Source organism: Gossypium hirsutum, chromosome D08 (genome assembly GCF_007990345.1).
Source record: "Gossypium hirsutum isolate 1008001.06 chromosome D08, Gossypium_hirsutum_v2.1, whole genome shotgun sequence".
Classification (NCBI taxonomy): domain Eukaryota; kingdom Viridiplantae; phylum Streptophyta; class Magnoliopsida; order Malvales; family Malvaceae; genus Gossypium; species Gossypium hirsutum.
This window is the reverse complement of record NC_053444.1, coordinates 937982-1003312: the sequence shown is the minus strand read 5'-3', so window position 1 is coordinate 1003312 and position 65331 is coordinate 937982. Positions and strand designations below refer to the sequence as shown.

At 31.2% G+C, this 65331-nt stretch overlaps 9 protein-coding genes across 15 annotated transcripts in view; 3 read left to right on the top strand and 6 right to left on the bottom strand.

The window, feature by feature from the left end:
- Positions 1 to 9570: 9570 nt before the first annotated feature.
- LOC107949059 (V-type proton ATPase subunit a1) lies at positions 9571 to 18705 on the top strand. The gene is made up of 18 exons (XM_016883769.2): positions 9571 to 9959; positions 11239 to 11283; positions 11548 to 11670; positions 11851 to 11958; positions 12445 to 12558; positions 12642 to 12809; positions 13016 to 13153; positions 13470 to 13577; positions 13769 to 13876; positions 13987 to 14135; positions 14610 to 14763; positions 15432 to 15592; positions 16199 to 16405; positions 16506 to 16689; positions 16791 to 16874; positions 17002 to 17195; positions 17282 to 17341; positions 17836 to 18705. The coding sequence occupies exons 1-18, from the start codon at positions 9807 to 9809 to the stop codon at positions 18038 to 18040; spliced, it is 2463 nt and encodes an 820-aa protein (XP_016739258.2). The 5' UTR covers positions 9571 to 9806; the 3' UTR covers positions 18041 to 18705.
- A 1104-nt stretch (positions 18706 to 19809) lies between these two features.
- On the top strand, positions 19810 to 24737 carry LOC107949058 (DDB1- and CUL4-associated factor 8). Of its 2 annotated transcripts, XR_005917350.1 has the most exons (7): positions 19810 to 19995; positions 20202 to 20453; positions 21107 to 21250; positions 21339 to 22025; positions 22389 to 22643; positions 22774 to 23062; positions 23555 to 24737. XR_005917350.1 is itself a non-coding variant. In XM_041099359.1 (6 exons), the coding sequence occupies exons 1-5, from the start codon at positions 19882 to 19884 to the stop codon at positions 22626 to 22628; spliced, it is 1437 nt and encodes a 478-aa protein (XP_040955293.1). In that variant the 5' UTR covers positions 19810 to 19881; the 3' UTR covers positions 22629 to 22643; positions 22774 to 23352. The 2 variants fall into 2 exon arrangements, 1 of the variants encoding a protein (XP_040955293.1); XM_041099359.1 differs by lacking the exon at positions 23555 to 24737 and having other exon boundaries at positions 22774 to 23352.
- On the bottom strand, positions 23393 to 30247 carry LOC121220126 (protein NRT1/ PTR FAMILY 2.6). Of its 2 annotated transcripts, none has more exons than XM_041099360.1 (4): positions 29539 to 30247; positions 28314 to 28531; positions 25534 to 26070; positions 23393 to 24308 (listed from the first exon to the last, which is right to left on the bottom strand). In XM_041099360.1, the coding sequence occupies exons 3-4, from the start codon at positions 26043 to 26045 to the stop codon at positions 23474 to 23476; spliced, it is 1347 nt and encodes a 448-aa protein (XP_040955294.1). In that variant the 5' UTR covers positions 26046 to 26070; positions 28314 to 28531; positions 29539 to 30247; the 3' UTR covers positions 23393 to 23473. The 2 variants fall into 2 exon arrangements, with proteins under 2 accessions (XP_040955294.1, XP_040955295.1); XM_041099361.1 differs by having other exon boundaries at positions 29566 to 30247.
- Positions 30248 to 30579: 332 nt separating this feature from the next.
- On the bottom strand, positions 30580 to 33477 carry LOC121220125 (uncharacterized). 2 transcript variants are annotated; one of them, XR_005917349.1, is made up of 3 exons: positions 33215 to 33466; positions 32955 to 33082; positions 30580 to 31609 (listed from the first exon to the last, which is right to left on the bottom strand). XR_005917349.1 is itself a non-coding variant. In XM_041099358.1 (3 exons), the coding sequence occupies exons 1-3, from the start codon at positions 33295 to 33297 to the stop codon at positions 31899 to 31901; spliced, it is 345 nt and encodes a 114-aa protein (XP_040955292.1). In that variant the 5' UTR covers positions 33298 to 33477; the 3' UTR covers positions 31854 to 31898. The 2 variants fall into 2 exon arrangements, 1 of the variants encoding a protein (XP_040955292.1); XM_041099358.1 differs by lacking the exon at positions 30580 to 31609 and adding an exon at positions 31854 to 32032 and having other exon boundaries at positions 33215 to 33477.
- A 1967-nt stretch (positions 33478 to 35444) lies between these two features.
- LOC107944386 (ERAD-associated E3 ubiquitin-protein ligase HRD1B) lies at positions 35445 to 41382 on the bottom strand. Of its 4 annotated transcripts, none has more exons than XM_041099357.1 (8): positions 41211 to 41382; positions 39202 to 39756; positions 38812 to 38988; positions 38264 to 38413; positions 37954 to 38162; positions 37297 to 37447; positions 36698 to 36971; positions 35445 to 35874 (listed from the first exon to the last, which is right to left on the bottom strand). In XM_041099357.1, the coding sequence occupies exons 2-8, from the start codon at positions 39732 to 39734 to the stop codon at positions 35746 to 35748; spliced, it is 1623 nt and encodes a 540-aa protein (XP_040955291.1). In that variant the 5' UTR covers positions 39735 to 39756; positions 41211 to 41382; the 3' UTR covers positions 35445 to 35745. The 4 variants fall into 4 exon arrangements, with proteins under 4 accessions (XP_040955291.1, XP_040955288.1, XP_040955289.1 ...); XM_041099354.1 differs by having other exon boundaries at positions 36677 to 36971; positions 41211 to 41367; XM_041099355.1 differs by having other exon boundaries at positions 36677 to 36971; positions 39202 to 39761; positions 41211 to 41366.
- Positions 41383 to 44267: 2885 nt separating this feature from the next.
- Positions 44268 to 48495, bottom strand: LOC107949054 (calmodulin). The gene is made up of 3 exons (XM_041099353.1): positions 48279 to 48495; positions 47027 to 47396; positions 44268 to 44522 (listed from the first exon to the last, which is right to left on the bottom strand). The coding sequence occupies exons 1-3, from the start codon at positions 48352 to 48354 to the stop codon at positions 44429 to 44431; spliced, it is 540 nt and encodes a 179-aa protein (XP_040955287.1). The 5' UTR covers positions 48355 to 48495; the 3' UTR covers positions 44268 to 44428.
- A 2942-nt stretch (positions 48496 to 51437) lies between these two features.
- Positions 51438 to 57085, bottom strand: LOC121220124 (uncharacterized). Its single transcript, XM_041099352.1, has 2 exons — positions 56921 to 57085; positions 51438 to 52458 (listed from the first exon to the last, which is right to left on the bottom strand). The coding sequence occupies exons 1-2, from the start codon at positions 57018 to 57020 to the stop codon at positions 51905 to 51907; spliced, it is 654 nt and encodes a 217-aa protein (XP_040955286.1). The 5' UTR covers positions 57021 to 57085; the 3' UTR covers positions 51438 to 51904.
- A 2154-nt stretch (positions 57086 to 59239) lies between these two features.
- LOC107915764 (succinate dehydrogenase subunit 6, mitochondrial) lies at positions 59240 to 62705 on the top strand. Its single transcript, XM_041099351.1, has 3 exons — positions 59240 to 59910; positions 60645 to 60747; positions 62317 to 62705. Exons 1-3 carry the CDS (start codon positions 59725 to 59727, stop codon positions 62463 to 62465), a joined length of 438 nt encoding a protein of 145 aa, XP_040955285.1. The 5' UTR covers positions 59240 to 59724; the 3' UTR covers positions 62466 to 62705.
- Positions 62706 to 62915: 210 nt separating this feature from the next.
- LOC107915762 (E3 ubiquitin-protein ligase RHF2A) overlaps positions 62916 to 65331 on the bottom strand; it is a 4519-nt gene continuing 2103 nt past the window's right edge. The window contains exons 6-9 of the mRNA XM_016844921.2: positions 65076 to 65331; positions 64495 to 64587; positions 64084 to 64394; positions 62916 to 63188 (exon numbers count right to left, since the gene is read on the bottom strand). The exon at positions 65076 to 65331 is cut by the window's right edge and continues 142 nt beyond it. Of these exons, the coding sequence (XP_016700410.1) occupies positions 64085 to 64394; positions 64495 to 64587; positions 65076 to 65331 (659 nt within the window). The 3' untranslated portion in view covers positions 62916 to 63188; position 64084. The remainder of the gene's footprint in view (positions 63189 to 64083; positions 64395 to 64494; positions 64588 to 65075) is intronic.

The following is a 65331-nucleotide window of genomic DNA, read 5'->3' as shown; positions in this document are numbered from 1 at the left end:
ACATTGACGGTGAAATTTTTTAATTCCACAAACAAAATTAAAAAAACCACCACATGTCTTTAATTAATATTTTAAAATTTTAAAATTAAATAAATGTAACACACAATGGTTTTTTAACTTTACTTATGGTGTTAAAAAAACTCCACTAATATTATTTCAATCAAAGTCATTTTTATTTTTCTATGCAGTATTTTTCATAAATATGTTTATTACATATATTTTCACTCACATCGTAAGTGTGACATAATCTAATATTTATAGATCGTTCTAATTATGGATAAACTAGATTTAAAGTCGCTAAACTATTAGTGAATTTATAGATCGTTTTAATTATGGGTAAACTACATTCAAAGTCGCTAAACTATTAGTGAATTTATATTTTTGTCATTCGACTTCAAAAGTTACAAAATGGTAATTGAACTTTTCAAAACTTTTCATCTAAGTCATCAAGCTATTAAAATTGTTATTGTATGGCATTCTTTGTTCACAATGTTTGCACCACAATTCATTTTTTTCATGAAACAACTTTGAATGTCATGAATCTGTGAACCAAAATCCAAATAGTTTTTTCTCTGATTTTCGAAACTAATTGTTAGATCGACTTGGATCTAATATACGTTCTGCTTCTTAGGGATGGGTACTAATCCAGCGATCATCGAATCTTTACTTAGAACTTACTAGTCGAACTTTTAAAAAAAACTTAACAGTACAATGTGTTAAATGAAAACTTTCGAATATCTAGTGACTATTTTATAACTTTTTAAAGTTAAGTGAACAAAACATAAAATTATTAATAATTTAGTGACATTAGTATAGTTTACCCTTTTAATTATATATCTATTTTTTTAACGTTTATTTAACAAGAGAAAAAGAAACATGATGAGATTTGAGAGAAAGAAAGCATCACGCGAGGCACGAGAGCGATGGACGGTGGTGGGAAAGCGATGACGTCATGGTAATGATGATGATTGGTAACGGACTTAAATTTGTCTTCATGGGCGAATAAGGACAGAATAAATCCAGTGTAACGGAATTGCAAAACAAACAGCCGTTATCAAATCATTTGTTTTTATAGGGGAGTATCCTATTCTAACACTTCATAAACACATCATCATCATCATCATCATCATCATCATCATCATATCACCCCTATTTTAGTAACGTATGCATGTGAGATATTTTGTTATGTAGCTTCATAGACGTGACAAGTGCATGTATCCAAAACCCCACCTTCGGTTATTAAAAAATAAATTTTTGATTTAGTTAGTGTTACTAGTTAATCCGGAATATCCTTCCGCAATAGATTTGATTATGAGTGGGCTAGTCATCTAAGCTTGAAGACTCACTTAAAAAATAGAAGGGTTTGAGAAAAAATATAAACCCAAAAAATGGGTTTGGACAAAAAATAATGCCCATTTTCTAAATGGGTTAGGCCTCGGGCAAGATTTTGTGGTTCTGGCCGACTCGAATAAATTGTTTCATTGCTGTTTCACTAGCATTTAGCTATTATATTGCTATTATTTTGTTGTTATTGTTTGAATATTGTATAACTCTTGTTTTATTGTTAATTTTACTTATATTTTAGGGGCATTTGCTTGCTAAGTTGCATCTATTTTAGTGTAATTTAAGTATAAAGATTTTTTTAATACATTTTCAATTTGTTGAGAAACATTTATTTTAATGTTTTTAGTGTATTTGATGTATTGTATTTTTTTAATTTATTTTATATAAAAATAATCTAGAAAATTAATACGAGCGGGGCTGGGTCAGGCTCGGGTTTAACATTTTTAATATGGGTTGGGCTTGGGTAGAATTTTAGGCCCATTTTTCGGGTTGAGTAAGGCCTATAAGCCTAAATTTTGCATCAGCTCGGTCCGACTAGAACCCGACCCATGACCAGGTCTATTCCGTAATTAAAATAAGTTATATTATTTGAGGGTACTTTAGTCTTTTATTTAAACAAAAAACAAATAAAATATGCATATGGTGAGACTTGAACCCACATCAATTGGATTGGTAAAACCTTAAATATGTACAATTTTTTATTTTAATATCGTACATATTACATGTTTCATTATGACTAACTAATTTCAAACTATACATTTTATTGTTTATTATATGTTATTTTTAAACACATATTTGTATTCTAAACCTGTGATTATCACATGCATACGCATGATATGATTTCTAGTTTAAAATAATATGCGTTGATATTTTTGTTTTAATATATTAAATATATTTTTTTAAAATTTAATATAATATCTAAAGTATATCTTAAATATATTTATTTTTGTTTTAATATCTTAAATTCGAGTTTCATCATATTTAAATATATTTATTTCATGTTGATTGGGTCTTAATTCGGTTGGCATTAGCAATGCTAATGCAGGAGGACATGAGTTCGAGCACGCTGAAATGCATTTATCCTCCTATTAAGAGTTGGGTAGGGATTATGGATAGTTCTACGTATTATATCAATATATATATTATTAGGTTCGAGTTTTAGATTTATTATGAGTTTAAGTCCTATTATAAGTAGATTTTGTTTATATTTATTCTAGTTTAGGTTCAAATTTATTTTGATTCTCAATTCGGTTGTGTTTTATGTTGATTTGATTCTAGTTGGTAAAAAGACCTATCAAGTCTCTCTAAAATTTTATATTAAGCAAATTGGTCCCTTTAAAAAAGGTATAATATCTAATTCAACCCTTAATACTTACATCTTTTGTCAATCTAACCCTTATTATTATTATTTTAAGCTAAAATTGGCCCTCAACCTTTAAAAAAAAGTCAAATTTGACTATTAACCTTTTGAAAAGAGTCGAATTGATTTTTTAATAGAAATACTGACTAAAATGTTAAAATTTTAAACATGATAGCCTACATAGCAATTCACATGTACTTCATGCTATTTTTTAAAAAAAATTTAGAGCTTTTTTTTTAATTTTTAAATTATTTATTGACGTGGTATATAAGAAAAAATAATGTCATTTTAGCATTAAGTGCACATGAACTATCACATGGGTTGCCAAACCAACATCATTAAAAAAATAATATTTTAGTCAGCATTTCTGTTGAAGAAAAGTAATTTGACTAGTTTTTTTAAGTTGATGGTTAAATTTAGCTAAAAAAATTGAATAATAGCTAAATTGACCAAAAAAATGTAAACATTGAAGGCTAAATTTATCATTATGCATTAAAAATAGAGTAGTTTAGTTGCTTTCAAATTTGAAAGCAAGCAATTAAGGACAACTAATCAACATATTGCCACTTGGTAGCTTCTAATTGATTCCATCCATCATGTCAGTGAGGTTAACGATCAAACCAGTCAACTGACGATTTTTATTAACAAAATGGGCTAATTGATTTTTTTTGTCACCGATGGCTCAATTGGGTGCATTTTTTTCCATAAGGGCTCAATTGATTTTTATTTTTTTTACAGAAGGCTTTTTTAACCCTTAAGTCAAAAATTTATAAAGATACAAGCCGTTAAAATGATGTAACTACATTTTAGTTATTGTAAAAATATATAAACTTATTTCCTACCTTAGAAAGATTTTGGGTAAACTACACCGTTGATCACCCAAATAGTGCCCATTTTCTTTTTTGATCACCCAACTAATTGAGACTTTTTTTAGTCTATTTTCGTTAAGTGCTGTTAAATCTCTAACGAGGGGGTGACATGACGGTTAAAAAATCAATATAATAACCTCTCAACTTTTATATATTAATTGGGTGATCAAACTAAAAAAATTGATAATTAGGTGACAAAAAAAAATGGACAATAACTGAGTGACCAAATTAAAAAATTGATCGTTGGGTGACAAAAGGAAAAAAGGCAATAGTTGGATGACTTGTGATGCAATTTACCCATAAAAATTCGGTTTGGCTCGTGATGATATATGATTGGATCGCATTGTAATGTAGATCCAAGGCCGATGGATCCCTTATGAGCCATTAAGATGGATAAGACGTAAGGTTAGCATGGCGGTGTCAGCTATATACTAAGCTAAGCTAAGCTAAGCTAAATCTGACTAGCGTGGGCGCAATGTTTTGCCATAACGTTGCATGCAATTTGTGACATTGTCGGCAATTTTTTGGCCCAATTTGCTTAGGAAGGGACTCCCCTTCTACTTTGTTACTACTCTCTCAAATTTTAAGTACCCACTATTATTATTGATTGAGTTTTAGCTCAATGAGTATGAATATTATTGTCAATATCGGAGGATATGAGTTCGAGTGCACTGAAGCGCATTATCCTTCTATTTATGAGTTTGGAAGAGACTATGAATAATTCTAGGCATTGTGTAAAAAAACACCGATATAATCAGAATCTATAATGAGATTGTTCAAAAAAGTACTCACTATGGTTATTTTTTTTCAAATAGAATAATTGGTTGAATTGTTAAGATTTTAACGGTATTGATGTGACAATTTTTGTACATTTCATAATTGAAGTGCACAAATTTTTAAGATTTTTTTTAAATTATTGAAAAAAATGATAATTTTATGTTTTTTTTTAAATTACGAAGTACAAGTGGATTGTCATGTGAACTGTTGTTAAAATTTTAACGGTTCAATTAATTTTTTTGAAAAAATTCAAATTGATTAAATTTTAAAGGACGAAAGCCAATGTTATAAAAAGAGAGAGAGAGAGAGAATTAGGATCAATATGATAAAAGAAAGAAATTTAGAGCTAAATTAAATATTTTTAAATATAAAAAAGATAATTATTAATATAAAACAATGTAATTTTAGTATTTTATTATTTTTAAACAATGATATGGGTTTTTTGGACGGGGAAAGCTCGAGCTTGAAAAGTTTTTTAGAATTGAGCATCAGTCTAGCCAGGCCATAAACACCTTTAATGTCAATTTATTTAGATACTTTATTTTGATTATTAATCTATTATCTATATTATACTTGAAATATTTGACAATTTTGATATCACGAGTTAACCAAATATAAACTCAATCGAAAAATAATTGAAAAGTCATTTTTTACAAAGTAAATTATATTATTACAGTGACGTTTTTATCTTATATATATATTTATATATATAATCAATAAAACCTATAAATATTGTGATTTAAACTTAGGAAGCTACAGTTTCTAGACTCTTGATTTTATCATTTCAACCAAAAATTTATTTTGTTTTTACATATATTTTTTATGACCAAAGTATCCTTTATATCCATTTTATACTCCATTAAAAATACTCATTTCGAGATTCATGGTTATCCCTCTCAATAATATCGTTTTTAAGGTTCGAACATAAATTCTCTCTTTGAAAGCATAATGTATCTTATTACCGAAACCAACACTTACTAATTGTTCTTACATAAAATTTTATTAAATATATTTTTTATTTAAGTTATTTTTAAGATTAATAAAATTGGTTTACATGAAATTGTATTTTCTAAGATAATATGTGTAGATAACCCACAATAAGTAAGATTGCTTCATGTTCCTTTGTTGGAAAAATAGTTTTTTGATTAAATAGAGGTGCTTTTCATAATAACTCTGGTTGAAAAATAGGAAAATGACATCGGAATATAGTAGGGTTTTCAGGTAATTTTAATATCGAGATGTTTTGGAAAGTTTAATTCAGTGGATCGTATATGGAGATACTAGTTAATGTATGTCTTGTTTAATGTTATTCAGTGTACGTTTCTTAATGAATTTAGTATTAGAATTTTGCTAAAGTTCGCTCATATTTATAAATTTTGCTAATCGGAATTATTTTTGTGTTATATATTACTACAGAGTTAATTTTTGTGCTATAAATTAGATACTATATAAAAATAACATAACATAAAATATTACAAACTTTAAAAATAGGCCAGGTTGGACACCCTGACCCATATTTTAAACGGATTTTTTTTTGTCCAAATACATTTTTCGAGCCTAATGTTTTTATCAAAACCCTTAAAAATTTTGGACGAACTGTTAAGCTTAAGTGGATAACTCAATCACGAACAAATCTATCTAAATCCAACTTGACTCAAATCAAGATGGATCTCGAACCGGATGGGCAACTAGACCCATGAATAAGTCTGGTATGGAGAAGGAAAAGAACAAAAGTGGGGGATTTACCATAGCTATAATGTTGGGTTGCCAAACATGGGCTGGACCACAAACAAGCTTGAATATAGGATTGGCCGACGGTCAAGCATTTCATCAAACAGGTGGTTGGTGCAGTCTAAAGACATAGCCTAGAGTTTGACTAAATATGTCGCAAAACAATGTTATTTTATATTACCATTAAAGATTATATTAACATATTTCGAATGGGAATATATAAAAATTTGAATATATAATCAAGCAGGTGGACCATTGAGTTCCCCATTGATCTTGTTCTAAGATAGAGACAGTGTGGTCGCCTTATGTTTGAAGGTGACGATGTAGACTTGATACTTGCCGCCTAGCTATATACTCTACTTTCATTTGGATATTGTTGAGGGGTGTATTACTGTTTTACGGAGTTGGAATGCTTCAAAGTGCCTTGGTAGAGGCGAAGACAGAAGTTTATTTTTGGGGGCTAAAATTAAAATTTTAAATTTTAAAAGGGTCAAAGTAATATTTTATCTTTGTATATGTTTGTTATTTTAGAATTATAAAAGGATTAAAATGAAAATATTTCATCTTTGGAGGGCAAAATGTATTTTTACCATTAAACTAACTTCTAATTTTAAAAAAACTTTAAGGGATTAAAATAATAATTTGTCATTGGGAGAGTAGGCCTTGGAGCTATCCCTACCTATAACCTATGGTAGAGGCGAAGATAGAAAATTGTTCTAAGAGCGAATAAAAAATTGTGAGGAGCAAAGTGAAATTTTATCACTATACTATTTTGTGATTTTGTAAAAATTAAATGGATTATATAGTGAATTTTTTTTTGGGGGGGGGGGCGGAGGCCACTACCTGCCAGGCTGCCTCCTCCCTCCGCCCCTGACCTATGGCATAAAGGTAATTTATCGGATCGTTTTGAGACATTTGGGACATATATGCTATAGGTAATGGAATCGAGTTCAATCATGTGCAAACTTCTTAGTTTTGCACGATTTTGTTTGTTGAGAAAATAAATAACACTGCTAATTTTTATTGACATTGAATTTTTTTAATATGTCAAATCAAAGTTGACCATGCAATACACTTGTATTTACAATTTGATCCACATATTATAAAACACTCCATGTATGGCATTTAACGCCCAAAATGACATCTAGAGCAATAAAATGACATAATTGATACAATGATGATATTATAAGGACTCAATTAGAAAGCTTTGAAGTTTAAGGGTCAATTTAAAATTAGAGTGATAGTTTAAGAAGTTTAGTGAAATTAGCCCTTTATTTTTCAGGACATAATATTAAATTTAACTCTCAATGTTTACATCTTTTGTCAATTTGACCCTCATTCTTTGTTTTTAGCTAAATTTGACCATCAACCTCTTGAAAATAGTCAAATTTGGTTATCAATATCTCAAAAAGAGTTAAATTGCTAATTTTTAAATTGAAATATTGAGTAAAACATTAAAATTTTAAACACGGTAGCCTGCACGACAACCCACAAGTACTTCATGCTTTTTTTTTAAATTTATGTTTTTTATAATTTTGAATTTTTTGTTTTATGAATATTTTATAATTTTTTAAATTATTTGTTAACATGACATTGAAGACAAATAGTGTCGAATTAGCATGAAGTACACAAGAACTGTCTATGCAGCATTATTAAAAAATTAATGTTTTTATTGGTATTTCTATTAATAAAATATTTACCTCTTTTTTGAATGATTAGTGACGAAATTTAGCTAAAAAGGATCACAATGAAAAAATTTATAAATATTAAGGTCTAAGTTTGACATTACGCCATTTTTCATTCATAAATTAATTTCCAATCAAGCAAAACCAGATTATGTAAAAATCATATTAAAAAAATTTCTTTTGTTGCAATCCATCTAAGTTTAAGATCCAAACCCAAACAATATTGGGCCCAGCCCACCAAATTTCTTGAGTGGACTTTGACGTTACTTTCCACTTAAACTAATAAAAAACTTTGGCCAAAAAAAAAAAACTAAGGGATTAAATTCAAAATGGGTCCTCAAGCTATATAAATTTGCTCACTTAAGTACCTAATTTTTTTATCAACATTGGTACCTACACTATTAATTTCATCTCGTTTTACCCAAAATACAGTACCAACAAATAAGAACTTGCGACATGACGTGTTAAGTTATTACAATCTTACTAAATGTTTTGTACATGTGAGGTAAAATAAGATAAAATTGATAATTTAAATATCTTTTTTCGATAAAAAAAACTTTAGTTACCTAATTGAGAGATTAGAGGTAAGTAAAATTCGATTCGATTCAAAAAAATAAAATAAAAATCAAATTTTGAGTTAATCGAATCGAGTTATTTGAATTATTCGAGTCAACTCGAATAAGTAATTTGAGTTTCGAGTTTAAATCAAGTTGAATTTTACAATTCGAATAATAGATTGATGTAAATACCCTTTTGGTCCCTGTTAAGTTTGAGAATGAACAAATTGATCTCTCTCTCAATAAAAATTACAAAAAAATTCAAAATATTTATAAAAATTTCAAAATTTATATTTTTTAGAAAATTACAAAAAATATATAAAGAAAGTTAAAAAAATAAAAAATTTTAGAATAATAATTTTGAGACCTAAATAAATTAATTAATGATTTAAGTTTATCATACTAAAGTATTTATTATTATTATTATTATTTTGCTTTGGAATTTTTTTTAAATATATATGGTTTCAAATTTATGTGTTCTAATATGAAATTAGTTATATCGTAATAAGATTTTGATTTGAGATATTTAATTTTTTTAATTTAACTCAAACAATTTCACTCGATTCAATTTGACTCGTCTCGACTCGATTCGAATTTTTTTTGAATTGAGTTAGGATGATAAAATAGGACTTGTCAATTCGATTAACTCGAAATTTTCTCACTCAATTCAATCGACCGTTTACCCCTAACAAAGATAGCAACAGGGTGAGGCAATGTGTATTTTTGCCTGCCCTAACCCCAACCCAGTATACCTTAACATAATCTGACCCTGACCTCATCTAAAATTAAATATTAATTTATTTGTCGAGTAAAATCAAAACTATATCGACTTTGATTCCAACCCAACCCAATATGCCACAAAATTTTTATCAAAATAATACTAATAGTTTAATGTCTTTATTACTTTTTAGTGATCCTATTAATTATTTTCTAAATATAATTATATTAAAACAAATATTAATATAAATTTTATCCAATGGCAGGGTTGGACGAGTTTTTTAAAAATTTAATTTCGACCCACCTGACTAGTTGAAGAATTAAATTTGCCTTGCCCTGCCACATCTAGAAACCAAAATTCGAAAATAAAAAAACCTGATCCGATGTTGAAACCCGTTGGGTCGATGTTTTTTTTTTTTGCCATTCTTACCTAAGTGGAAAAAATGTTATAGTTTAGGGGCTCATTTTGAAATTACGCGAAAACGAAATAACCAAATAAATTGAAAATAAAAGGTTATTTTCAGTATTTTTTTTTTCTTTTCTCAAATTCCACTTTGAAAAAGGAAAGCGAATTTATTCTGAAATTTACAAATTTTTGATGACAGTTGCAATGGGGAAACCGAAGGCAAAGTTTCTCAGTCTCCCGTAAAAAAGAAAAAAAATTGAAAAAAAAATAAAAACCGTCTCAGATCCAGAAACTTAGATCCAAACGTCATTTATTTCTGTTTGATTCTCGAGGAAAAGAGAGAGAGAGAGAGAAAAAAAAATGGAAAGAATAGAAAAGCTCATAGATAACTTGCCGCCGATGGATCTGATGCGGTCGGAGAAAATGACGCTCGTTCAACTCATTATTCCCGTCGAGTCTGCTCACCGAGCCATTTCTTATCTCGGTGAACTCGGTCTTCTCCAGTTTCGTGATGTACGTTTCTATATGCTCAGATCCGATTCTTTTTGTTTGCGCTGCTTTAGTTTTAATCGTTTTTTGAATAATTATTGATTAGGAGAATTTCGGATTTGTTTTTTTTTCTTTGGTATTAATAGGAAATGAGATTTCGCTTTTTTTAAGTAGTTGAATTTACGTTCAGCTGAAAGCAGAGAGCTTGTTATTATATTTTTTTTAGCTGTTATTGTTTTCCTGCATTTGAAATTTTGGTGGAGTCAATGCGAATATGATAAATGATTAGGTGTTGTTCCGGTGTTTGAATTTTATGAGAGCGTGAGATCTTGGCTGAATTAATTTTCTGTATCAGTCCCCTGTTTGATTTGAGATGTATTTGAATTGCTGGATCTTGTTAAGATACAATAAAAGAGGCTTTAGATTCAGAGCAAGGAAGTTATACTTGTATTGAATTTCTTAGGAAGGAGTTTCTGTTTCGCTTAATAACAAGGTGGTTTCTGGTTTGTTTTGAGAGATTTTGGAATTTGAGCTTATTTAGGGCTCGGCTTTGAGCTTATTGGAGAAAGTTTTACTTCATGCTTTTGTAGGTAATAATTTTGTAACTTTAGACCTAGCTTTAAGTTTTGCCTATAATGTGAAATTTAATATTTCAATAAGCTTTGCTCTATTTGGGAATAGAACATAGATTAAGCTTTTGGTGCGTGTATTAGTATGAGTCCTAAGTTTCCAGGTGTTATAGGATTGCTTGAATTATCGAGAGGAGCAATTTCATGCTAAAGTATTGAAGGATGGACTCTCTGTTTTTTAGTTGGTGAAGTATACTAAATTTAGCCACAGTATGTGCTGCAAGTATGATCAGGGATTTAAAGTGACTTTCTATCAACTTTTTGATTCAAGTTATTTTTGTTTCACTATGCATTTGGGTAAAGCTTTTTTGGGGCTTTGTTGGTTGTACTGATGATAATGACTATTAATTGTTAAAGATTCTGTTTTTATTATATAATTTAGGATGGAGGATTTTGTAGAGGTGGGATCTTGATCCACCTAAATAGAAGTCCTACTAGTAGAATTGTTGTCAATCCAGTGACTATATATGTATGTATATATATTTGGGGGGGGGGATGCTTTAGAAGGTCTTAAGGCTGTTTACCATGTCATCTCTCCTTATTCTGGTGAAAAGGGTGTTTGGTATCATAACCATATGGCTAGTTGCTGATTGCTAACTAATTCAATGAAATTGCTTTTGTAACCATCGATTGAATATGCTAATGGTTATAATACTTTTCCTCTACTGTGGCAGCTAAACTCTGAGAGAAGTCCTTTCCAACGAACATTTGTTAATCAGGTATGGACCAAAGCCAGAGTTTTAATTTTGTGCTATATGTTTAGGCTTAGTTCTCAATTGTTAAATATTTATTTTAATGAGAAAATATATAGTATTATTTAATAATGGTGTAAGGTCAGTTGAAATGAGAAAATCTGCTGATTTTTTATATGTATCCTTTCCTTGTGTACTTAATCGTATCTACAGTGTGTCTTTGAGTGAATCAAACTGAGTGATTATTGATTATAATCTGTTGTAGTTTTAATTGTTGAGAGGTCTTAACAGGTGAAGCGTTGTGGAGAAATGTCAAGGAAGCTACGCTTTTTCAAAGATCAAATTAGTAAAGCTGGTCTACTATCTTCAGTACACCCTGTTGTGGAACCAGATCTAGAATTGGAGGAATTAGAGGTACATTTGCTCTACTCCCACCAAATAATCGTTCATTCCCCCTTTGACTTGCATATTCCCTTTTGATGTTCCAGTTACAGAAAGTTATACTTTATTGCATGCCATAATAGTTAATGTAAGATATGGTGGTCTTTTCTGGAATAAAGTGTGTATTGTATTTTGTGTTTGTTACAATTCCAGATACAACTTGCTGAGCATGAGCATGAACTGATTGAAATGAACTCCAACAGCGAGAAACTTCGAGTTACATACAATGAGCTCCTTGAGTTCAAGTTGGTTTTGCAAAAGGTGAATTTCTTGGTTCATTTCTTCAGTTATTATACATATTAATGTGTTAGGGACCAGTTCTTGCATTTGTTTATCGATTTCTTTCTCATCTTCACTGCTCAAAGTCATGTTAGGGTTTTACTTTTTTTTCCTCCCTCCCCTAAATGCTTTCTAATATTCAGTTATTCCTCTGGTTGGTTGATTTCTGCAAAGCCATTTTTAAGAATTAGTTAAGCTTTTTAATGGTCCTGCTTCATTCAAACATGATAGGAAATTACTAGGCAAAACAAAAGGCGAAAAAATTGAAAGGAACATCATAAGATCACAGGGCAAGTACCAATATGAAGTGAATATTTTTGTCTGTGGTAAAGATATGTGAACTCATCAAATCCATGTAAACTTTTTTCTATTTCCTTTTTGAATGCTACGCTTTTGAAAAGAAACCTATAACCAAAGTCTTTATGTTGAATACTGGATGCCTTCTCATTCATTTTGCTCAAATTCCAGGCATGTGGTTTTCTTTTGCCAAGTAGTAACCATGCAGTTTCTGAGGAAAGGGAACTAAGTGAGAATATATACTCAAATGATGATTATGTTGAGACAGCATCATTACTTGAACAGGTATTTGCTGATCCTGTTATTTAATTACTTTTTGCAAACCGATTACTCCAGTTTCATCTAGTATATGCTTATTCACTGTACAGGAAACGAGGCCTGCAGACCAATCTGGTTTGAGATTCATCAGTGGGATTATTTGCAAGTCCAAGGCTCTTAGATTTGAGAGGATGCTATTTCGTGCTACCAGAGGCAATATGCTTTTTAATCAGGCACCGGCTGGTGAAGAAATTATGGATCCTCTGTCTGCTGAAATGGTTTATTTTCCCTCTCATCACCATAGATTATGTTGCTAATTCTTCTGCTATCTTTTAATTTGGAAGCTTTTACTGTTGTTTGATACATTCTGTCTCTGGTTTGTCTACATCCAAAGATGTCATGGTATTGCTTTTTGATGGCTAGACTGTTGCAGTGTTGAAAGAAAGAAGCTTTACAATTATTTTTTTTCTATTTGTCTTTGCAGGTTGAGAAAACAGTATTTGTGGTTCATTTCTCTGGGGAACAGGCAAGGACAAAGATTTTGAAAATTTGTGAAGCATTTGGTGCTAATTGCTATCCTGTCCCTGATGGCATTAGTAAACAAAGGCAAATAACTAGAGAAGTAAGTGCTGGGTCATGGAGGTTAATTATTATTATTTTCTTGTGTCCGTTATACTAATCAAATCATATTTTGAATTTAATGTACAAATATGTTAACCTTCATATGATCTTCATAACCTGGCCTAAAATGCTGTGCCTTGATTCTTTGAGGAGATCACCTAACAGCTTTGATTTTTTCATTTTTTTTTATTCTGGAATATTCAAGAGCTGATCCAAACTTCACTTGTCTATATGTATGCCTCGTATGGTTGTTAATAGTTGGAGTTCCAATGGAAATCTGTATTCTTCTAGTTGAATGTTTGGGTTTTTGTTCATAGGTCTCATCACATCTTTCTGAATTGGAGACCACATTGGATGCTGGTATTCGCCATCGAAATAAAGCTCTGACCTCAATTGGATACCATCTAACACAATGGACGAGTATGGTAAGATGTGTTTTAGTGAATGTGCCTTGTCTTACCTGTTGTCTTTTGCTGGAGCAATGAATATCGCAATGCACAAAATATCTAAAATAATAATGTGCAAAATATCTAAATTAGCATATAAAATCCCATATATTTGTTGCTATGATATTATCAGCTAGGACCCTTGTAATTTTTAATTTTTTTAAAACCAGGTACGAAGGGAAAAAGCTGTATATGATACATTGAATATGTTGAATTTTGATGTTACTAAGAAATGTCTTGTTGGGGAGGGATGGTGCCCTATATTTGCAAAAGCCCAGGTATCTCATTATGCATCATCAATCTACGTTCTATGTTTTTACTCTGCCCTCTTTATCTTCTGTTAGAACTTTGTTGCCTTAGAATTGAGGAAGTAGGTTTTTCCCAACAGATTCAAGAAGCATTGCAACGGGCAACATTTGACAGCAGTTCACAAGTAGGTATAATTTTTCATGTGATGGATGCTGTGGAATCACCTCCTACATATTTCAGAACAAACCATTTCACAAATGCATATCAAGAGATTGTTGATGCATATGGGTGAGTTCTAGCATGATGGTCTGTTGCTTTAACTTATGGCTGACATGCTTTCTGTTGATATTATAGAGAAAAATGTATAAACTACTCACTTTAAATAGTACGGTTGTCCAGTGTTAAGAATATTGTTGTATTAATCTATACCTTAGTACATGCTTTCGTGGATATGGATGTTCTGTGTTTTAGATGGTAAATATAACATGCTAGTGGGGGCCAACACCTTCCTTTCTGCGGCCAACATGATTTCTTCCTTGCAGTCTATCTAGTTGTTAGAACATTTACATAATGACACTCTAGTATGTCAAAGTTGAAGTATCTCCTCCATATTATAACCGCTAGTTTATGCATTCTTAATATATTGAATGATTCAGTGAGTCATAGTGACTTCAAGATAAGCTATTGTATATGTTTATTTGTGACATATTTACTTGCTACCTATATAACGTATCAGAATTCTGACATTAGAACTATTTGCAGTGTTGCAAGATATCAGGAGGCAAATCCTGCAGTTTACACTGTTGTTACTTTTCCTTTTCTTTTTGCGGTGATGTTTGGTGATTGGGGTCATGGAATATGCTTGTTATTGGGAGCATTGGTCCTTATAGCTCGAGAAGGCAGGCTCAGCACTCAGGCATGTCTGCAAACATATCTGTATAGAGTAGAAACTAACAAGCAAACCTATATTTGCACGATAGAGAAACTGTTATTGTTATAATAGGAATATTGGATAGAATATTGTTTTTAATGGGTATGATTTCTTATTGGGACTGTTAAGCAGGGTTTAACACTGAATGAGGCTGCATTTTATTTCAGTTAATTATTAATTCCTACTTCAATGATGGTTTGAACCATTGGGTTGACCCATTGATAACATACTGCAGAAAGTGGTCTGATTAAAAATCTGAAATACAAGTTTATGAATAGGTTCTAAATGGATTTCTACATTTCTGACGTTTTTGCTATATTTTGGTATGACTGATTTCATAGCATTTCATTTTCCCCTCATTAATGTTTGTCTAATGATCAAACTGCTATAACAAGGGTCTTGTTGTATCTGTGTTCTTAGGTGAACTGAAGACAATAAGATTTCATTTTTCTTTTATTGAAAGAGAAAATCATCTGATTCAAAGTTAGAAATGAGATGGGAATGGGATTGATGCACTCACACATAATTTGAGATGGACCTGATGTTGTGATAATTGTGCATGCTTTCTTGCTTATTCTTCTGTTGATCTGCATGTAAATTTATTCATAGCTTGTAATTATTTTAATCAAATTTGCACATTTGATACCTTACAGAAGCTTGGAAGTTTTATGGAAATGCTATTTGGGGGGCGATATGTACTCCTTTTAATGTCACTTTTTTCAATTTATTGTGGGTTGATTTACAACGAGTTCTTCTCTGTTCCCTTTCACATATTTGGTGGTTCTGCTTACAAATGCCGAGATGTTACCTGCAGGTTTGTATTATTAATTTTAGATATCTAAATAATTTCACTAACCAGTTTTTACAAGAAAGATGGAATATGTTATGTTTCCATCTGATGTCATCCTCTGTCCTACAATGTCTCAGAAGCAATTTTAATTTTAATATCCACTATTGAGGATGTAATAATTCCTTGGTTTTGATTTCTCAGTTGCTTTATATTTCTTTCTTTTTTGTAAGAATATTTATATAATATTCGCAACCATCTTTGCACTACTGTAGAACTTGATATAGAGTTTGACTATTATATAAATTGTATTGCACCATTGAATCAACCTCTGTAGATCTTCTTTTAGATATAGGTTTATTTTTACGCACTTATAGAACAAATAGGCTTATTGCATATTTTTAAGGCATTGGTCAACTGTCCTCAGTGTTTCTCCTTTATACGCATATAGTTTAGTTGGAACTTTAGCACGTAAAAAAAGGGTGAATAGCCTAGTTCTGATGTACTAGCTTACAGCTTTGGTTTTGAGTGAATGTTAAGAGGTTCGGATTTGCAATACTTGGGCAGACTAACAAATTCTCATATCTTCAACTAATTTTCCTATTCCACTGTTATTATGGTTGTTTTGCTCAGTGATGCAAAGTCAGCTGGTTTGATTAAATTTCGTGATCCATACCCATTTGGTGTGGATCCAAGCTGGCGCGGAAGTCGTTCAGAGTTGCCTTTTCTGAACTCTCTTAAAATGAAGATGTCAATTTTGCTAGGTGTGGCACAGATGAACCTAGGAATTGTATTAAGTTATTTCAATGCTCGTTTTTTCCGCAGCTCCCTGGATATTAGGTGTGTGGTTTTTCCCTTTTTATCCTTCGACTTATGCCCTGTTCTTAACTTGCTTTCATTAGGGGATGAAACTGAAACTTACTTTTCATCTTGATGTTAGGTATCAGTTTGTGCCACAGATGATATTCCTCAACTCCCTTTTTGGGTATCTTTCATTGCTCATTATAATTAAGTGGTGCACTGGTTCTCAAGCAGACCTTTATCATGTGATGATCTATATGTTTTTGAGTCCCACTGATGATCTTGGTGAAAACGAGTTGTTTTGGGGCCAGAGACCACTTCAGGTGTGATTTTCTCTCTTCTGGTTATTGATGCATACTGTTATTTACCGTGTTATTGTATTTCAAGTCTTTCTCAGCAGTCTATTGTTGCTTAACTTGTGCAGATTGTATTGCTGCTTTTGGCATTAGTTGCGGTTCCATGGATGCTTTTTCCTAAACCTTTTATTTTGAAGAAGCTTCATTCTGAGGTGCTATGTTGTCGACCTTTCTTTGGTCTTGCTTTCTTATTGCTACTTCTATTGTTTAGATTGGGCTTGGATCAATTTAGATGAATGTCTTGTTGATTTTTTGAACTTTTTGTGCAATGTGCTTTAGAGATTTCAAGGTCGCAACTATGGCTTGCTTGGTTCCTCTGAGTTTGATCTTGATGTGGAACCCGATTCTGCTCGGGACCATCATGAGGAGTTCAACTTTAGTGAGGTTTTTGTGCACCAAATGATACACTCCATCGAGTTTGTTCTAGGTGCTGTCTCGAACACAGCATCATATCTTCGACTTTGGGCTTTGAGGTGGGATCTATTGTTTTCTCAGTTTCAATCTTTTGCACTCTCTTAAATAAATGTTTAGCTAATGTCTGCTTTTAATGCCATTATAGCTTGGCACACTCAGAATTATCAACCGTTTTCTATGAGAAAGTCCTACTACTCGCTTGGGGGTGAGTTCTTTTAATGCTCTGCATGGTGAATGCTAGTTTTGTGCATATTTCAACATCATCCCATCTATTCATGTTCTCTTCCTAGGTTACGGTTTATATCTATAGTGAAATGTTGGATGAATGGCAATAAAACTAAACCACTGTACTGGGCATAAAAAAAGAACTATTTGTTTCTTGCGTGATGTAACAAATTTCAGGCCTTTGCCGGTTACTACTTAATCAAACCAGCTAAAACATATCACGACGCTTATGATTTTTGAGTCCTAGTTGAATAACTTCATTGGATAACATGTCGAAGTAGATTCTGTAGTTGGAGCCTTGCTAAGTTGTTAATGTTATAGGCACAATATTAATTTATGACATTGAAACTAGAGCGCGTGCAATTATGTGCCATGTTTTCATCATTTTATCTGTTTAAGCTTGCATTACTCTCTTAATCTGTTTAACCGTTCTATGGTAAATGGTAATGACTCCATGAGGAATGATTATTACAGGTACGACAACATCATCATTCGGTTAATAGGGCTAGCCGTGTTTGCTTTCGCAACTGCTTTCATACTACTCATGATGGAGACCCTCAGTGCTTTCCTTCACGCTTTACGTCTTCACTGGGTGGAATTCCAAAACAAATTCTACCACGGTGATGGGTACAAGTTCAAACCTTTCTCATTTGCCTTGATAACAGATGACGATGATTAGTTAAAACCATAATCCTTGCCTATTGACTTTTCGGATGCAAGAGAATAAGAGTCGTACACAAAAAATGGATATATCGTCCTGATTATCACATTTTGGCGGGCCAGGGTTTGCTTTCTCATCCCATCTTTTTTGTGCTTTTACACAAATTTGACATAGGACTTTGAAATCCCAGCACTTTTTTTTTCTTTTTCTTTTCTTAATTTTCTGGTCTTGGTATAAAAGATTTTGCAAATAGTCAGATTGGGAGAAAGGGTGTTATTCAACGTTATCGGGATTTGAAGGTACGAATATGTTCTATTTTTATATCTACGGTTATAAATATTTTAGAGAAAACGAAGAGTCCCGATAAAATAGACTGAGTTGTAAAAAAGAGCTGTGGATTTCAATTCTTTGTTCTTTATTTCTTCAATTGGGGAAAATGGGTTGAGGGGCGAGTAAAGGGTAGACTTATAAAAGAATTTTATTACACTGACAAAAATAGTGGGTGATTTTGCAGGTAATGTAATGTATGGTAATGTAATATGATAGAATCACAGTCTTATTATTCTTATTATAACATAGAATTCCAAGAAATAGCTCCATCTTGCTTGCTATTATCATTGTGGTGGACAAGTGATCTTCATGCGTTAATTTATCTTTTTAATAATATTATCTGTTCACTCTAATGTGATTGTAAAAGGTATTACGGAGTTATTTTATGTTTTATTTATTTAAAAAATAGGTAAATTAGTCTTCTTATATTAAATCAAAGAGTAAACTGATTTTTACTATTAAAAATCTGTCTTTGTGGTTATTTCATTAGTGATATCAACTTTGGATGAAATTTTTAATAAAAAGTATTGGTTTGTTCTTTGATCTACCATATAATGATTAATGATTAATTTTGTTTATAGATTTTAAAAATTTTAATAAAATGGATAATTATTAATTTCTCAAAAACTAAAAATCTGAAATCAGGAATATCTAACAACCTTATAGGTTACGAGTTTTCACTTTGTTTAGCATGGAACTGCAACGCATTCTCACGCTTTGTACACGCGGGTGCACATGATATTCGAATTTTACTTTGACTTCAAATTTTAAGTTGAAATTCGGCTTAAATTATAATTTTACTATTCCGAGTTTGAGCTTAATTAATTTTTTTATTATTAATTTTTGTATTTAAGTTGACACTAGAATTCGATTAAGTTTATTGGTAATTAAGTTGAGTAAAAAATATAATTTCATAATGTAAAATATATTAAAATAGTTAAGCTTGTAAGTAAGGGGTTTGAATTGAGAACTATGGTATTTGAAGTTAACTCATCCATAATTTTAATTTCCAAATTTGTAATCTCATTTGAATTTTTTGGTAAAAGTATTATAAAGATCATTGTTCTTGGAGTTAAATTTTATTTTGTCCTCTCTATTAAAAAATATGTAAATTAATTTATGTACCATAGACTAAGGAGTAAACTGATAAATTATAGTCTCATATGAATTTTTTTTTAAGAATTTTATCTATTTCTATAGTTAAAAAGTAGTCCCTATATATCAACATGTGGTACACATTTCAGTGTCATTGCTTGGTTATTCCATTAGGCACGGAAGCTTATGAAATTTTAACAGACAGGATTAATTTGCTCCTTGATTTAATAAATAGTGATTAATTTGATATTTTTTAAAGTAAAAGGGATAAAATGTAATCTAATTTTTAATACAGGGGTCTCATTGTAATTTTACCTCGAATAGCTTGCGAAAAACACGTGTTACTTACACCCTATGCACAAAGCATAAGTCACCAAGCAAAGAACAAGAACTGAACTGTAAAAAAGAAAATTCCGTTCCGAAAAATTGAAACAATGGAGACGACAAATTTCAAGAGAATCAAACATGGTTTTTTCCCAGAAATCATCAACCGTGAAATGAGAATTTCTTCCCCACAAACTTTTTCTCGCCATTTCTCTTCTTCACAGGTTCTATACTTTTATTCTTTGCTCTTTCTTTTAGTCCCCCACTTTGATCACACCATCAAATGAAATTATCAACAATAAGTCATCTATCTAATGTTCAATTCTTGTTCTTAGAAAATCTGGGTATTTAAGATTCAGTTAATTTCTATTCTGCATTTGATATGGTTTTAATTTTTAATTATTTTTTCCGTGTGTTTTTTTGGGTACAGGTTATAGTAGAAAAAATCGATCTTTATGGGAAACTAAATGGCCATGAAGGATGTGTAAACACTGTGGAATTCAACTTTAATGGTGATATCTTGGTTTCAGGTTCTGATGATAAGCATGTTATGTTATGGAATTGGGCAACTAAAACCAAAACACTTTGTTATGCTTCTGGTCACTTAGACAATATATTTCAAGCTAGAATTATGCCTTTAACTGATGATAAGAGAATAATCACTTCTTCTGCTGATGGTCAGGTAAATGAATGTTCTATGCTTTTTGTTTATCCTTTGCTTTGATGCTTGTCTATGTTAGTCGGATTTGGATACGAGTGTCCTAGGGACGAAGCCAGAAAAGTGCTTTAGGAGCGGTCAGAGATGAATCATAAATTATTGGGGAATGTGTTTGATATTGGTATTGTTAGAGCTTTGTGCTGATGGCCCGAATGTATTCTTCTCTTTGGATTTGATTGAGTGGTGTGCCTTCAAGGTTTTGTTGGAACCATGATAGTTAAGGAGCATAGCGATTGGGAGACTTGAACCCATGTTGTTTAGGATATAGAGGTCATGTGTGCTAGGATGGCGCCACTTGAGGGTGTGCTGCTCATGGCCCCTAAAGAGGATAAACTAATATCTCCTCGTTATTAGCATGATGCTCTAATTTTTTTAAGTTCTTAGTGTATTTGGAGGGACTTTAAGTATCATATCCCCATAACCATTACACAAAAATGTATCTAACAGGATGAACATGTGTACCTCAAAAAAAAAATGAAGAGTCGAAGCAATATAGATGCTACTAATAGGTTATTTTTGCTCATTCAAAGAAATTTCTTGAAACATAACTAAAGAATCTACTAATGAGACATAATTTCTTACTTCTGACCTTCTAAAGGGTTTTCTTTTTATATCAGGTGAGGCTTGGAGAGATTTTGGAGAATGGTCAAGTTAAGACAAGAAGGTTGGGAAAGCACCAAGGTCGTGTACACAGCCTTGCTGTCGAGCCAGGAAGTCCACACATATTCTTTAGTTGTGGTGAAGACGGCTTAGTTCAACATGTTAGTTAATTTAATGGAAAGTGCAACTTTAATTTAGCTTCAATCATTTTTTGGTTTTGTTTATTCTTTACTCTTTTGTGTGTTGCAGTATGATCTGCGATGTGGTTCGGCTTCGAAGCTTTTCCATTGCTTCTCATTCAAAGAAACTAATAGTCCGCCTTTAAACATAAGGTTAAATGCCATTATAATTGATCCAAGGAATCTGAATTACTTTGCTATTGGAGGTTCCGATGAATATGCACGCGTCTATGATATCAGAAGATATCGGTCGGATGGATCTAATGTTTCGGATGAACCCGTGAACTTATTTTGCCCTCGCCATCTGCTTCACTCTAACCATGTTCATATTACAGGATTAGCTTATTCTAAAGCAAGTGAACTTCTTATTTCTTACAACGATGAGCTGATTTATTTATTCCAAAAGAACATGGGGCTCGGACCTTCTCCGCTATCTCTTGAGTCTGAAACTCAGCTGAGCAATGAGGAGCCGCAAGTTTATGCGGGTCATAGAAACTCACGAACCGTCAAAGGAGTGAGTTTTTTTGGCCCCAAAGATGAATATGTGATGAGTGGTTCTGATTGTGGGCATATATTTATTTGGAGGAAGAAGGATGCTAAGCTTGTTCGAGTAATGGTAGGTGATCGGCGTATAGTAAATCATCTTGAGCCTCATCTGTGCATGCCATTTTTAGCTACATGTGGATTTGATAAAGATGTAAAGCTTTGGGCTCCTATGGCTGGTGATGCTCCTGCACTTCCTAAAAACTTGAAGAAGGTATCATCTCGCATCCAGTAGTGTTAATAAGATGATGGGTAAACTACACTAGTAGTCATCCAACTATTAGTGAATTTGTTTTTTAGTCACTCAACTATGAAAAGTTACAAAATTGTTATCCAACTATTCAATTTTGTCTTTTTTGGTCACTAGTTGGCTACTGTAAAAATGGGAACACCTAAAAATCCAAGATAGTTAGGTAACCAAAAAAAAAAATTGAATAGTTGAGTGACCATTTTGTAACTTTTCATAGTTGGGTGATGAAAAAAGAAATTTACTAATAGTTGGGTGACTACTAGTGTAGTTTATCCTAAGAAGATTTATGAATGTGTATTTACTTGTACTTATATTCTCTACGAACAGATTACGGAATCTAATAGACAGAATAGAGAAGACCAGTCCCCGGCAACACTTGCCCCCGATGTTATAATGCATGTTGTCCGCCTACAGAGGCGGCAGATGTTTGGATATGTTGAAAGAAGGTATAGTAGATCTGATCTCGAAAGTGATGAAGAAGATGGGGATGAAGATTATATTTCAGGGCTCGCAAATGACATCACATTTTCGGAAGAGTATCCTGGTGAGAACTTCGGAGATTGCTAGATCAGCTAATGTCTTGTAAGTTTGAAAGTATGGAAATTTCAAGTTCTTCCGGTTTTATTTATTGTAAAAAGTTCCGATAGTATCAAAACTCTTGGATGATCTCTTGTAAGGGAGCTAACAGCGGTGAACAATTTTTCACTCCCAGAACAGAGTCAGCTCGGAAACTAGTGTTTGCATACAGAATGAATACTTACAGGTATTCCAAATATTATTTCTTCCATCTTGATAGTGCACGATCTACAAACAATTCTCCACTGTCAGATGAGAATTTTCAGTCATACGAGGCTTCACAAAAGTTGAAACTGAGCGCATTGATTGGATTCGTGACATTGTCATACAAGGATCATCTTTCTATCAAGATTTATTCATGAAGTCTTGGTGTTTGGCAGATCATCTCGGTTATTGGTTGGCATGGAGCACGAAGAAAACCAAAAGTAAGTTCCCCAACTTGGAAACAAGTGAATGTTTCAGTGTTTCTTAGATATACCGTGTTAAAATATCCCGTTACTTCGTTAGTTATATTATATATCACTATGTTATTCAGACTCGGGTGAGTGTGTTGCACATATATCTAAGGGTGTACATTCATTTTTCTTCAGTCTTGTCCATATTCTAGGTTGTGCGTAGTTGTAGAGATAATAAATGTCAGTACGACACTCACATTCAAGTTCGACTAACTTTGTAAACAATATGCTTTCTGTATATTTGGATATGGTTATCATTACACCATTTTCTAATTGAATTTTCTTCCACAAATCATCATTCCCTCCTTTCACTGTTTGTTTCCCTAGAAAATTCGAAATGCTTCTTGAATTCCACCGAAAACCAAGTTCAGGGTTTAAACATCAGCTTTTAGAACTCTCATCATCACTGTTTTTATTTCCTCTCTCCACACTATGATACTTATAACACTTTGCACAAAACAGGAAATAAAAGAAGTTCAACATCTGCATCATTGCAAACATCGAATACACATTCCCGAGTCTCCCGTTGTTTATATCGTCTGGCAACCACGTTGTGACCCTTCGAACCAAATCAATCACGGTGGTGCTTAGATAGTAGGCGAATCCAACGACAACTGAAATCATTGCTGCCGTGGTGCTTCTCAACGGCTGCGGAAATTCTTGGTAATACAACGTGACTTGTCCCGGATAATGAAATGCTTCACCGAGTCCAACTAAGACTAGTTGGGGCACTAACCATAGGACAAACATAGGGACAACGGACCCTGGATGGTCCAAAACACTATGGGTTTGAGCCAGTTTTAGCCTTCTTGATTCCACCAAGGAAGCAACAGCCATACCTGTCATGTTAAATAAGTGACCGAGTCCAATCCGGTGAAGGGGCATCGGTGATCTTAAGGTTATCTTCTTCCATAGCGGAAAAAGGAACCAATCAATCAATGTGAGGTTGATAGCTGTTGAGGTTAATATGAACACTATCATTGACCCTGCTGGGACTTTCATATCTGGTCCGAGATGGCGATTGACCGTTAGAGTTTGGAGGATTGTTAAGGTGCTTATAACCGGCAGTGTCGTGCACATTAATACGCCACTCGACAGTAATGGGAAAATTCGCAACAGGTTTTTAAAATCCTCAACTTGTTGTACGGAGCATAGTCTCCATGAATTTACCTTGCTGTCCTCCTCGGCTTCCATTGCAGCAGCATGGTTTAGAAACCTGCATTTTCTTGATTGGTTAATGTCATTAATATCGTAAAAAGGACTAAATTATAAAAGTACGAGTAAATATGTCGATAGATCGAGTCAATGTATGGTATTTACACCATAAGTCGACCAAACACGAATTATGAATTTTAATTGTAAAAGACTAAAATACCTATTTTAGGGTGAGTTTGGATGGGCGGTGCGTTTAGCTGCGGTTAGTGTAAAAATAACGGTGGCGGTGAGATTAGATACTGTAGCGATACTGTAGCGTGAGACAAAAAGTAAGTTAAACGCACCGCACCGCAGTCAATCGCCCATCCAAACGAAGCCTTAGTCAGCTCATGTATTTTTCAAATTATATTTTTTATTTAATATTTACATGTAAACAACTTATATAATATTGTCCAAAATGGGTTTCGAATATTGGTGATAGAGTTTAATATATATCTTAAACACGTTTATTTTGTTGTCCAAATTAAAATTTCAGACATAATATTTTTGTCTCAACCTTCGACAAACATTCGAGCAAATAGCTTTGCCCTTGGGGAGTTTTATTTACATTATAATATTATATATATTTAATTTTAATATAATATAAAATACATAACATATGAAAAAAAAAACATATTAATGTTCAAAAAAGAAAAGTAAACTAACATTAAAAAAATTGAAAAATAGCCTAGGTTCGAGCCTTGCGTATTTGAGTCTTAACCCACCTCATATTTTAGACGAGTTTTTGTCCAAACTTATTTTTCGAGCATATTATTTTTGTCCAATATCGAGTTGATCTTTCAGACTTTGAATAACTTGATTTTCCTTTTGAGATAATTCATAAACTACCCATAAAATTCTCCAAAACCCTTAAAGTGGAGGATATTATGTGTTTCACCAAGCTTTTCAGAACTCGGCTAGTGGTCAAACCGGTCAAGCCACCGATTTGCCGACCTATCTATAAATCATTAAAAATTTAATAATAATAAAATATTAAAATTTCGGTTCAATTGATAAGTACCAAATTCATGGGTCAATTTGTTCAATGCCTCTATCTAGATTGATACCCCGGCTGGTTTCTAGTCTAACTGGTCTGACCGGTGATTTGGTTTCTAACATATGACTTCCAAGTTGCTATAACAACAACTGTACCAACTGAATTAGCATTTAATCTATAATAAATAATATGATCCTTAAACAAGTCTAGTCACGAGAATATCAAATTTTGAAATAAATAGATCAAATACCTGAAGCTTTTGGAAGGCAATGAAACCGGTTTCTCCTTAGGACCATCTTCTTTATGGTAATAATCTTCAGCTCTAGATGAAAGAGGCACTTTTCTCTTAACAATTGTGGCAACAACAACATGTGCAAGGCTCAAAAATGGGCTTCCCTGAGGCTTTATGTGTCGATAATAACGTTTCCCTGATAAAAAAACGACTAACCCGATGACATTCACCGCAACACACAACCAATACCCGAACACCCAACTCACATTTTCCTCAATGTACACAATCACCGTGGCACCTAACACCATTGATGTGTACAAACTGATGGTGAACCAATTGAAGAACACCCTTTGATCCTTCGAATTGTCGAATTGGTTGGCTCCGATAGCTGCGATGGTGAAACGTGTGCCCGCCACACCTACCGCAGCTAATGCTATGCCTGAGTAAAGTATACAGAATTGAACTTTTGATGGTGTCGGGCACGATGTTGATCCGTGTTGACATGGTTGAGGCCATAAGGGATCAAGCATAGCCGTTAAAGCTGAGGATAATACCCTACAAATGCGGTGGTAAATCAATTCTCGTATCCATAAATAAATACACGTTGTTCTAGTTAACTACCATTAATTTATCATAATTTGATCTGTGTATATTATGGAAGTCGAAAATTTAGTTCAATTCTCTGTTAACACATAAAACTTAAATAGTTGATTTTTGCTACTTTGTTAGATATAAATTATTGAATATTAATTTTCAACTACCTGGTTTAACCGCAAAATTTAATAGAATTCACTTAATTGGATTAATTTATCATTTTTTGTCACTACGATTACATAGTTAGGGCTATGTAAAAATTCAGTCAACCGCTTGTTCATGGGCCAGGATTAAACAAGGTTTTTATGACTAGCCCAATCTGAATAAAATTTAAATAATAAAAAAATATTTTTAAATTTAAATTTAATTATGAAAATATCTGAAAAATTAATATAAAAACATATTTTAATATCTTTTAAAAATGAAATGGGTTTTTTTGGCGGGCCATGCCGAAAACAGTCCTAGGCTTGAATTTTTTTGAGCTGGGTTGTGACTCAGCCCGTATTATGGACAAGTCTAATCATGATTAGCAAATAATAAATTTATATGAAAACCAAATACTTAAGGTAGTTTTAAAAGAAATTTCTCAGTCATCACTTTTTTAGGGTAGTAGAGGGATCAAGTTATATCAAATTAAAGAAATAAAATAAAATTTCAAATTTTAGCATAATAGAGGGACTAAAACAAGAATTACATTCACATTTTTTTTAATATTTGAAGGATTTGTATTTTATAAAGTTTTATTTCAAGAATTTTAAATACTCGGAGGGTTTATGTTCATATATAAATATGTATCGTATACAGATATTAAATATAAGTACTTTCAATAAAAATGAAGAATCGGAATGATTGTGCTCACACAACTTATTCCGGAAGAAATTGTATGATTCAAAAAAAAAAGGTATTAACTATTTAGGTATATTCTTAAACTTTTAGCGAGTGTTAAAAAAATCGAATCGAATAAACCGAATAATTAAGAAATATATTAGGATAGGCATCAAACATGACATTCTTAATGGCAACATTGATAAAGCTCTAATATGCCAACAGTAAAGAACAATAATAAAGTTACTCAAACATTAGCTAACTCCTTTTTCATCCAATATTCCAGGATAGAAGAAATTTAGCAATACTCAAATGCTTTTTTTTCAAGATTCGAATATATTAACTATGGTCCATGTTAAAAACATTTTAATTGAGTACTCAAATTAGTCTCGGCTTTAAAATATAAGATCAAATTGTAAATATTATATGGGCAGCTTGGATTCAACGAATTAAAGAAAAGAAATAGTACTTCTAAATTTTATTAAGCATTGTCTTTTCAAAAATGTCAGATTCAAGTTGTCCATGTGCATATATGTTTACAATTTGATTCATATGTTTTAAATATGTTTGAATTAATGATTAGGTTGATGGTGATTCATACATTGCTGATACTTTAAAGGTTCAATTAAAACGTTTTGAAGTTTCGGACTTGTTGAGGGGAAACTAACTGCTTTTGAAGAAGTCTTTGAAGTGTCGTTCGTCTGAGACCAATGAACCGCTTAACGAGTTGGTATAATCACCGGGTCAAGTTGGAATTTTGTCTCCCGACTTTGTCAAGAGCGCGAGTACTAGAGGCAAGGTTCACATAGCAGGAGCACCTTGTTGAATCAAGTGCTTGATAGGGTTTGAACTCATGCTCCGTATATGGCATCTAAGGGCCTAATCCAACAAGGTGCTTCCGCTTTGTGAACCTCATTTTCGGCACTCAGGCACTTAACGAAGTCAGGAGATAAAACTCTGGCTCAACCTAGAGACAATATTGAGCTGTTAAGATTCCATTAACCAAATGGACGACACTTTGTCAAGAGTTCGAGAGTCGAAGATAGGGTTTATAGAGCAGGAACACCTTGTCGGATTAGACCCTTAGATGCTCTATAAGGAGCAAGGGTTCAAATCCTACCAAGTGCGTGATCCAACAAGGTGCTCCCACCTTTTGAATCCTGCCTCCTTTGACACTTAGGCTCTTAACAAAGTCGAGAGACAAAACCCCAGCTTTACCCAAGGACAATACCAATCCGTTGGGGGTTCCTTTGGCTCCAGACGGACGACACTTTGAATACTTCTCCATAAAGAATTAACCTCCCTTCAACATAATCAATTTAGAACCTAGGTACATAATTCGAGGTCGTTTCATAATGAAAATAAAAGTAAATGGTTACCAGGATCGAGATAAGAGACGAGATCCAGACGATGGAAAAGCAACCGAGGAAAGAATCGGCAAGGATTGCAGCAACCATAGGAAGTAAACTAGTAGAAGCAGCTACAATGTTGAATGTTTGGGTTGCATCAATGCTTCTCACATGGAATTTTTCAATCATGTACACAATCAAGTTGTTTGCCCATCCTGATGCTGCTATGCTTGATCCTATTAGTGCCCCTGTTTTTTTTTTCATTTGCTTGTTAGTCCGAAAATTCATGACACATTTTTAGGTGCCGAACTAGGGTAAGTATTCGATACAAGTAGATGTCTAAAAACAATCAAAACCCATGTTTGAATGTGTCTGATAATAACAAGTTTCAAATATGAGTATTTTAGAGAAAATGAAGGGTTTGGGTAAAATAAGCATGATTCGGAGAATTCATGACACACTTCTTACTTTAGCCAAACTCAAGTGTTTGATACAAGTGTACATGTCTAATGATAATCAAAACTCGTGTTTGTGTATGAGTCAAAAACAAATATCAAGCATGGGTATTTTAGAGAAAATGAAGAGTTTAAGTAAATTAAGCATAGTCCGTATAATTCATGACACTTCTTACTTTAGCCAAACTCGAGTAAGTGTGTGATATGAGTATACATGTCTAAAAACAATCAAAAACCCATATTTGCATGCATGTCAAAAACAAATATCGAGCATGGGTATTTTAGAGAAAATGAAGAGTTTGAACATAATTCGGAGAATTCATGACACATCTCTTACTTTAGCTGAACTCAAATAAATGTGTGATACGAGTATACATGTCTAAAAACTAACCAAAAACCCACGTTTGCATGCATATCAAAAACAAATATTGAGCACAAATATTTTAGAGAAAATGAAGAGTGTAAGTAAAGTAAGCATAGTTCGGAGAATTCATGACGCAGTTTTTTGCAAACAATTAAAACTTATGATTGAATACGTGTCAAAAACAAGTTTCAAACATGGGTATTTTAGAGTAAAAAAAAGAGTTTAAATAAGGTAAGTATAATTTTGAGAATTCATTATACATTTCTTACATTAGCCGAACTCGAGTAAGTGTCTAATACCTACTTAAAAATAATCAAAAACTCATATTTTATTGCACATCAGAAACACATTTTTGAAAAAATAAAAAATAAAGAGGTCAGCAACGTAACCAAAATTTAAAAAAAAAAGTGAGGAAAAGGGAGAGAGAGAGAAAGACCAGCAATGAAGGGGAAAGTAGCCCAACCATCACGTTTACGAGCGGAATACGGCAACATTTGACCTTCTCCGTCAGTGAAAACTTCTTCACCCCCACCATCCATAGTCACTCCGATGAAACAAGATATTTAGCTAAGACTTTTGAGTTTTAATTAATGATCTACACAATGGAAGCCATTTTTATAGAGTGGCCAATAGAGCTTTGCTGTTACATATTCTCTCCACCAGTTGTCTCAAGCTTCACTCATTGTCATCCAAAAAGATGAACAAAAAAAAGTCCAAGATATAGAGCATCAAAAATCAAAAGAATTATGATGACTCACACACACACACACATATATACTCTCTTTTATTTTTGAAAACTCACACATAGATATTATCCATAGTGATGATGATATCAAAAGAGATGCCATTACAACTTATAGAATAAGATGCATTGGACTGTAAAATAGTTTTTCTTTATTCTCTTTGAATTTTTTTCACAAATTAAAAACGTTTTAATAATGTTTAATTAAAAAAATTCAGTCAATAAATATATTATAAAATGAAATAAGTAAATAAACAAATGACAATTTCCTTTGGATTAAGGGATTTGATTAATTTTATGTTATTTTTTAAGCAGACATGCTTTATTAGTAAGCTTTGCAATCAAACAGTAGTGCACATTTTGTATGTATGAAAACACTGTTTATATTGCACATCCCTGTTGGATTTCATTCACCTCTGATTTGAAGTTTGAAAGAATTTAGATAAAAATATTATATCTGAAAAATAAATTTAGAAAAAAAAGTTTGAAAGGATTTAGATAAAAATATTATATCTGAAAAATAAATTTAGAAAAAAATTAGAACAGTTTAAAATATAAATCAAACTTAGGCTCCAATATTCAAAACCCAAGTCTGTCTCGATTTTTAAGTTCATAATATGTTGTGTTTTTTTATATACTATAATGTAAATATTAGTATATAAAAGAATGTTAAGTTCTTTCTCAAAAAATTTGTTGAATATGTCTAGATTTAATAAAAAAAATGTACATATAAATAAATTTGAGTTAACTATTTATAAATATTAATAAATTTAAGCAAATTTAATGTTCATATTTTGAATTAAGCTGAACTTAAGTATTTATATATAATATTAATATCATATATAGACCCGATCTAAACCTCTTTTATGAACACTTTTACCTCGCATGTTTATAGTCTCGTTGTTGTTAGGTAGATAATGTTTACCATTTCTTTTAACCAAATCAATATATAAATTACTTAGTCATCCTTTTATTCGGATTTACAGAATGGGAGTATTTTTTAAGTGTTTGAATAGATGAAGCTTTAAGGATGACAACAGGACAAGATGGGTCAGACTTTTGCTTGTCTCCATCCGATGTATGACACATATGGCCTGACCCCAACTTAAAAAAAAGGAAAAGTAACACCGAAAATGAAATTATGCAACACGAAGAAATTATGGAAATGAAAAAAAAAGGAAAAAGGCTTTCATGGGATAACAACACAAAGGTGAGCTCCACAAATAATGGAAATGAGAATCCAATATTAATATATTATATAAAAGGTGAATTTTGTAATTAACCAAGGCAGGGTGGGTTCTTCTCTAAATCTGAACTTAACCCGAATTGATTACTATTAAAAAATATCCTTTTTGACCTATCCTAAACTCAATTTCGTAATAAAAAAATCGATTCCTATCAACTCTGATTGAGTCGGAATTTATTGGATTAAATAAAATTATAATAAACTAAAGAATTTGCACATGATTTAACTCATGATTTAACTAGATACATGACCAAGTACATATAAATCATTAATAAAGAAAGTTATTATCACTTAAGCTAATTGATAGTACCTCAATTCTACGGAGATCCCATACTTACGGACTGGAAAACGAAAAGATCCAAAGCCAATTTGCAGTAACACTATTTGTTGCCACATGTACCATTTACTTAGATCATGGAATTTGATGAAATCTGATATGGTGGTCACTCATGAAAATGTTGGCCTTAAATTTTGGCACTACATGTGACCATGGCTCCCAAAATACTACTGTTTATAATGCTGAAATAGAAATAATGAAGATCAAAGACTTGGGCCACCCAAAAAGACGAAAAGAGAGAAATTAGGACAATATCAAAATTACATAATTATCCATTGAAAAAAATATTAATGAAAAATTGACCATAGGTGCTAATGGATTAGGCTCGGTCGGGTTTAAATTGGATTTGGATCGAGCTATTGTATGATATTAGACTAATTTCTACTTGATTAAGTTTTGGGACAAAAAGAAACTTAAATATTGGTATAAAACAAGGAAAAATTCAAATATCAATTAGAAAAACACTCAGTATCAAAATAAACATTCAAGCAAAATATAAGAACAAGATAGTTTCTGTTGTATCGAGATGAATAGTAAGAGTGGATGAATTGATTGATGTTGGTCGTTGCCTAGAAGAATCCGGTGAACGGTGATCGGAATAGAGTCTGGCATAGTAAACGCGGCATAGACTCAAAGGTGAAGACATAATATCTGATATATGTGTGTATATATACACAAAATGTTTATTTTTGAATGTATGGCCTTGGATTTTAATATTATAATTAGATTTAAATTAAAAATGGGATAATTATTAAATTTATAATTAAGTTTTAGTCTAATGTATAATTTGATATATAAATTTTGATTTGTTATAGTTATACATATAACTTGAATTACAGTTCATATGTATATATTATATTTAATATAATTATATAATTTTAATATTTATACATAAAATATTATCAATTACTGATGAAATTAAATTAAAATTTTAACGTATATTTAATCAAAATTTATGTATAATTTTAATATTTATTTCTTTATAAACATCGAAAAATATGTCTATTTATACAATTTATCAATATTCATGCTTTACAAACGTTATGGTTTTTTCTATAAAGAAAAAAATCATTGTTTAGATTTTTAAATTTGTTTGATAATGATATTAAATTTTTAATTAATACAAAATTTTCAATAAGATAAGTGGATTGTAGAAAATGTTAATTGCTTTTATTATTTTTTAAAATCATATTTGATATAATTTTTATCTAAAATAATATAGATTAAAATTTTAATATAAATAATTTTAAAAACCAATTGCTTTTATTATTTTTTAAAATCATATTTGATATAATTTTTATCTAAAATAATATAGATTAAAATTTTAATATAAATAATTTTAAAAACCAAAGTTTAATTTTATATTAATTTTTTAAAATTAATAATAATAATAATAACTTAAAGAACAAAAATAATATTATTATTAAAAAAAACAAACCAATATTCTCCAAAAAATTAATAACCTAAAGAACTGAGTTGTTTTTCTTCTTCAATCTTTTTCCTCATCTGATCCAAGAAGCAACTCACCTTTAATTTTCATGGAGTTCTTTTTGGTTCTTTTAAACCTTGGAAATTTGGATTTCTTCTTTACAACCGAATCTGGATTTCCCTTCACATTGACCTCGCTTACCAATTTTCCACAACTCGAACAAGAACTACGCTCCGATCGATCGCACATTCATCACCATATATAAAATCAAATATTAAATTCATAGAAAAGAATGAAAAAATATATTGAAATTTTAGAAGATTTATTATGAAAATCAAGAATTTGAGAGAGTGCTTACAAGAAGTTAGCTTCAATGGCTGCTTTGGAATAGTGGAGACAGTGAGAGCAGTAAACGTAAGCGATTGTCATCTTCATCGTCATCGCCGTTAAAATAATAGTAAAAAAAGAAAAAGGAAAACAAAAGAATTTGGAAATTTGCTATCGGTTATTGATTTGAAGAGGGGGTTTTTTGAATTAAATAGTGGAATAAGTGATGGCTTAAAGTCGGTTTATTCAGCATTAGTGTGCTTTACGTGGGTGAAAAGAATTCACCATTTGACCCAAAAAAAAAAGAAAAAATAATAATCTTTTAATAAATATTTTTATTTTACAATCAGAAAATTAATATACAAAAATTTCTCGATTCCCCAAAATTTCTATTTACTAAATGTTGTGGGTTTTTCTAGAAATTATATTTTAAAAATATTTATAAACTAAAATAGTTAACAAATTATTCTAAAAAATATTTACTAAATATAGTGGGTTTTTCTTTTGAGTAAACAAGTTATTTGTAGTGGATAATTTTTTTCTCAAAAAAATAGGTGAATTTTAAAATTACTTTTTTGAAATTAGATTACAATAATAACCTTAATTTCAGTGCTTTTGAAAAAAATTTAATTGATAGGCATCGAATTAACGTGACACCAAGCTTTTATTGTTATTATTATTAATATAAAATAGATATAGATATTAATTTATTATTTATAATATGTTTAAAAATATTTTTCATCTTGGAGTGAGTAAAATTGCACACTTTTTTAGAATAAGTGAGTAAAAATAGGAGTGAGCATCGAGTGAGAAAATTTCGAGTTAATTAAATTGATGAGTGACATTTTATCATTTTAACTTAATTTGAAATAATTTTTAATCGATACAAATGAAATGAAATTATAATAAAGTGAAATTAAACCGAGTGAAATTGTTAGAGTTAAATAAAACTTGCCAAATTCAAGTCTTGTTACAATATAACTAAAATTTGAAACTAAATATATTGGAGAACTCTTTCAAAACAAAATAATAGGAAAAAATGTTTTAGTATAATAAACTTAAATCGTTAATTTACTTATTTATGTCTACAAAATTATTTCTTAGAATTTTCTAAAAATTTTAACTTTTTCATAAAAAAAATTTTAGAATTTTTTTAAATTTTTGTTAAGACAAAAGTCAATTTACTCATCTTCAAGATTAACGAGGAAGAAAAGAATATTTACACTAATCTATTATTTTAATTATTCAAGTTATTCGAATTCTAAAATTTAACTAGACTTGAACTCAAATTATTTATTTAAATTGATTCAAAAAATTCAAATAACTTAAATAACTCAATTACAATTTAAAATTTTTAAAGGAAAATCGAGTTTCGCTACAACTAAATGGAAAACATATATCCTGTCGAGGAAAAACACTATAACTAGTGGGTGGAAAAACATATTTTCAATGAAGAAATATATGTAAATTTAGTTCCTTTTAAGACGAATAATTTTGAATATATATATATCTACGTTATATGAGGAAAAAAAGTAAAGAGACAACTATAACATTTAACTCATAATATATTGGGTTTTTAATGGTAATATATTGATTTTTTAATCAATTTCTAATTGAATTTTTTTTTAAATTAATTTAAGTTAATCATAAAGGAGTTTGATTATATAAAGAAAGTTAAGGCAGGGTTAAATTATCCATCCTATTTAAATTATGAGTCAAACTTAAATTTAAATTTTAATATAAAAAATTCGAACTCAACTTGAACCATTTTTTAATTTTATATTTTTTCCTTTTATTATTATCCGTAAAAATTTAAATATAATAAAATGTAATGTAAATATTAAAAAAATTATTAAGTTGTTTATACTTAAAAATTTAATAAAAAAAGCATATAATGCTAGTAAAAGATATATGTATATATAAGTAATAAATATGAGTTAAAATATTTGTATTTTAAAAATTTTAAAAATATTAACGGACTTAAAAATTTAAGACGCGCCCGGCTGCCAAACCAAGCTAGAAAATCATGTATGACATAAACATTAATAAAATGCATAAGCCCAACCCAAACACCTCTAGCTTAAATATTTCTTCTTCAATTTCCCCCACTCTTCTTTTTCTTTCTTTTTTTTCATTTTATTATTAGCTTCACAACATTTTTGAAAAAAGATAATAAAGAAAAAAAAAAGGGAAAAAGGAAACATGTAAAAATGAAAAGTTAATACCTATAACATATAATTTTTTTTCCTTAGTACTAAACATTTTGATAATTGAATTTTTTTCATTAAAATTAAATTTCAAAAAGTAATATCGTTGCTTAAAAACAATTTCCCCCCTCAATGAAGCAATGCCACAAATTTTAGCCTAACTTCAACCCCGCCCCCCCCCCTCTCCTTTTTTTTTTCCCTTTCTTATATGCCTACTCATTCATTCACTAGTTCCCCATGTAAGGACCTAAAACATCTTCGCCTAGTGGCAAGAATGTTAGTAATGCGGTGTTCCGATATAATGTAAAAACAAAAACAAAAAATATTACAGTTGCCAAGAAGGTACGTACTTTCTTCAATCTCCTGAAGAAGAAGAAGAAATTGTCTTCCCTTTTCTGTCCGACGAGGCTGTGGGACCAGCGTCCGCACTTTCTTCAGTTTTCAGCTTCTGCATCTGCAGGAGTTGGAGCTGATTTTGTAGCACCTACTCAATTTTGAGAACAAAGAAAAATGTTGAGTAGCAAATAAAGCAATTTGGAAATGTGTGAGATCATTTGACAATTTCTCATGCCATGCAGCAAATCTCAGAATTATACGTCTATGGGAAAGTACTATAGAAGTCCCTATACTAGGAGTCAGGTTGAATTTTGCCCTATACTCAAAAAATGGGTAAATTAATCCCTATACATTAGATCAGTGAACAAACTGATCATTTATGTTAAAAATGTTATACATTTCTACTATTAAAAATTGTCACAACTGACAAAATAATCAGACAGTTATACATAGCGTGGACATGTACCTTATGCTGACATACAGAGATCAGTTTTTAGCTGTAAAAATGGATGGAATTGTTAGTAGAAGGATCAGCTTGCTCTTTGATCTATCGTATAATAACTAATTTGCCCAGTATTTAGTAAAGGGGGCAAAGTGCAATCTGACTCTCACTATAAGGGCCTCCATGGTACTTTTACCATGTATGTATGTTTGTATGTATGTATGCATGCATGTACGTATGTATGGAAGTTCTAAATGCTAATGCTATTAGGAGGCTGTCCTCAAAAAGGTCATGAATATGACATTGGTAATCTCATGCCATGCAGCAGATCCCACAATTTTATGTATGTGTGTGGTGGGGGAGGGGGGGTATATACCAGTTGTCGTTGTCTTGAGCAAGAAAAAGTACGTGTATCCCACGGTAGGGGACAAGATATAGAAGACGATTCTTCTTTTTAAAAGAAAAAAATTGAAACGCATAATTAGATGGAGAAAGCAACAATAGCAACCTTATGACACATAAATGATACCTCAATCTGCTGCTGAATGATCTTCTTCTGAGCTTCCAACTGAGAATCTGGAATGTGCAGATTACTACTCGATGCCTCTCCCATGTTTCCATTAACACGAGGCAATTGGAAAGGAACAAAAGTACAATGTGGGAACCGTGGAAAGGACAAGTTGACTTGTCCACCAGGAATGACAAATTGTTCTCCGGTGGATGTCATTTCCCCACTAGATTCGCCCTTCGTGGAGTCATCTGGTTGCCCATAAGCCTTGGGAAGTACAGCATATCCAGGAGACCTGCATTTAAAATGCACAAGATTGTAACATGTAAATGGCTGTACCAGTCGGGATTGGCAAAACTAATGCATTTGGACACAGATCAGGTCATGTATAGGAACCGACATCAATAGCACAATTAGAAACCTTGATGATCTAGAGAAGCCTCTAAAGCAATGAACAACTTATCAGCTTTCGAAAGCTATCATTTCAATGCAAAATGCAATAATTGATAATTCGAGCACTGCAATTGGCAGTTAAAATAATCGCAAGGGAAAAACAGCCAGTAAAATGAGGAAACTGCAAATTTCATTGACATGAAGTATTACAACATAAAACTACTTACCAAACTAGAGTGTTTGCAGATGGATAGACGTAGGATTTCTCATATATTGATGCTGCAGTGGCAGCAGCCTGAAGCCTGGCCTGATGCTGGGTCAAATTATCAGCAGCCATGTCACCACCAGAACCTTGTCGAGCTGAGCTCGTGCCAGACCCTGTTCCCACTTCAAACAATTAGCTGATGTTTTTAAAACAGTAATGTCAATTTGATAAATGTAAAGTTAGAGAAGTTAGAAGTAAAGCAAGTAATTATTTAATTTCCACATCCCAGTTCTTTGCAACCTGAATCAGCTTAACAGCTTCAAAGTGGTATAAGATAACTGGGATAAGGAACAGGTTATCCCCGAAAACTTGAGACCAAAACATGGACAACATCTTTAGATGGGGTTGGAGTGAAAAAGCCTTCAAGTAATATACACAATACTAAGGCAAGCCCCTTGAAACACGAGTAAAACCTGTGGTCATTTCACATTTCCGCACCCTATAAAGGCACAGGCCTTAACTAGCTTACATGCAGTTCGACAAGGCATCAAAAGATGCATGAACTGTATTATCTCAAAAACAAAATAAGTCTGCTAACAGGTGGCATACAACCGTTCAAATTTATCAAGAAAATCAAAATCCTCAAGGGATGATGTAGATTATGTTACAATGAGGTTACCTTGTCCTTGAGCATCTGACCAAGGTCCATGTTGCCCTCCAGATGAACTTGTTCCGTTTTCAGGTGGTACAACGAGAGCTCTACATGTAGGGCAGGTATGCTGTCTCTCCAGCCATGATCGAAGACAGTGCACGTGAAAAAGATGTCCACATATCAACTTCTTTGCTGTGGTCATCTCTTCGCGGCATATAATACATGTTGCATCGTTTCTGTTCATCCAATCAGTAAGCAATTAAAAACGAGTCAAATTGAAATTAAAATATAGCTAAAAATATATAAAACTGAGTTCACAATCAAATATTTGACTCACGCAGCTAGCTCTTCAGGGGTTGCATCTGGGAATCTGTCATTCATATTTGAAGCGATCTTCCTATAACGCATGTAATCAGCAACACGAATTTTGAAATTCCTAAAGGTTTCATATAGCTCCCGTATTAAGTGCAGAGGTACACCATAGTTCCTGCATAAACAAATTAAAAATTAACAACCATATCATTGATTAATCTGTAGGATAGATATACATACACACAAGCAAATTAAGATACCGAGGCTGGTGAAGAAAAAGTTCATTAAACTTATCATACTATATCCATTCTCTATTATAACTTATCTTATAAAGAACTAGCAGCACAGCCTTCCTTTAACAAGTTGGCAACAGAGCCAAATGAGACTAAGTTCTCATGACAACCAAACTATACTCTTTTTAGGATTAGAAGCTGATTTCTGTGTCATTACAGCAAAATGTAATAGAAACCAAGTTTTAGAACCATGCCATTCACATTTCAGAAACTTCACAACAGAAAAGCAGAATAGATAACTTGTGATCATGCAGAAAGTAAAAATAAACAGTTTACTTACATGAAAATCACAAGAAAGAAGCATAAATACATAGACAAGTGAAGCAAGTCCCGAATGAGCTCCAAGTAGAAGGTATAGACAGCCTTCTTCTCCCATTGTCCTTCCATAAGCATGTCACTCACATAGAAAACATATTTTATAAAAGTTGACACTATTGTGGTAGCCAGAATCATGTACCTAGACCCAAGGAATTCAACATTAGTCAGAGTGAAAATAGATAAACTGGAAAATACAGATCCACCACTCCCTTGTGCAGCTGATAACGTATTTTTAGCAACTTTGAAAACTCACAAGTAGTAGTTAATACATGTTTTAACACAGACAAAGAACAATGATACATGTTATCATTAATCAAGAAACAAAGAAAATGTGCCAAGTTAAAAAACTTACTCAAACGCAAAGAATAGGGAAACTGAAGCTTGCCGTGTTTGGATCAGAAACTTGATAGAACTTGACAAAAACAGACAATCTAGAAGAAGAAGGAAACCCAGAAAAGAAACAATCCGAATGTGAGACAACATAGGAACAGAAGGGGTCGTCTCAATGTACTCAACCCTTTTCTGTGCCAACCAGTGCAAAGCCTTGATTAACAACAGAGCAGTAACCATAGCAAGAAACGTAACTGAAAAGTCCTGACGGAAAATAGTGATCGCAAAGAGGATCTCCATAACCTCTCTCCACGACTGCTCATTCAACCGTTCAACCTCAGCTTCACGAAGAGACCCAAGGAATATCTTTTTGGTTATTTGCCATAAGATACACATAAATACAAGCCCCATGTTGAGAAGCAGCACCAAGCTGATCTTAGAGGTTGATAAATACACCATAGCAGGATAAAACTGGCCTCTACTGTTGAATGCATGGTAAATAACAGCTAGCATCGCGACTAAACTGAGACCAGCATAGGTTTGCAGCCTCATCATTTCGCTCTACCTAATTACCACGCTGCACTATTCAACCAAATGAGGAAAATCAAAATCCAGAATCAAACCTTACTCTTTCCAACCTTTTAATTCGTTACGAAACAATAATATAAGCACTTAGATAAACCAAAATTATTAAAAACAAAAAAATGTAAACGTTCAAAAATTTCCCCTATTCTGTAATCCAAATGTATAAAACTTTACGAATTCAAACATCTATTTACCAAATCAAAACAAAAAATTTTCAAATTTTCACTGAAAATCAAAATCTAGAATCAGCATAGAAGACTAAATCCTCGTCATCGATTAACCTTACTCTTTCAAACCATTTAGTTCATTATGAAACAATAATATAAGCACTTAGATAACTGAAATTTTTTTTTTTTAATGTAAAACGTTCACAATTCTTCTGTATTCTATATCCAAATGTATGAAACTTTACTAATTCAAACATCTATTTCAACCAAATGTGTATATATATATCAAATTTTCCCTGAAAATCAAAATATAGAATCAAACATAAAAGACTAAATCCTCCTAATCAATTAACCTTACTCTTTCAAACCATTTAATTCATTATGAAACAATAACATAAGCACTTAGATAACTGTTCTTTTTTTTTTAATTAAAGCTCAAAAATTTTCCGCATTCTGTAATCCAAATGCATAGAGCTTACTAATTCAAACATCTATTTCAACCAAAAAAAAATTCAAAATTTCCCTGAAAATAAAAATGTAATATCAAACATAAAACACTAAATCCTCCTAATCGATTAACCTTACTCCTTCAGACCATTTAACTCGTTACGAAACAATAATATAAGCATTGAGATCAACTTAATTTATAAAAAAAATCTAAATTCTGTATCCAAATGTATTGAACTTTACTAATTCAAGCATCTAATTCGAACAAAACAAAACCAAAAATTCAAATTTTCCCTGGAAATCAAAATCTAGAATCAAACATAAAACACTAAATCCTCTTAATCGATTAACCTTACTCCTTCGAACCATTTAACTCTTTACGAAACAACAATATAAGCATTGAGATCAACTTAATTTATAAAAAAAAAATCTAAATTCTGTATCCAAATGTATTAATTCGAACAAAACAAAACAAAAAATTCAAAATTTCCCTGAAAATCAAAATCTAGAATCAAACATAAAACACTGAATCCTCCTAATCGATTAACCTTACTCTTTTCAAATGATTTAATTCGTTGCGAAACAATAACATAAGCATTGAGATCAACTTAATTATCAAAAAAAAATCTAAATTATGCATCCAAATGTATTGAACTTTACTAATTCGAACAAAATAAAACAAAAAAATCTAAATTTCCTCCGACATTATTTTCTCCCGCGACCAAAGAATCAAATCAAAGAACTTCCAAATCGAAAATTTTCTATCAATTAATTGGAGAAATTTAAGCGAAAAAAAAAACATCAAAAAAAAGAAGAAGAGATTAGAATTGACCTGAAAGAAACTTGTTCAAATTTATTTTTTTTCCCGAGAGAACCGACAATGAGAGACCTTTTTTTGCCTTCGATCTTCTTCGTTTTTTGCGGGAGAAATTATAAGTTTTTTATAGCTAAATAAATTTAACAAATTTATCAGAGCAACAAATCGACAAAAAAAACCGATGGCTATTTATTCAATCTACGAATTTTGTTTTTGTTTTGGAATTTAGAAAATTATTTAGGTCTTATTGTGATGCTAGTGTCTTTCTTCTTTTCATATTTAAAATTTGGTCTTTCTAGTTTTAATCTCATCAATTTAGTCCCTTTTGATATTACAATTGAAGTCAATTTGGAATTCTAATAAATTAAACTAGATTATTACACATATATGATGTGGATGAAAAATACATTTATTAAAAATTGATATAATTAACAATAAAAGTAAGAGTTCAAATCCAATTATATGTGTATATTTTTTTTTATTTTTCTATATTAAATATAGAAAGTGATAAGAATACTCTCGAAATAATGCAATTTACTTTGTAAAATAAGTGTATTTTCGTTATTACATTGACTCGTAATACCAACTTAATTAAATGTTTAATATATAGTATTGATTATATTTTTTTTATTAAAAACTAGTTATGTATACAAAATCACATGCGTGAAAAGTCAAATAAGACAGAAAAATATTGGATTTATAAATGTAAGGTTTTCGATTCTAAATCGAGTCTTAAAAATTTTCAATATTGTTTCAGAGAATTAGCGTAAGAGTTAAAGTTTTTGTTCGGGTATGACTTTCTCTATGTGACCAATTTTTTATATATACTTTACAATTCTTTTCACATTTATTTCAAATAAACTTCTATTGTTAAAAAATAATAATTAAATTCTCGGATTAAAAATAGAGATTAAATTCTACATATGTAAAGAGTATGGGGACTAGAAACAACATTAGACCAATATTTATCCTATACTATTATTTCCCTTATTCGAACATTTTTTTAATTCACGTAATTGCAGTCGATCGACGAAACCAATCAGCATAGTCCACGTGGAATTTCTGCTATTAATGTTAAAAAATAAATGTATTCATTTCTTGTTAAACAAAAAATAGATTATTAATATTAAAAGTTAAAAGCTGAATTTTATTAATTTTTTATAAAAAATAATACTAATATTAGCAAAATTTTGTGAAAACTTAAACCATAAATAGTCTACGACCTTCTTTTATGTCAATGTTTGATTTTAGGCTAAATCAAGGGTAAAAGTGGAATGAGATTCTAGGACTCGTATTGCGGTTTCTTTTTGTTCAAAAAATAGATAAATTAATTCTTGTATGATAAATAAAATAGAAAATTTATCTCTTTATGTTAAAAAATTCTTTCATTTTCCTATTAAAAAGTGGCATTACTGATAGAATAACTAAATAATGACATGTTGCGTGCCACGTGTACCTCATGTTAATGTATAAAGATCAGTTTTTAACCATATAAATGGATGAATTTTTTAAAATAACAACCAATTTGCTTTTTGATCTAAAGTACAGAGACTATTTTACTTATTTTTTTAGTAAAAAGAGCAAAATGCAATCTAACTCCTAGTTCAGGGGCCTCTATGGTATTTTTACCTTAAATTGTGTTATTAATTTTTATATCATATATAAACCGTGAATTTAGTCATTATACTTTAATTTGATTAAATTTGGCCCGTATATTTTTTTAAAATTAGTTATTTTTAATCTTCATAAATTTTAAATTTTGAAATTTCAGTATTTAATATCAAATTAAATTACGATAAATTAAAAGTATAGTGAAGGGCCTTACGACGTGGGTTAACCTCAATTGTTTATTACATTTTATTACATTTTATTAATCATTCATTCTCAAATTTTTATTATTTTATTATTTTTTAAAAGTAAATAAACTTATTTATTAATAAATAAATAATAGTTAAAGGTTTTCTCTTGAATTTGACTAGATATTAAAAATTTAATATATCATTTCGTATTTAATTTTGATATATTTTTCTAATATGTTATCTATATTTTTCCTGATTCGATGTGAATATATTAAGTTTTTCTTTTATTTTTAATAATTAGAGTAATGAAAATAATTCTTATATGTAAAGATGATATATAAAGATGGAGTAAGATTTAACTTTTACAATTAAGTAAAGAAATGTGGGTGTGTCTCGTATTTTTGACTGAATAGACAGCGACGTTATAACGAGAAGTTTTCCAACGTTGTGACGACGGACGACGTCGTGGCAACGCGAATGGAAACGTTGTGACATGACAATGTGTTCCCCACATAAATCGAGTTTTTTCTCCCAATTAAACTTTGATTACTCCAATGATATTTTAGTATAATTAGACCTCTAGTCTTAGCCTTTAAAAGGGGTCTTGTATCTCTATTTTACAAGCCCAATTAAGAAGACAAGTAAAGTTGTAGTTCTACAAGGTTTTTTTTTTATTTTGTGACAAGATGTAGTCTCAAATGAGTTTTTATGAGAGTTTTCGTGGTAACTATGAAGAGAATTTTGTACTCCTTTTGAGAGCTCTATGAGAGTTAGGGTTTTACTTTCAAGTTTGCTCGACGAGAGTTAGGGCTTTGTACTCAGGGTTTTGGATAATATTTGTTTAGTATATTTAAGTTTATTTTCTCCATATTGTACCCTCGTTTGTTTACTCATTTAATGAAAAGTCGATGCCTCATTTGCCTATGGTTTTGATCTTCTTCGGAGGAGTTTTTCACGTGAAATTTGTGTTCGATCTTCTCTCTATTTTCTATTTCGTTTTTTATACGAGTCAATCCCCAACAAAAAATGATGCAGTCTGGATCTTTTTACGATGAAGGCATAAATTTATTCGTGTGAAAAGTTTATAGTTTTATTCATGCAAACATTACGAGTGTAGTAAAATGGATTGTTATCTTTATGGGATCATGATGTGGGATAAATGAGGTCGAATTAAAACTACATTGAACTCATCATATGTAATTATATATACAGGTTAAAGTCTAAACGATTAAAGCTCTTATCATTTACTAGCATCATTTGGGATAAAATAAAATCGCACACTCAATTTATTCTCGAGTTTGGATTAATTTTCATTTTCAAAATCATGAAACACACATTGTGTGTATATATATATATATATAAATTTATTAGGTTGATTGGAGAGTTACAACATACAAAATGGATAAATAAATAAAGGAAAGAAAATAGCTCTCCTTAAAGAAAAATGCATTTACGACGCTGTTTTCCTTTAGATTTTTTACTACGCTTGATGGTGGTGTTCACATCTGAAGTTGCCCTCTCTTTTCTCCTGTTAAATAAAATAAAATGAAATGAAATGAAAATTAGATTCAAATATTCAATTCGGTCCACTTTGATTTGATCATAAAAAATTAATGATTTAAATTCATTCAATTTAAACTCAAAATTTAAAATAACTTATAGTAACTAAAATTCAAATTAGTTGGCATCGATATTGCATTAATTCAAACTTGAATAAATTTAGACCTAAAAATAACCCAAAGAAAGTAATCTAACAAAATTTAAAAGTTAAATCGACCCAATCCAAATTAACTCGGAATCAAAATAATTTGAAAATTTTAAAATATTTTATAAATATTTGAAGGGAAAATCAAATATTTTTTTTATTTTGATTTCTAAATATGAAATTAGATGCTTTTATTGATAGGGACACTAGTGGGTATGGTAGGATTCCAACTTTAAAATATAATGCTTCCATTTAGGGTGTGGAATATATTTGAAGAGTCCATTTTTATATGAAAAATGTCTTATTTATATATTCTATTCTATATTCTTTGAAAAAATTAAATATCTTCTATGGTCTTAATCCGTATTTTTCTTTCAAAAAAATATTTTTGAAATATTTTTAATACCATATTTAAGTTGCAAAATGATTAGATGAATTTTCTTTAACAAAATAACAAAGATAATTATATTGTACCAAAAATATTTATACTTATAAAGCCTTTTTATCTTTTTTCTGAAATAAATCTAGAAAATAATTGCATATAATTTTATTATTTTAGTCAAAGTTATATTTTGTTTTTAAATATAACTTTTTACACTCACTGTGTCATAATTTAATTATATTTAAGATTTTAATTGAGTTAATTTCTTATACATTGATATAGTTTTAAAAAAAGTAAAAAATTATAAATTTTATTATAAAGGTATGTATGTCATACAATAATTTTATCTTTTTAGAATTAAATAGCTTAAACTATAATTTCAAAAAATTATTAAAATAGATGACTGGTTAACTTTAAATGCAGGTTTGATTCTTAGTGTCAATAAGACTTTTTGACACGCTGCTTAAAATTACTATAACCTCACTCCAACTCATAACAAAAAAAATAATGCGTCTCAACGTACTCCAACCCGCATCCTCTTGGATTAACAATAATTTAAACTTTTTAAAATAAAAGAAAATATAATGATGTAATGAATTACAATTTGATATAATATGATTTTTTTTTCATTTTTGTCTTCTTATTTTATATATGCAAAAAAATACAAATTGTGCAATCGGAGAAAAATATGTAAAGGTATATCCACTGCATGTTAAAAAAAAATTCTTATCAATTTATTTGGCGACTTAGAATTATAATTATTTTTTGAAATATACATTTTGATCTATTTGAATGAAAAATATTTAGCAAAACTTTTTAGATAGAAAAAATATTACTACTTTAAAAAACATGCATAATTTTAATTAAATTATCTAATTAAGTACTTGAACTTAAATTTAAGTACTTAAACTTAATTTTTTTGTTCAATTTTATACTTGAATCCGGCTTTTTTTTATACAAATCAGTATTTATTTAAATCAGTTTGAACCATAAAGCCAAATTCATGTACCGATTTGAACTGAAAAACCAACTCAAGTACCTAATCGAACAAAAAAAGGTTCAAATACTAAATTAAACCTTGAGACCAAGTTTAAATACCTAATTGAACAAAAAAAATCTTAAGTACTAATTTGAACCTTAAGATCAAGTTCAGGTACCATAATGTATATTTACCCTTATTGTTTTTTAAAGAAGTTTAAAGCTATGATTCCTTCCAGCTGAAGTTGAAGGTACGAATTTAGATTATTTCAAATTCAAATCATCGAGGCTCAAATCATCATTTTGTGTTTCAAACCACATAAACTAGAGCCTCGGGTAAACGAAAGGAAGACACGAAAGAGAAAATATGAAACCAAACAAATACCGGAATATCGGATGGATAAATACGAGAAAGAAACACTTGCAAAAGATGATTGAGCCTTAACCCTATTGATATCATTGCTGTTGCAATAATTAAAAAGTCGTGGACTTGAGTGCCATTCGGAAAAGGCAAATCAGACAAACCATTGAAAATAAAGTACTTCTAAAATTTTAAACTTAAACTCTATTGATATCATTGTTGTTGTTGCAACAATTAAAAAGTGGATTCAAGTCTCATTCGAAAAGGCAAATCAGACAAACCATTGAAAATAAAGCACTTTTAAAATTTTAAAATATAGTAAAAATTAGTCACCCATAAGCAAAAAAAAACATTGGAATCTTGCAAATTGTTCTAAAGGTTTCAAAGGCACCAAGAATAGAAAGCAAAAAAAACAAAAACAAAAACCAAAACCAAATATAAGAAAAATAAAAACCCAGACTACTAAAAGAAAAAGCAGAGCAAACAAGCCGGTCGACGAATTAATGCAAACGATAAACGAACGACCCACGAACCAATTACGAGATTGAAATCTCTGCAAACTTATCTACTCTGTTTTTTTTTTTTTTTGGTTGGAGAGATCCTTACTTGGCCATCATGACTTTGACGAATTCATCGTAGTTGATCTGGCCGTCACCATCAACATCGGCTTCACGGATCATCTCATCGACTTCCTCGTCGGTAAGCTTCTCGCCAAGATTTGTCATAACGTGACGAAGCTCGGCAGCAGATATGAAACCGTTCTGATCCTTATCGAACACCCTGAAAGCTTCTTTAAGTTCCTCCTCAGAATCAGTATCTTTCATTTTCCTTGCCATCAGGTTGAGAAATTCAGGGAAATCGATGGTCCCATTTCCATCGGCGTCAACTTCATTAATCATATCTTGGAGTTCTGCCTCAGTAGGGTTCTGTCCGAGTGACCGCATCACAGTTCCCAGTTCCTTGGTAGTAATGCAACCTATATAGCGAGTATTGGAAACAAATGAAGGAAATAAGACTATGGTTTCAGCTATGAAGCAATAAAAACAGACACAAATGCATAGCCGAACAAGTACGGATGCGGATCGTAACATTTTTCCAATGTGCAAAAACGACACGGATATGCAGGCAGAAATGTAATTGATCAAATTTATAGAGCAAAACATCGAGAATTCAAAGTTTAACAACTGACGGATCAACTAATACATGTAACAAAGTATATTGATTTATAGAAATTAACTGATTCAATAGCCTTCAAGTATTTAAGTACCAAGTACTAAACATAATTTCCCATGTTTGGGATTATAGATCAAAAGAAATTTGCTAGAGGTTCAATCCAACGAACTCAAGTACAGAATCAAAAGAAGCTTAGCTAATGAGATTAAACATTCACATAAAAGAAATGCAACCTTCAATCATGATTAAATCAAAAATCAAATCTCAAACATAAAACTATGGAGCAAATCAGGAAACGAAATGGCGATCTAGGTAAGTCTCTTTAGCATCAAGGATAAGTCATAAATGCAATCAACATCACGACCGAGAAAGGTCAACGAGAACGAAAATGAAAGGAAAAAAATACAGCGATAAGCCATCAAAAGCAAGAAAATACATAAAAAAAGATCAATCAATATCATAAATTCATAATTCGGAATCCTAGATCCGTCACACCATTCAAATCACGAAAGAAAACGATCGCAAAATTCAAAAATTAAACAAAAAAATAAGCATAAAAAACGAAAAATAACACTCAGATCCGCAAACCAGAGCTGAACCAAACGAAGAACATTATTCCAGCATAATTTTTTAAAAAATCAAGAACAAAATAATAGTGAGGAAAGAGAGAGATGAAGGAAGGGACCATCGCCATCCTTGTCAAAGAGGCTAAAGGCCTCCTTGAACTCAGAGATCTGGTCATCGGTAAGCTGGTCCGCCATTTTCTTTTTCTTCTTCTCCTTCTTCACTTACGCTTCTTTTTTGTTTTTTTTTCTCAGGAAAATGAGGTGTTTGGGGAGAGAAAAGATCGCGGAGAAAAATGATGAGAAAGAGTGTGATGTGTTGAATATGGAAAATATAGAAAAGGGTAGTAAGTGTATATAAAGGCCCAAAGTTGGGCCCAATACAGTAAGGCATCTGATTCTCTCTCATCCGCTGGCAAATGTTTACTTACTTTTCCTTTTTGGTAAAATTTAAGAAAGGTCCTTGTGGTATACATTTTGGTGGATTAGTCCCTAAAATTTAATTTGACCAATTTTAATTAGATTATTATATTATTTGATACATGAGTTTAGCTTCAATTTTGAATTTGATACCCAGCCAAAGAAATGTGATCTAGTTAATATTTGACTTAATCTAATGTAGATCAAATTTTCTATTCATTTGTGCGATTTGGGTGGTCCTAGGGGGGACCATCACCACTCCTTTAATCTCAATAATCCGTATATTCTTTATCAGTGTATGGGCAGCGATCTCTTAAACACATGTTTAGGTTTGGCCTTAATGGTAAAATAAAATGAAGCTCCTAACAACGTATCTTCATAAATTAATAACTACGAGATCTCTCTTTTCATTTTGGGGTATGGAGGCATTGTACTATTTGAGCTTTTTTTTTCATGCTTTTTATGAAGGTCCGAAGAAAGCTGCAATCAATAGGATCTAACTGTACTTATATACCAAATTGAACATTTAAACCAAACTTAGGTAATTAATTAGAAAAAAAAACTCAAGTATCAAATTGAGAAAATTCATGAGCCAATTTAAATATTGAAGTCAAATTCAAATATTGAGTATACCATATTAATCTCTCTCTTTTTTCTTTACTTTTTAAAATATGTATTTTCACTCTAAACAATTTTTTTTGTGAACTCGTCAAATAAATTGTTGTGAGTTATTTTTTTAAATATGGTTTCGGATATCCTTATGTAATGCTTAATTCTTATTATAGTTTAATCGTGCATATATATATAAAGTTTTAGAGTTTAGTATATATATAATAGTTATAATTTTAGTTTAGGATACATATTTTTTTAAATATAGTTTCGATCCTCATTTTGAATATAGAACAGTTTTAAAATTTGTGATGAGCATCTATCCTTTAAATGACAGACCTATAAAATGCAGAGAATTAATTATTGAGTTTGTTGGAAGATCTAAAGCCAAGGAAATAGGCAAAGAATATAAAGAAGTAACACATGTACACAATTTAGCATCTAAATATTCTCTAATTTGTGAAGTTTCTAGACAATTAGAGAAGAACAACGCTACAATAGAATATTTGATGAAAGGGAAATCTTAGCACTTTTTCAACTTAGAAATGCCAAATGTAAATAAAGATAATTTTTTTAATATAAATTATTTAGTTTATATAAATGGAATATTTGATATTTTTGTTGTTTTTTATTGTATTGAATGAAAATATTATATAATATATTATTTTAAGAAATTATGTTGAAATTGTATAAATGGGTCCTTGTATTATGTGTTTTCGATAAATTTATTTTTGGGTTAATATATATAGAGGTATTAAAATTTTGGTAATTTATAAATTGTTTTTTTATCTAACCGGTAACTAAATTTGAAAATTACAAGTTAACTTGGTATTTTTTTAGGCACCTGACTAACACTATTAAAATACGTTGATGTGGTGCTGATATGACACTGACGACCAATAGTAATGGTTGTATGGCATCAAGCTATTGGTTATTAGTTCAACGCCAACTTATTTTAACGTTATTAGTCAAGCACCTAAAAAAAATACTAAGTTGACTTAGGGCCCTTTTGGATGTATATTTACCTCCAGTGCGGTGCGTTTAGTTTTTATTTTTTTGGTCTCACGCTACAATATTTAATCTCACCGTTATCGCTATTTTTACGCTAACCGTAGATAAATACATCACCTATCCAACAGTCTCCAAATTTAGGTACCAGTTAAGTCCAAAAAAATATTTAGGTACCAAGTAAGTATAAGTTACCAAATCTAAATACCTCTATATTAATTAACCCTTGTTTCTTTACCGATTTTTTAACTATAATTGAATAATTTTCAATTAATCTATTCTATTATCCTTATTCCGACTCTCGACCTCGAGTGAATTGTCCTCTCTTATGTACACTGTATTAACAAAAGGAACCAAAGAAAGGAAAAACACGTTGCGAAGCTTTTTTGATAAAGGAGTTCGATAACGGAAAAAGAATAATAGTTAACAAAAGATAGCATGAATTTAAGAATAATTTAATTAATTAATTCCCTTTACACCCAATAATTTTATGTCAAAATATGCGGTCAAATTTTTCATAAATTTTGAAATGTAAATTAAATATTCTTATTTTCTTATTAAAATTTAAATTCAATCATTCTGTTTAATCAAATTTAATGTTCAACAACATATACCACAATAATATATATTTAAGTTAAGATTTAGTTTTTCGATTGAGTTTTAATTATATTGGTACGGCTATTATTGCTAATGCAAGAGGACGTGGGTTCGAGTGCGCGCCTATTTATAGATTGGGGAGGAGCTATGAATAGTTTTAGACATTATGTCAAAAAGAATAGATATGATTAGAAGTTATAATAAGATTGTTCAAATTAAAATTCAATTTGAGTTTCAATTTTGGGATTTTAGATATGAACTTTTAATGGCTAGAAAACTAAATTTTATCAATCTTGAAATAGAATATTACCTGTTGATGTAGTCTTTAATATTTTTTAAGTCTAAATTCTGACCAAACAATAATTGATGAATTCATTAAATTAAATTCTGCTATTTTCAAAAATACGATGCAACAAACATGTTATCATAACTGTAGTGTTATGTCAGCTTGTTATTTCCTCATATTAATAAAAAAAATCAGTTAATGGATTAATGATTATCATTTTTGTTAAGACTAAATTTTTAAATTTTGAAAAGTATAGCGTCTAACAATGATCTGATTGGAGAGTATGGGCTAAATCTATAACTGAACCCATAATATAAAACTAATAATTGAATTTAACTAATGGATTTAACCGCTATTATTTAGGTCAATACTAAAATTGACCAATTCAAAAAATATATAAACTAAAATTGATCAAATCAAAGCATATGAACTAAATCCGTAACTTTCGCAAAATATTACTTTTAATTCACTTAAGCGTATCTTTCGGGAAGGTAACAAAAATGCTTACGTGTTAGTCCAACTTGAAAGTAAGTTTCGACATATCCATCCTTGATCTAATATATATTGTAATAATATAATATTTTAAAAAATAATTTTTATAGAGAAATGATAGTATTAAACAAGGACATCATGTCATCCTATATTTATATCTAATTATTTAATGATATTTCAATAATTTTTTTCTATGTAATTGATATATAATTTTGGTAATTTTTTTAAATCTGAACTTTGAACTCGAACTTAAACCCTAAATCAAAAGGTCAAATTTAAGATTTAAAGTATAAGGTTCAATATTCGAGTCCAGGTTCGGATTTAGATTCGGGTTAATTAATTATACTCGTTCTTCATAGACCTAAAAACATTTTTAACATAAACAGCAACTACCGCAACCAATAAAACAGCCAAAACAATTTTTCTCGAACGAGTCAGTCCCTTACCCGCCGTTTCAATCCCCGTCATAGGAGGAACCTGTTGTTCAACGGCATCTTTTCGTTTCATTGAAGTATCAATATCATCATCATCTGCGTGTGGCTTTAGATCCGCCGTGGGAGGAGCTTGTTGAACGTCGTCGTTTTGTTTCAATGCGGCATCAGCATAACCTGCAGGTGGTGGAGCCGCCATCGACGGCGGAGCTCCTGGATCTGGATCTGGAGATGTTTTTGCTTGTTGATTTTGATCGGCTTGGATGGTGGATTTGGGGAATTTAACGCGAAGCATGCCGCCATTGAAATTAGCTCTGATTTTGGATAAATCACAGTTTGATGGGAATGGGAATTCTTTAGAAAATCGGCTGATTTTGTTGCCACCGAGTGAACGTTCTCCATATATTCTCAAGAATCCTCCACTGGTTATTTGAACTTTAAGTTGCTCCTTCTTAAACCCTGTTCAATGAGAAAAAAATTTCCTCTTGATAAATTTAACTTTTTTGGATTTAATTTTTTTTAATAATATTTTTATAATTTCTTATCATATCTATTATTTTTAATATAATACTTAAAACTACTCATAGCATCTCTCTAACTTATAAATACGAGGATAATGCACTATAGTGCACTCGAATCCATATCTTCTTGCATTGACAATAATATTCATACAAATCGAGTTAAGACTCAATCGGCTGAAATTAATATTTTTAAATGTACATTTTGTTTGAAATGAAACTTTTTAAGATTGCTTTTTTTTTTCAATCAAACTATCAATTCATCATTCCAATTAGTCCAATCGATTTAATTAAATAAATTATTAAAAAATAATATTATTAAAAATTGATTTAGTCGATTTAATCATTGATTCAATTGATTTTTTTAACTCAGTTGAATCAGTTCATATTAATTCTCGATTCAACCAATCTGAAATCTTTCTCTAGCCTATTGCCCCAACTAGTTTCCAGTCTAACCCTGGTTTAGATAACCATGGCAAAATGATTCCACTATAACTATAAACATATGTTAAAATAACTATGAAGTAAAATTAAATTAATACAAAAGTAAATGGATGAAGAATCGGAATATAATCGAGCATAATTAAACAATAGTAACTACATATAATGGGACTGGAGAGTCGTACATAATAATTATATATGGTGGGACTTGAACTTGAATATTTAAAGACCCAAAGTCTCGACCTACGCTAACAATGTTAATGCCTCATCGGTAAATCCATTTCTTTTAAAAGTATGGTTTTTGTGGAATATTTCGGGATTAGGTTAAATTAAGCTATTAGTTCCTGTGTTAAGCATATATAGTTTTTGTGAAATTCATTAAGTTATGTTATTTCGAAAATTTAATTTATAGATCAACGACAATTATGTGATAGCCCGAAATAGGGCCTAATCGGAATAGTGGTTTCGTAACCACAAATCCGAAGTGAAATAGTTTAATTTTATAAATTTTTATTAGTTACTGATTGATTGAAATATTGTGTGAAAATATGGATAGGAAATTTTAATACTTTAGTGCTTAATTGAATTTTTAGGACTAAATTGAGAAAAATGCAAAGTGTGTCTAATTAGTGATTAAATGACTTAATTGAATTATTGCATGAAATTGGAAGTGTTTATGTGGCAATTAGACCATAAATTAGTGTTATGGACACAAAAGGGTATTTCTAGAAAAATATCTAAGTAATGGGTCAAGGGCATTTTTGTCCAAATTGGGTAAAAGACAAAATAAAGAGAAAATAAGTGTCCATCTTCTTCAAAAAAAAATCAGAAGCTTGCTGCCGAAAGTTTCAGGTTACCATAGTTAAGGGTTTTGATTTTCATAAGCTCAATTGTAAGTGATTTCTTGCCCCGTTTTTAATTATTTTCGTATTTTTATGCTTATTGAAGCTTGAATTTCATGTTTCTACCATTTAATTTAAATGAAATTAAAGTTTAAAAATTGACCCATTCATGATATAATTGTAAATTGATTAGTGATGTTAGATAATGAATGTTTGAAGTGTTAATTACAAGTTTTACTAGATGAATTTCAATGAAAAATGTTGAAAAAGGGCTAAATTGTGAAAGATGGTAAAGTGTGCATAAAGTTGTGATTTTGTGAAATTGAGGCCCGTTATGAGCATGAAATATGATTTAGTGAAGTTTGAAATTTAAGAATTTAGAGAATTTTATTTTTACGAGCTTAGGGACAAAAGTGGAATTTTTGAAAAGTTATGGGGAAAAATGTAAATGTGTCAAAATGTTGTGTATGAATTGTATTTGAATGGAATATTGATAAAATGTATTAAATTGTGTTAATATAGATCAAGAAAGAAGAAATAGTGCAAGTGATCGGGGAAAAGAGAAAGTTATCGACTAAATTACAAAAATAGTCGTTTTGCATCCGAGGTAAGTCATATGTAAATAATAGTTATATTTGTATAAATTGTGAATTATATTTGATATGTGGATTAATATTGAATGTGGAAGGAAAGTTGTTCATGAATTATTCAAGTGATAAAGTGTTGAAAATAAAGTGTTAAGTGTAAATTCCCGGTTGAACTTAGGAATAGAATTGGATACAAGTGACATGTCACTAGAGACCAGTGTTACAGTGTTACAGTGAGTCCCGGGTGCTGGGTGATCTAGCATGTGTTGCAGACACCTGACAGCTTGTGTGAGCAGACCCGTGGACATTTCCAGTGTTATTATCAGTGGTAGCTTCGGCTACATTTCAGTGGTAGCTTTGGCTACATCCAGTGGTAGCTTCGGCTACATATCAGTGGTAGCTTCGGCTACATATCAGTGTGGCACTTATGTGCTAAATCTCTACGTATCCGTGTATATTCCAAGTGTTCAACGGGATTAATAATGAATTAAAGTGAATATGAAATGTTAAGTGTGAAAATGTATATGCAAGTGAATTGGTAAGATTGTGTATGTGTAAGTGATTGAAATTGCTAAGAAATATTTTAATTAGTTATATGTTAAAAGTGTTAATTATTAATTGAGTAATTATTGTTTACATGTAACTTACTAAGCTATTTATAGCTTACACATCTCTTTCTTTCCTTTGTTTTATAGTGATTTGAACTTGATCGAATAGTGGACCGTCGGAGCTCGTATCACACTATCATAACCATCTCGGTATTATGTGCTTTTCAAAATGTTTAAACTATGGCATGTATAGAGTCTTAATCATTTTAAGCATGTCCAAATGATATGGCTAATGTTAGCTATTGAAGTAGTTATTAAAGAATATGTTTTGGAGTTATGTATGTTTAAATGGTAACTAATTCAAAGAAGCAGTTTCTTTGACAGCAGCAGTGACGTGAATGTGAAAAATCACCATAAATAGTAGAAATGGAATTAGAGGGTGAATGATATATAGAATTAAATCTTATCAAGTCTATTTTTACATGAAAGAAACGGTGTAGGCAAAGGAATTTTATATTTTGAGATATTTAAATTTTAGTGAGACAAGGTCAGAATGGTTTTTGAAGTCCCCTGTTCTAACTTTAAAAAATCATTATAAATTGTACAGAAATAATTATAGGTCATAATTTATATGTTTAGATTCCTTAGTGAGTCTATTTTCAAAATAAATTAATGGTAACCTTATATGAATTCTGTACAATTAGATATTTGATTTTTAACGCCAAGAGGTCAGATCTGTCGAGCTGTGAAACAGGGGATACTTTAATGAATAAACTGTACTAATGTGCTAAGTTAAAAATTCTGAAACTTTTATGGTAAGTAGGAATATGAGTCTAGTTTCACGGAAAATTTACGGATTTAAATTTTGTGTTTCGTAACTCAAGTTATATTTAAATTAGTGACAGTTGCGCAGGTGGACAGTGTTGTTATGAACAGTGAATTTAATTTTAAAAGCAAATTTTTATGCTCCGAATCGGTAAGTTAAATTGGATGACATCTCGTACTCGATTCCGGAGACGGTCTCGGGTAAGGGGTGTTACAAATTATTTGTGTGAAGGCTGAAATTTTAAATTTCTAAAAAGTATAGGTACTTAGAATAATTTAATTAGAAAATATGGATCAAGTCTACAACTACAACTGTAAGCATAATGTAAGACTAGTAATTGAATCTAACTAAACAGATTTTACTGCTATTGTTTGGGCCAATACTACAACTTTAAAAATTGAAAAGTACATCAAAAAATATTTTAAATAATAAAAAGTAATTATTTTTCGAACATATATGTAATAATAAGAGTAAAAATATTGTAGGGCCCCTATACTAGGTGTCAAATTGTATTTTATCCCTTCTACTAAAAAATAGGCAAATTAGTCCCTGTACATTAGATCAAACTGCAAATCGGTCTTTCCTGTTAAAAATTTCATCTATTTCTATTGTTAAAAACTAGCACGACTAATAGAATAACCAAACAATGACACGTGGTGTGCCACGTGTATCTCATGCTGTCGTACAGGAACCAACTTTTAACAGTAGAAATTGATGAAATTTTTAATAAAAATATCAATTTCAAAGGCGGATACAGGGGCAAGTAGGAGCCCTGGTCACCTCTAGAATTGAAAATTCCCCCTATCAATTATCAAACTAAAAATTAATATGAAGAAATTACATTTTAGCCCCTAACAAATGAAAAATAAATTCTATTTAATCGTTTCAAAAATTATAAAATCATAAATTAATAAATGATAAAATTTATATTTGACATCTCAAAAATTTATAATTCAATAATACCCAAAAAAACTTCTACATTTGCCCCTGATTAATTTACTCTTTAATCTAACGTACAATAAGAAATTAATTTATCTATTTTTTAATTAAGAGGTAGTATACAACCCGACTCCTAATAAAAACGTCTCTACCGTACTTTTATCATAATAATAACAATAAAACTAAATAAATCATGAAAAATTGGAAAAAGAAATAAGACCTGGTAGATACGCAATTAAGGTGTCGTCTGCAACCTCATGAACCCATTCAGTCGGCACCTCAAACTCTTCGAACACAACATTTGGCTTCCAGTCCATCATGTCTTATTATTATTCAATTTAATCCCTTTGGGTTTTAAATCTATTTTTTCAAATCAATATCTTATAAAAATCTCTATTTTTGTTGGTTGTTATATATACACACAAAACAATCAAACAGGAGATTTCTTCATCTTTTGTTTGCTTTCAATAGAATTATTCTTTATTTTTTCTTGTTTCTTTAATTTTATCCTAATAATATACTTTTTTATTGGGCAAATATTTCTTCAAAGGTTGGGAAATAAGATTCTATCGGTTTCGTTGGCATTTCCATCTCTTGATGTATGAGAAGCAACTTCAACTTGTGATTTTGGGGAAGTCAAAAAGTTGTTGTAGGGGAGTTAAAAGAGATTAATTAAAAATTTAGGGGTTAAAGTGTAATTTTATCATCATACTAATATGTAATTTCATAAAATTTTAAGGGACTAAATCACAAATCTATCAGGAGACCAAGGCCACTGCATGACCTCCCTCGCCTTCACATTTGCTTGCGATTCCTGGATTTTGACCCAAATTTGAAATTTTGATTTGTTGAACTAGAACTTCGATTATAGTAACTTGATTTGATAATAAAATGTCAACAATGTAAACTCGAATTTAAATATAATTGAAATCAAAATGAGTTGAATCCGGAATGGTTCAAAACTAAAATGGTAGCTTAAAAAGACCTAGATATAGAAGTGTTTAGAACCCAATATGATTTGAACTTTCAATGACCCGAGCCTAACCCGAATGGTATGAACCCAAAATTATTTGAACTAAAAATTATCCAAACACAAAATTGACTTGAACTAAAAACTAACTTGAACCATAGCAACCCAAAATAATAATAATAATTCAAAAAATAAGTTCGAATTTCCCGTCAACACAAAAGTTTAAAAATATTAAATTTATTAAATAATAAATGATAATTTTCATTTATATCATAACTTCCCTATGATATAATAAAAACACCAACTTCATATAATAACAAAATCAGATTTTTCCATACAAGATAATATATTTCAAACCTTAAACCCTGATTTCCTTCCCTTAATTATATAAACCCATAACCTTATGCACGTCCATCATTTGGATTAATCTCCTTACAAAATTTATGAATAGAGTCGACACCGATATATAAATTCCTCATCCATGAACAATAAGGAGGGTTTGGATTTCTACTACAGATATGGTTATATGTAATCAATTGGGAAGTTCTCTTTGCATCATCTTTTACGATGACCTTCACAAATTCTTCTATTAAGATCTCGTACCATTTTCTTCTATTTCTTTTGTTAGAAGATACCATCAACCATAGAGTATCCAACCTAATTTTATGTTCGATGTATATAAATGATTCTCTAAGAAAACAATATTTTTGAATTTCCCACCTAAAACCAACATAACATGACCAAATTAACTTTTGTATAATGATGTTCACAACAATTATGTGGGCAACAATGTAATCGTTGTTCAAGCCCATCCTATAATTTCTTAATTTTTTACCAAAATGTTAACAATCTCCCATTGTTGTTTAGTGCTTATCTTTTTCATAGTTCGAATAATCGTGACCATTTTTCTCTGCACAAAACATTTATAAAGCATTATATTTATTACAATATGTACCTTAACCTTAAACCATATAACCATTTCAAACCAATCATATTTCACAAATTCAAAACCCTGCTATCTTATGTCACAAACAAATTCTCATAATGTCATTTTATTCTATTCGTAAACTATAAAACCATAATATAATTACGTTATAAAGTTTTATTACCTTTTTTCTTGGAGCTTGCCTATTCTAACTTCGATCCCAAGAAAAAAAAATCTTAGTTCCACCAATTAATACAATGATAACCCATTAATTATGTATAACATTTACAATTTTTTGCCAATTGAGTCTTACCTCGGCTGACATAAGCATTGTTGTCAATGCAGGAGGATGTGGGTTCGAATGCACTAAAACATATTATCCTCTTATTTATGGACTGGGGAGGGACTATAAGTAGTTCAATGTATTATCTTAAAAGGATTAGATATGATTCAGAACTTATAAAAATATTAATCCTTCTCCTCTAGGCAAAATTATCTTAACTCTATTAACTTCCTCTATTTTTGTCATTCTCTTCACTCTCATTTTTTTTTACCTCAACACACGGTTTTTCTTTTTCACTTTAATGCAAAATATTCTAAAAGATTGAGATTTTTAAACACCCAGTATGTGGTAGGTTTGGGAATCTCGACCTTTAGTCAAGATGATATGAACTTCTTAGGCAACAAGAAATCTCTACCCCTTTGTACAGACATGACATACCACGAGAATCCCAAATCAACATGTCAGTTGTCGATTTGGGGTACCAAAGTTTCCTACCCATTTCAAACATACTAGATGCATTGTTTTAAATCTTAACACATCAATTGCCATATCAATTTGCAGTTCTCACGCATCTCTCATATTATTTTGAAAAAAAAAATATTATTCCAATAATTAATTAATTATTTTTATTATCTCGAAAAAGAAAAACTCAATAAACACAAATTTATGGTTAGAGAAAAAATTGACACGTAAAAATAGGATTGGTGAGTGCACCAAAACGGCCCAAGTCGCCATTGTACCGTACCCAAACCCTCAAACATCCATCTTTAAGAGGGAAATAATCTCGACTGAGAGAAAGCGAGAGTTCAATTAATTCGATTTTTTTAAGAGGTGAAGGAAAAAAAAATGGAAGATTCATCATCAAAGTCGTTCTTGAGAAAGCAATGGGATGAATACAAAGAATTCTGGGCCGATCGATTTCCGTTCACTAATGTCTATTCAAGATACATCGGCCGTGAACAGTCCCTTCCTTCATGGTCTGAATCCGATGTTAACGAGTTCATCGCTTCTGATCCGGTTCATGGACCCACCGTAAATCATTTCCTTCCCTTCTCTGTTAATTTTTGTGTTTTTTTTATGGGTTTTCTGTGCTGGGTTTCTTTGATTTAGTTCATATTTCTTTTTTCGTGTTACAGTTCCTTTAATTCAAGTTTAGGTTTTTTTTAGCTATTTTAATAGTTTTTACTGGTACCCTATGCGATTTTATTTTCGTGTCGAATTAGTTTATTTTTCCTACTGTTTTTTCGCATTGGGTTTCTTTGATTTAGTTTAGATTGTAGCAAAATTAGTCCCTTTTTACTGATTCCTTTTTCGTTTTTGATTGTTTTTTCCTGTTGGTTTTTAGTGTTTAATTCAGGTTTAGGGTTGATTTGATTAAAGTTAATTGCTCATATATTAGGTTTGAATTTTTATGATTTTTAATTCAGGTACCAAATGATGTATTGGGAGAAATTCAAATTTTATTATTGTTTTGACTGTTCTTGTTCTTGTTGAATTTTTTATCATCATGGGAGTCTATATATTAGAACTAATGGGTTTTTCCTAATTTGCGAAGCTTGTAAATTTCATTATTTCGATATGAACACAGTTTTACCCTTTGTGATTTTATCTTATTTATGTTAAGATGTTGAATCTTGAAACTAATAGTGAAAATGGGGGCTTTTTGTTAATTGATTTTAAAGTTTATTAGGGGGATTTAGAGGTATTTATTAAAATATTGAATATTATCTCCATAAGGTATAACCATATGCCGGTTATTGTTTCAGTTGAAGACTGCCAGGGAAGCAGCAAACATCGCCTTATACGGAAGTGCTATCGGAGCTATCACAACTGCAGGTTTTGCCTGGAAATACTCGAAGAGTTTACATGGTAGTATACTGCTTATTCACTTTGTTTGCATATGTGTTTTTGTTTCATAATGATGAAATTGTCGAAATCTGGTTTGGTCTGAATATCAAAATCTCGGTTCCTTTAATAGTTAGGGGAGTGTGTCATAATTAAGCTGATATGAGATAAAAGTACCAAGGAGGCCCTTGTGCTAGAAGTTGGATTGCATTTTACCCCCTCTACTCAAAAACTGAACAAATTAGTCCATGTACGTTAGATCAAAAGGCAAATTGGTCTTTGTGTTAAACATTTCATCCATTTCTACTGTTAAAACTGGTACTTGTACATCAGCATGAGGTACACGTGGCATGTCACATGTCATTGTTTTGTTATTTTGTCAGTCATACCAGTTTTAACAATACAAATGGATGAAAATTTTAAAAGAAATGATCAATTTGTTCTTTGATCTAACATACAGGGACTAATTTGCCCTCTTTTAGTAGAAGGGGCAAAATGTAATCTGGCTACTAGAGGCCTCCATGGTACTTTTACTGCTGACATGAATATATTACAGTACAAGGAATTCAGTTATGCTTCCCGATAGGTAGTCAAGAAGTTCATAAGGCAACGGTAAGTGCCCAACCGTTTTACCATTCACAATGATTCATGATCCCCAGTGTTGTCAATGGCGTAAGGCACAAAAAAAAGCGCAATATATGCATGTGTCTATATGTGCGTATTATAAGCTTTAAGACATATAATAAACTCTGAAGTGTGGTCTACTTTATCTATATAACATGCATTTTTTTTACTAGTCAATATGCATGATTTCCTGATGGTCCATGTTTATAGTTGAACACTCAAATACCGAGACTAGTACCAGGATGAATAAAGGTAGATATCCAACGAAAAAGTGAAAATAAAAGAATGAAGGAGAATTTCAATCAGGTGGGCCTTTTTTTTTATGCCTATTGCCTTACAGGTAAGCACATGTTGGTTCACCAGTCATGTGCCTGATCAAATAGGCCTCACCCGGAAGGGTCTGAGGCACATCTAGTGTTAATGTGCCGGCCTTGACAGCACTCATGATCTCTCGTGTTTTCAGTATTCTCCATGTTAACTGAATCTCTTTAGTTTGTTGTATGTTTTTGTGTGTCTTCTTGGCCTATCTAGGTCTTACCAGTATCTTTCTTTGCTGGTTTCAAGGCACTAGTAGTACTAGGATGGTCCGGCTTGTTCCACAGCTTACGGTTTATAGAAACAGATAAGATTGAAGGAGAAAATACAGTTTAGCCTGGTTTTCTGGATACAATAACATGAAAAGACTTGGAAGAAAATTAACTTTCGTGCATTAAAAGAACATGCTAGGTTCTGAGTTTTCTGCTATTTTAAGTCGGTGTCAGGAGTCCGGTTCGACTAATGTTATGAGACAAAGGGAAGTTATTTTAAGCTTCTCAACATGGGTTTTCCGGAGACAAGAACACGAAACAAAATAACTTTTAGGTTGCAAGTTTTCCGCTATTATAAGTTGGTAACAGAACTTGGTTCAACTAATGTTTTAATACAAATGGAAGTTACTTTAAGCTTTCTCAACCCTTATTTTTCTGTTAGGTGCTGGACTGTCTTTCGTAGGAGGAGCCGTTTTTGGTTGGACATTTGGACAAGAAATCGCAAATCATGCGTATCAACTCTACAGGTTGGACACAATGGCTGCACAAGCCAAATTTATGGATTGGTGGGAAAACAAGTGCCGGAGGTGATCTTTAAAAAACCTTATTGTGATGTCGAAAGCAGCACCTGGACTCGCTTTCCATTTGGTTAAATAATGGCGGCATGTCGAAAACATAACGTTTGGTCCAATGCTTTGGCTTTTGTTATAAACTTTCGCATCTGAGTTTGAAAGGATTTGGAGTTGACTTATTTTTCCCTTTTGGAAGCAACTTGACGGAACCAGTTGTTTACATTACAGTACTTTGAATAAATTTGACGCTGTTCTATCATTGTTTGCATTGTTTTCAAGGTTTCATTTCTGTCCATTTTGATAAGGCTATTATTGAATATAGTTTCAGTACTCTTGGCAGGTCACCATTTGTTTATTTCTTTGCCATACGGCAAGCACTAATCAATTAAATTTCATTCATAACTTTGTATGAAAAATAATTGTCAAATTCAGAGATAAAAGTGTAAAAGATGTTGTCAAATTCAGATCATAGTTCAAAATGTTATAATCTTTTATAAAAGCTCAATCAAGTATTCAGAATGTCATTATCTTCAACAGTTTTGAGCACCTAACAATAAAGGGCTTATAAATTATAAAATAAACATAGTCAAAATTATACATTTACATAAATCTGCTGATTCCCTAACTTCTGAATAATTATAACTTTATTTACTTTTATTCAGCATCTTTTTATTCTGAATAAGTTCCCAGTCACCAACTGTTTCTCTTCCATGCATTCGGAATACATCCATCAAAAACATATCTGAAAAGAAAAAGGAAACATTTGGTTCATTAAGAATCACAGATGCAACATCAAGATACAATCACCTATGTTACTTAGGCTCGAATGCAGATGTCAGATACAATATATATATTCGAAAACATATATACAACTACGAGATACCGTATTTCTCGAAAGGTCATGCCTCAATTCGGAAGGGAAGGGGTAAATTGACAAAAAAAGAACTTTTTAAGTACCTCTCTGGAAATTGGGGCATAGTTAAACAGACCAATTTGCCAATAAATCCTTTATATGGGACAACAGTACAAAACAAAGCATCTTTGTATGACAAGACTAAGAGATCAAAATCAAATAACCACATATGAAATACTAAAGATTATAATATTTAAGAGTACATATTATAAGAGAAAATAAGGTAAAAGAACCATGAAAGCCCTGTACTAGAAGTCAGAATGTATTTTGCCCCCTCTACTAGAAAAAATTAGCAAATTAGTCATTCCATGTTAAATCCACAAACAAATTGGTTCTTTCTATTAGAAATTGACATGACTGACAAAATAACTTGACAAAATAACCTAAAATTGACACCTGACATGTCACGTGTATCTTATGTTGACATACAATGACCACTTTTTAATAGTAAAAATGGGTAGAATTTTTAACATAAAGATCAATTTGCTATGTGATCTAACGTACAAGGACAATTTACCCATTTTTTGAGTATAGGAGCCAAAATGCAATATAACTCCTAGTACAGGAGCCTCCATAATACTTCTACTTTTACAGAGAAAATGATAAGCACATGAACCAATATCATAGCAATTGTCAATTTCTAGCATCTTTAGATAGAAAAGGTATATCACATAAAAGATCAATCTATATGCAAATATTGAAATCTAAAGCAAAATTTCAACACCTTATTTGGAAGCTGAACTTGATGCGCGTGAAGCTTCGGCACTGATGTCGGGCAAAGGAGCTTCTTCACTTGTGTCTGATATCTGACAGCGATTTGGTTCCTGATTAGAACTGTTCTCCAAACTGGTTGTTATGGTAGGAGGGTTGGTTCCATTGTCTCGGGTTTCTAGACATTCCATCATGCGAGAGACTGTTGCAATGCCAGCATTAACCTCTCTCCTTACTTCGGAACCAATATCTGCCATGGAAGTGTTGCGAGAGAAGAATCTCTCCTTCCACCCCCTCGTACTCCTCGAAATCGACTCTTTGTATCTAAAAAGAATGCGCATTTATAATAAATCATGCAAAGAAAAAAAAATTCAAAATATCATCACACTAGTTAAAACCTTGAATGTCCCTGTATGACAGATACCTCGTTGAAACGGCATTGAACCGTGACTTTAGCGATTCGGAAAATGATTGGAATTCTGAAGGTCCGGCTCTATCTTGACTATTAGGCGACGTCCTGTAAAATAGAAGATGTTATTGTGATAAAGAAGGTAAAAATATCATAGAGACCCTTGTACTAGGTATCATATTGCATTTTGCTTCTTTACCTAAAAAAGGGCAACTTAATCCCTATACATTAGATCAAAGAGAAAACTGATCCTTTCTGCTAAAACTTTCATCCATTTCTATTGTTAAAAACTAGCATGACTAACAAAATAACCAAACAGTGACAAGTGGCGTGTCACATGTACTTCATGCCGACGTACAAGTACCAGTTTTTAATAGTAGAAGTGAATGAAATTTTTAACAAAATGACAAATTTACTCTTTGATTTAACAAATAAGGACTAATTTGCCCATTTTTTGAGTTGAGGGAGCAAAATCCAATGTGAATCCTAGTACAAGGGCCTCCATGATACTTTTACAGAAAAAAAGGCTGAAAATGTGTTCTAACTGCCTAATAAACGAAAAAGCGAGGAGAATCGAGTTAGAGAATAGTAAGTACCTAGTGTTCGAGGAATTCCCTCGATCATTGACCAAAAGAATGCTGGAGCTAGATGCCGAGGCAGGCTGCTGATAGGCTTGGACAGAGGGTAGAGTAATTGATGCTGGAGATTCTTCCCCGGCTGTTCTTGCAGGAAAAGAGGGAGATCCAACGGTGATCGGAGGGGCCGGTTCTCCTTCACTTTGAGTTGGAGATAATGAAGATATGGGACCAGTCGAGGAGGGTTCATCATTTGAATGAGAAAAGACCAAGTACT

What these genes read in the sequence shown, in the direction of transcription:
- LOC121220124 (XM_041099352.1), bottom strand. Translation starts at nt 57,020, where the DNA reads ATGATGGACTGGAAGCCAAATGTTGTGTTCGAAGAGTTTGAGGTGCCG. An exon ending in CTTAATTGCGTATCTACCAG is followed by an intron (nt 52,459 to 56,920) that starts GTCTTATTTCTT and finishes CTCATTGAACAG; the next exon opens with GGTTTAAGAAGGAGCAACTT.
- LOC107949058 (XM_041099359.1), top strand. Translation starts at nt 19,882, where the DNA reads ATGGAGACGACAAATTTCAAGAGAATCAAACATGGTTTTTTCCCAGAA. An exon ending in GCCATTTCTCTTCTTCACAG is followed by an intron (nt 19,996 to 20,201) that starts GTTCTATACTTT and finishes TTTTGGGTACAG; the next exon opens with GTTATAGTAGAAAAAATCGA. An exon ending in AAGACGGCTTAGTTCAACAT is followed by an intron (nt 21,251 to 21,338) that starts GTTAGTTAATTT and finishes TGTGTGTTGCAG; the next exon opens with TATGATCTGCGATGTGGTTC.
- LOC107949054 (XM_041099353.1), bottom strand. Translation starts at nt 48,354, where the DNA reads ATGGCGGACCAGCTTACCGATGACCAGATCTCTGAGTTCAAGGAGGCC. An exon ending in CTTTGACAAGGATGGCGATG is followed by an intron (nt 47,397 to 48,278) that starts GTCCCTTCCTTC and finishes CTCGCTATATAG; the next exon opens with GTTGCATTACTACCAAGGAA. An exon ending in GTCAAAGTCATGATGGCCAA is followed by an intron (nt 44,523 to 47,026) that starts GTAAGGATCTCT and finishes TTTATTTAACAG; the next exon opens with GAGAAAAGAGAGGGCAACTT.
- LOC107949059 (XM_016883769.2), top strand. Translation starts at nt 9,807, where the DNA reads ATGGAAAGAATAGAAAAGCTCATAGATAACTTGCCGCCGATGGATCTG. An exon ending in GTCTTCTCCAGTTTCGTGAT is followed by an intron (nt 9,960 to 11,238) that starts GTACGTTTCTAT and finishes CTACTGTGGCAG; the next exon opens with CTAAACTCTGAGAGAAGTCC. An exon ending in CTTCGACTTTGGGCTTTGAG is followed by an intron (nt 17,196 to 17,281) that starts GTGGGATCTATT and finishes ATGCCATTATAG; the next exon opens with CTTGGCACACTCAGAATTAT.
- LOC121220125 (XM_041099358.1), bottom strand. Translation starts at nt 33,297, where the DNA reads ATGACGATGAAGATGACAATCGCTTACGTTTACTGCTCTCACTGTCTC. An exon ending in GCCATTGAAGCTAACTTCTT is followed by an intron (nt 33,083 to 33,214) that starts GTAAGCACTCTC and finishes ATCGGAGCGTAG; the next exon opens with TTCTTGTTCGAGTTGTGGAA. An exon ending in GAACTCCATGAAAATTAAAG is followed by an intron (nt 32,033 to 32,954) that starts GTGAGTTGCTTC and finishes TTACTATGCCAG; the next exon opens with ACTCTATTCCGATCACCGTT.
- LOC107915764 (XM_041099351.1), top strand. Translation starts at nt 59,725, where the DNA reads ATGGAAGATTCATCATCAAAGTCGTTCTTGAGAAAGCAATGGGATGAA. An exon ending in ATCCGGTTCATGGACCCACC is followed by an intron (nt 59,911 to 60,644) that starts GTAAATCATTTC and finishes TTATTGTTTCAG; the next exon opens with TTGAAGACTGCCAGGGAAGC. An exon ending in ATACTCGAAGAGTTTACATG is followed by an intron (nt 60,748 to 62,316) that starts GTAGTATACTGC and finishes TTTTTCTGTTAG; the next exon opens with GTGCTGGACTGTCTTTCGTA.
- LOC107944386 (XM_041099354.1), bottom strand. Translation starts at nt 39,734, where the DNA reads ATGATGAGGCTGCAAACCTATGCTGGTCTCAGTTTAGTCGCGATGCTA. An exon ending in TCCCTATTCTTTGCGTTTGA is followed by an intron (nt 38,989 to 39,201) that starts GTAAGTTTTTTA and finishes CCTTGGGTCTAG; the next exon opens with GTACATGATTCTGGCTACCA. An exon ending in TATCATTTATGTGTCATAAG is followed by an intron (nt 35,875 to 36,676) that starts GTTGCTATTGTT and finishes AAAATTGAGTAG; the next exon opens with GTGCTACAAAATCAGCTCCA.
- LOC121220126 (XM_041099360.1), bottom strand. Translation starts at nt 26,045, where the DNA reads ATGCTTGATCCCTTATGGCCTCAACCATGTCAACACGGATCAACATCG. An exon ending in TTGCCTTCCAAAAGCTTCAG is followed by an intron (nt 24,309 to 25,533) that starts GTATTTGATCTA and finishes AAGAAAATGCAG; the next exon opens with GTTTCTAAACCATGCTGCTG.